The sequence below is a fragment of the Battus philenor genome, unplaced genomic scaffold, assembly GCF_028537555.1.
Source record: "Battus philenor isolate CCGP_79_NKW_IND1 unplaced genomic scaffold, ilBatPhil1.0.hap1 SCAF_19, whole genome shotgun sequence".
Taxonomy (NCBI): Eukaryota; Metazoa; Arthropoda; class Insecta; order Lepidoptera; family Papilionidae; genus Battus; species Battus philenor.
The window spans coordinates 11,916,519-11,971,289 of NW_027181681.1; the positions used below are offsets into that span (position 1 = coordinate 11,916,519).

General features: G+C 33.0%; 2 protein-coding genes across 2 annotated transcripts; one reads left to right on the plus strand and one right to left on the minus strand.

The window, feature by feature from the left end:
- Nucleotides 1-27,542: 27,542 nt before the first annotated feature.
- On the minus strand, nucleotides 27,543-28,313 carry LOC137921727 (uncharacterized). Its single transcript, XM_068764540.1, has one exon. The coding sequence runs from the start codon at nucleotides 28,311-28,313 to the stop codon at nucleotides 27,543-27,545; it is 771 nt and encodes a 256-aa protein (XP_068620641.1).
- A 2,284-nt stretch (nucleotides 28,314-30,597) lies between these two features.
- LOC137921728 (nose resistant to fluoxetine protein 6-like) lies at nucleotides 30,598-54,325 on the plus strand. The gene is made up of 12 exons (XM_068764541.1): nucleotides 30,598-30,667; nucleotides 36,711-36,850; nucleotides 40,060-40,405; nucleotides 42,002-42,110; nucleotides 44,342-44,429; nucleotides 45,843-46,009; nucleotides 46,957-47,142; nucleotides 48,585-48,764; nucleotides 49,263-49,407; nucleotides 50,512-50,698; nucleotides 52,331-52,473; nucleotides 54,153-54,325. Exons 1-12 carry the CDS (start codon nucleotides 30,598-30,600, stop codon nucleotides 54,300-54,302), a joined length of 1,911 nt encoding a protein of 636 aa, XP_068620642.1. The 3' UTR covers nucleotides 54,303-54,325.
- Nucleotides 54,326-54,771: the final 446 nt, after the last annotated feature.

The following is a 54,771-nucleotide window of genomic DNA, read 5'->3' on the forward strand; positions in this document are numbered from 1 at the left end:
GAAACTACTGATGCAATGCGATTTTTCTAACATTTTTTTAAATGCGAAAGATTTACAAATTGGTACAGGTTACATAAAACGCAAACGTTAGTACATTTAGTGTCATTGACAAACAATGGAATTTCTTCCTGCTTCTTCTCCACAATTATAACACCTTGTGAATACGTTAAAATAGATTAAACAAAGTAAATGTGTAAATATAAAAATTTGACGATCAAAAAGAGTTCTGTGAAGTTCCAATGTTGAATAAGCGTACTATATTATATCTGTAACCACGGGACGTCCACTGGTGGACATAAATGTCTCCCGTACCCGAAAGGACTAGTTGAAAGTAACCGCATTTAACATCTTTCAATGACCTCAACAAGAGTAGAAACAATAAAAGACTGAAAAATCAGTACAGATTAAAAACAACCTTGTCCCAAATCAGATAGGGTAGGAGCAGAGATCTCCAACATAAACGAGATCGTCTGTTCATCTTGAAGGTAAACGATTTTTACTACTTTACGAAGTACACACACACACACACACATACACACACACACGCGCGCGCGCACACACACATACGCACACGCGCACACACGCACACACACACACAAACGTGTATATATATATAATTGAGTATGTATATAAAAGTAAATGAATGTACACTTACCTAGCTCCATCTAGCCCTTTGAGTCGATCCACCGGCGGTTTTTCTCTATAACTCGTACTATGAAATCTTTTCCAATTTCGTTTTATTGAAAACGACATTAACACATCGTACGCTAAAAATATGATCGATATTAATGACAAAAAATAAAGTCGAACTTAAATTAAATGCAATTTTTTTTGAGACATGGGCTTTGTTTTGTTGTAATAATTTTATCATTTAATTATTTTATTTTCGCGCTATTAATCTCATGAACTTTCTTACTTTCTGCATTGCTTCTACCTTTCCGTTTCGTTAAATTTTTTCTTATGTTCGACCATTCTTTCTTCTCCTCATATCTTAATTATGACTATATTTAATTTTGTATTATTTTCAATTTAGATGTTACCTAAATGTAACATTTTTTTTAACAATTTTTGATTGACGCTATCAATTTTTACATTTTAGCTCTTATTTCTGTCGATTGCGTCTGCTGCAATTTTTTTAGGACCATGAGGAAAATTGGTCTCGTTTCACCATTCTTTATTTGCGAGGCCAAAAATTCCTCGGCAATATTTCTACCTAAACGACATTCGGAATCGACCCGGAGTCCTCCGAATGTGGGACAATGGGCTACCAATTGGATCACGGTCTGGTCCACACCCGGTTCACAGAAACACGACGGATTCTTCTTGAGTTTAAACCATTTAAACACTATTACCTAATTTAGATCTAACTACTAAAAAACTAACCATTTGCAGATTGATCGGTTATATGTGAAAAGATTTCGGTTAAATGCATAAACCGCTAACTGTTAATTCATGTTACACACTATCCGAATATCAATATTTAGATATTTCATATTAGATTCAGAGTTTATACTGCCAGAAGTGATAGGCATGTGTCATTACAATAAAATAATGATATATTGTAACATATTTCCGAAAGGTAATTTTATACAGGGTCTTTACAAAAATCGTAAATATTTTCGCTAAAAAATTTACTATCCATTTGGCTTTTACATTTGTAACCAAACATCCTGTATATATATAAGTATTTCTCGAAATATTTTATAATATTAATTTAAATGTATTATCTCATTATTCACAACAATTACAATGCTAATAGGAAATACTCAACAGAGTAATTATTGCATTTAAAAATCCCTTAAAATAAAGAGAGAAACAGAATTTTATTAACAGGTTAAAATAAATACCTTTGTTATTAAATTTCTTCATTCCGAACACATCGTACGAAGTTGCAATCACATTGACGGCTAATATCGTTGCACATGATATACCAACGAACATGTCCCATAAATCCAATTTTATTCGATCATCCTTTGAATAACACAAAGGTGTTGATATCTTGGTCTTAAGACCATAGTCTCTACTGAAAGACTCATTTAAACAAGCCTCTAGAGAATCTGATATACTTGAAGATATATTTTCTTTCTTTATCCTACATGTTCTGGTCAAGCATACCCCACGATATAAGCTACTGTGATTGTAATGTGTGAAAGTCCATTCGGAATAATTCTGTAAAAGAGAATAATTTATTGTCGATTCATTTAATATTGGTAGATAGAAACAATGATGTGATAAAAATTTTACTCTTCGATCTACTCTCTCTCTACTCTCTCGCTATGGAAAGGGCTATGCCAATATAAGGCGAATTCACGTGGCTTTGCGTGGGCCTAAATTAGATGAATCTTAACGTATTGAAGTGGACATTACTAACCTTACCTTAATTATAAGGTAGATAGTTTACTTTGTAAAAAACAAGATACATGTCAACCTACTTATCATATCTTTTAATATGATGCAAAGTGAACTTTACGAAATTTTTATCGTCAAGTAATTTTTTAGAACCAATTTAATTGCATAACTTTTGAGAAAACTTTTTTATCTTCCGCCATTACTCGTCTTCTTTTGGTAAAAAAAATTAAAACTTTTATCGTCTGAAAACAACACTATATCATGTTTATCTCTCACAAGTTATTTCAGGTCATTTAAATTTGGATAAATAATGATCTTATATAGCTTTGCAAATTAACACTGTACAATGTTACCCGAATTAAATCAAATAAATCATTCGATGTCTCCGTCACCAAATCCAATTTCGTGGAACAGTACAATGGATTATCATCGTTGAAGCAATCGTAGTAGCTATCCAAATGAACCAATGGCGGCATCCGATCATATTCACTTTCTGAAAAATAAAAATCATATTTATATCTCGTAAGACATAAGCAAATGCTACGATATAAAAAACACGTTTAAATAAAAAGAATTTACAAATTCCCGCAACATCATATAAGATATCAAGCAGTCTGGTCTTAAATATCTCATATGCGTTTTGTCAACCTCGCTTTTTATATACCTCACGCGGTCTATAACAAAGACGAACTCGTGTTAGATCAAAGCAAACTGAGATGCGCAATGTTTGAAGACAAAGATCTTTGGACAGTGTGTTACCGGTGATGACGTATGGATCCAAGACGTGATCACTTACGACAGGCTTTATAGGAAGGCTGAAGTTCACCCAGAGACCAATGAAGAGAGCTATGTGCGGAGTTTCAGTAGATTAAGTCAGAAATGAAAAGATCTGCAAAACCTGGATTATTGACAGGTCGAAGATTTGCTCGTCCACATCAACCTACGACATATTTAGGGTCACAGGAAATCGAAGGATGCAGACAGCGCAGGACTAATCCTTGTGGCGATCGTTGTGGGGCATATCCCTTACAGTGGACGTCCATCGGCTAATAAGAAGAATGTTACCATAAAGAGAATATATATTATATTTATAGTTGACGTAAGTAAGAAAAGGACCAATATTTAGCTACTTCCACATATGCAGTGGTAGTCGTGCAACAAAGCGAACCGCCCGCCAGCCCGCTGATGAATGCGTATGCGGCAAACAATGCGAATTACACCTCCGCCACTGTCAGATCACTCAACACGTGCTTCACCTCTCCACAGGGCATCTTTAGGAGTTATGTTACACCGATTAGTGCCTCCTTGTTTGGCAGCGGGCTAGCGGGCGGTGCAATTTGTTGCACGACTACCACTGCATGTGCGAAAGTGGCTAAATATTGGTCCTTTTCTTACTTTGCATTTAACCAGCCATGGTTATCAATGGGTCAGGCTTATGTCCAGCTGTGAACGTTACACCGATAAGTGCCATACACAGAGTCAAAAAAAAAATCAAAAACTCTATAGTTGACTAGTTTAAACCAAATATTCTAATATTAATAGCTCTTTGATTGTCTAAAGTCGTAAGCCAGATGTTTTACTTTACGTATTGTTTATTTTTATAACTTTTTATGTAGTTAATTTTAATCAATAAGGGGTTTATGATTTTATCATAATTTTAATCATTATAACAAACCATTATCTAAATTAGTGATTCCCAAAGTGGTCTGTATCGACCCCTTGGGGTCTATGACAACCTGCAAGGGGTCTACGTCAGCGAAAAAAAAAATTGGGGATCCATGAAATGAAAATAGGGGTCCACGATAGTGGATCTCAACACATACACTGATAGTACCTATTTACTTACATCATACTATCTTATAATATCAAAACATATACATTATTAATAAAAGTACCTATGAAGTAAAATTTTTTTAATATGTTTTTTAATTTAAATTCAATTTATAAATGTATACATTAACATTATATGTATGTATATATAAAAGTGTTTTTACTTTAAGTTTATAACACTAAACTTCACTACAGTTAGAAATTTACAGGAAATCAATATCAGGTAAGTAGGGGGTCTACCCAACACGGAAAAACATGACAAGGGGTCTACGACTTGTGACACTATTGATAACTGATCTTTGAGTTTATATGACTACACAAACCAGTGGAGATATTTTTAAATGAGCTACATATTGATATTTTTAGTTTTAATGTATTTGTAAAGTATATAAATATGAAGTTAAACAAATTGTAAAAATGATTTAAAATTAATAAGAAATTAATTGTTTATTTATATATTAAATCAAATAACACTAAATAATGTTTTATGTGTTACAAAATAAAAAGTTTTTTTTCCTCTTTTTAATATTAATGTCTTGAAAAGATAATCTTTTCTCACGAGTATATTTAATACAATACGAGTATATTATAATGGAACATGTTTTTACGTGTTCAAAACATGCAACGATGGACATGACACGTTTCCTGGAAACTTTTTGCGTTTATTTTAGTTTGTTCAAATATTCATGCTAAAAAAGACTTTTACATATCTTGAATATACTGTTACATTCCCCTTTGACTTTATGTATAACAACTAACTGTCTTTTCTCCGCTCCGAAAAGGTCACGTTGCCTTTTGTGGGTGTAAATTCAATATATCAATTAACATGCCAAAAAAAGTCCAGGCCTAGTTTTCTAGAACCTTCTAAAGGTATTGTTTGAAAATATGCATTTTTAATAAAACTCCTTTCAACCCCATTGCGGATGCAATTAAATTAAATCGCGATAGGGGTATTTCTACCAAATATCAAGTCTCTTGGTCTTATGGTTCCAGAGATATTGTGATAAGTCTGTATAATGGTGGAAATCGTATATATATATATATATATATATATATATATATATATATATTCATGAAATATACAATATATTCCAAGGATTATAACCTAACAATAAACATTACAATTAATAATAAAAAATAACTTTAATCCAATAAAAAAATCACGGGTTCTTCACCATCCTAGCTGTTTCTTCACAAAATCTAACACTAGTGTCTGAAGAGGATGTCTATTTCCTTAGAGGATTTCCTATGATTGTAATTTTAGTATATATAAATATATATTTCAACATGCAATAAATTGAAAAAGTCTATTCAACAAAAACTGCTACAAAAAACCTATCTATTGTGATTTATTTAAAATACAACTACCGATTCATTGAAATAATAAAAATCAATCATTATATACCCGCCTTATATTTATTAAATACCGAATAAAAACAATTGTTATTCTAATTGAAGTTTCTAGTGTTCGTGACAGTACACCATTATTATTAATTAAAAATACAAAAAAACATATTATAATAAATAAATATAATGTTTAATTACGTTCTAGTAAAATGATAAACATTTAAGCATGGTTTAGCTTGGTTACATAAAATAGTTTTTATTTCATATCGTAACCTATTTGTCTTTAGCACGCCAACGCTTCCTATAAAAAAATCAGTGACTTCTAGTTGGGAAATATCGCATGTTTATGTAATGTTTGATATAAATATTATTAATACATGTTTCCAAAATTTCTAATGGAAAAACAAAAAGATGCATTTTCTCTTTACCTAAAAGAAAATTGTCTTCGATATTTACGTCTTTAAATATTTAATGGAATCAGGCGTTATTTTGCAGAAGTCCATCCTAAGCAACCTGCAACCAAGTACACCGCCCGCTAGCCCGCTGATAACACAGAGTTACTCGGGTGAGTTGACTGCGAGTTTGACTCTGTGTTTGGTACTAATCGGTGTAACATAACTCCTGAAGATTCCCCGTGGGAGGGTGAAACACGTGTTGAGTGATTTGGCGGTGGCAGTTGTGTAATTCGCACGACTACCACTGCATGTGCGGAAGTGGCTAAATATTGGTCCTTTTCTTATTTACGTCCTATACACCCTTACTTATGCACACCAAACGTGCACATATAACACCATTATTAAATCTGTACTGGTATCATATCAAAAGCACAATATTTTTTTTATTTAATATCCTTAATTATACAGGCTAGGATATATTAGAATTGTTTCGTAAATAATAAATAAAAATAGAAAGCATACAAAAACATATACCATATACCAAAACATACAGACGAAAGATGGACACTGGAGACAACAATATGAAAAGAATCGAAAGGAAAAATAAAAAGAGGATTCCCGGAGGATAGTGGATAGAAGATACTTACATAAGCAATAGCAGAAAATGATAGGAGAAGGAAAGCTGTGGACGTCTGTAAAAAGTTGTAAAAAAGTTGCCTCTACCCGAGAAGGGGTTCCGATCAAAACAATTGAAAAAAATAGAGATGGCGAATAAGATAAAAATGAAAATAAATGTAATCACATGTAAACTTATATTTAACAAGTGTTACATTTATTTATACTATGACGCATGTAACAGAAATTGTGGATCGTAAATTAAAAAAAAATTATTATTTTGATTCCAACGAAATTATGTAAGAAATTCACCATGAGAGTGACTGGTCTATTACGTTATAAAGACACCAGATTTAAAGAGATAAATACATATGTATACACCCAATACAAATATATCGATAGACAAGAGATATATAGGTTATAATATTTTTTATAATTATAAAGAGCTGTATTTCACAGAAATTAGCGTCAATGCCTTTATTTTTACATTTACGTTTAATATTTCCGAAAAATTTTTTGCTCACTTCTTTCCATGTCATACCATGTCTATTAATCCAATTTAATTTTTTTTCATTTATTTAATATTCTTTATTGTACACGTTAAAATACATTCAATAAGTTTCACAATAAAATACAAAAAAGTACAATGGGCCTTATCACACAAGGCAATCTCTTACAGACAACCTTAGTATGAAAAAAGTAAAAGTACTAATAATGGGTAGTTTACGTGTACAAAAAATATATATTTACAAACAAACGAACATAAACATATATACTTGCGTATATAACATATATACGTATAATAAATAAAGTTTAATACATATTATAAATATAACACAATATAATAAATATAAACATCTAACTGACTTCGATCAGTATTGGTTCGATCGCACTTGCCTCAGAAAGAAACAGAAGAAGAAAAAGAAATGAATTAACAGATAGATAATCGTGGTCTAGTAAATGGTTCTTAACCATATTCTCGAAAATAGATAGTGAGTTAGCACGACTTATATTCAGCGATAAATCATTCCACAATCGAACGGCTATTAAATCTATTTTGTAAACTAAGTAAAAGTCAACTAATAATTATAATTACATTTTAAAAAAAATAGGTTTCTAGTTTATTTTTAACAATGCCTTAACAATGTACAGTTCAGACCACTTCCTTATCCCTACATCAAATCCTCAGGTTGTATGTACACCAGTATTGCCGTATTCATCACGTCGATGAATCTTGCGATCGCATCTTGAGTCTCGTCCGTGTATACACGCACGAGTTCATGGGATGTGATATTGCTACCACCTCATGGATACTCTTATGCAGCCCAAGCGTTTCTGTTGTTCCACAACGATGACCGCCTCACTTTTCAGCCCCTGATCCTCATTACTGGTGAGCGTCCTTGAACCTGTCTCTGAACCGCTGCCTTGGTTAATGAGAACTTGTTTATTGATTTGTGTGTTAGGTACAGGGTGTTTCTCTGTTCAGAGATATTCTTTTTGGACAAATAGGTCGTAGTACTTGTTCGTCTTATTTTTGCGGTTTTTTAAATGTTCGTTAAATAGGAATATCTTGGCTAAGCTACCGCTATATTATCAGGTATACTCTATTATCGATAACAAGTGAAATACTGAAAAATTTCCAGTCGTTTAGTTTAATTAAATATATAATTGTTCCTGTTTCTCTTTTGTTTGACTCTTCCAAAATACACGAAACAAATCTGTGAGTGTGTTTAACAAAACATCTAAGCTATTTATCAAATAAGTAATAGAATAATTAAATTTAATTAATACTGCTAGGATAGTGAATTTTAATTACTTCCACAGCATTATGTCTTAAGAACTGATGGTGTTTTACAAAAGATAGAAATCGGCTTAAAGAGGTCAATATTCTTACTGTGGTCTCACAATATATTTATGATAATATATTGCAGATTTACAACAATGATAATACATTAGAAAAAATTGGAAACGTAAATAATTACAAAGAGCCGTGGAAAACTAGCTGTAGCTATTTTTTTCATTTGTAATAAACGGAATCAGCAAAAACATTGTTAGACTACTTTTTACAAAATTCAATATACATATTAAAAATGAATTGACGGAAAAGGCTTATTATTCAATGAACGAATATTTGAATGATAAGAATCCTTGGCAGTGATGTCGTCTGATTATTTTGATTTCATTCAGGCTATATCTGATAAAGTGTATGTATGTATCTGTGGTAGATTTTATTAACGATGTTTTGTTATGGAATTTCTTCCTGCTTCTTCTTCACAACTATAACACCTTGCAATGCAGAGTCAAAAACAAAATAGATTAAAAATATAAATAGATAACTTAATGATCAATAAGAGTTCTGTTAAAAGTTCTTATGATGAATAAACTTATTTTATCTTTTGTCTTTTTTTTATAATAAATGAAACTACTTCTATACGTGGAACAAATCTTGAATGATTTAACTTGAATGATTTTAATTGAAAACACAGACTTCTCAATAATAAAACACTTTTATACAAATGTATATAATATGTTAAATAAATAAATAAATTTAAAAAAGAAATGAGAACAGTTTATTTTATCGTATTTAACTGCATGAAATATACAATTACATATAGAAGCAAGAAAACAAAAACGCATTAAATGACAAAAACATAATTGTTCAGTAGAACCAAAAAACTTTTTTACTACACCTATAGTAATATCGTAAAACGCGATGTTTATAATAAGAAACTTTTATATAAGCGATGTAATACACATGTAATAATTTTTACTTGTATAAATTTGACACGTTTCATTTTTTTTTTAGGTGCACCAGCAGTACATACAATTTTAAGTACATTAAAAGTTACCGTATTAATAATTGTTCTGTTATGTGTTCCTTTATAGGTGATACAACATTAAAAGTTTACTATAAACAACCTTGCAGAAAGATCAGAGTAGATTAAATTCAAAAAAAGATTGAAGAGAAAAGTGATTGCACATAAGAAGAAACATCTGGCTTATGACTTTAGACACCAAAACAGGTCTTAATTTGAATATAACAATCTATTATAATATTGATAGTGACTATCATCGTTTTAACTCTAGGATTTCCACTGCTTTTTTCACTATTTGAATCAGTATATAGCTTCTTCCGAGAACCTTAACAATATATTTTTCTTTATCATTTTCTCTCTGCGCTGTGTAGACAGGGACGTTATATTTCAGGTGTAAATGTTTTTCAAATTATTTTTTTTCATTCTCTCTTCTTACTTTCCACCCAAATTCTCTTTCTCATCATCATTTCTCATCAATATATACATAGACATTCAGAAGATGGACGCCCACTGCAAGGCCTCTCTAAAAGATCGCCACGATGAACAATCTTGCGCTGGTTGCTTGCTTTGCAAGATCGGTATCAAAATTACTGCTTATTTATACAGGACAGGTCCTTCTTTTTTGAAGCAAGCCTATACCTTGCAGCTTCTATGCGTTGACAACAAGGTGATGAAGACATTTACACAACATCGTCTTATGCCAACCAACCAAAAGTCGAACTAAACGGTTTGATAGCTCGGTTGAGAGTTGCCAAGATTTGGAACGAACTGCCTGGGTCTAATTTGAACTCTGCAAGGCCTCTCTAAAAGATCGCCACGATGAACAATCTTGCGCTGGTTGCTTGCTTTGCAAGATCGGTATCAAAATTACTGCTTATTTATACAGGACAGGTCCTTCTTTTTGGAAGCAAGCCTATACCTTGCAGCTTCTATGCGTTGACAACAAGGTGATGAAGACATTTACACAACATCGTCTTATGCCAACCAACCAAAAGTCGAACTAAACGGTTTGATAGCTCGGTTGAGAGTTGCCAAGATTTGGAACGAACTGCCTGGGTCTAATTTGAACTCTGGAGCCTTTAAGACTAGAGTGAACAGGTTTCTTTTGGATGGCCGTGTACCACCTTCGTTTTCATCTACACTTTTCATTAGGTGAGATGGAAGACAAATGCCTATTCCATTACAACTATATAAGAAAACCTATAATAATTATTAAATAATGTGACCAGCTAAAGGTACGAAAGCTTTACAAGGGGGAATTTATAACTCATTTTCTGTCAATGAATGTATGTCAATAGATATGTAATTTTGACAGGGTACAATACTTTTATAAATAATAAAAACGACAATGCGTAGAATGCGTTTTCAAATATAGAATAACTTTTTTTTAATTATTTAGTCACTATCTGCCCCTTTAGATTTTGTACAGCCAAAAGTTAATAGCACGTTGTATTTCTTCAGATAAAATAAATTAATAAATTAATAAAAAAAATTCTTAACATTTTTTTTTGAAATTCACTCACCGTTAAGACTGTAAATGACTCCGTAACTTAGATCCACAGATAACAAAAAAATTAAAAACCAATTACACATTTTTTTTTCAAATATTTCAATTGAATATTGTTACACTATAATGCACTGTGAATTAAAAATTACATCACCGCTTGCAGCTGTGGCAGGCTGAAACAAACTGACATAATGTGGAAGCATTCGCGTATATATCTAAGATATTAATATACTAGTTTCACTGTCGCAATCAAGCAAGCGAATGAACTAAGGAATTTAATATAAATTTATTTTATTTAAGCAATAATAATGCACTGTAATATTCTTAAATAATACAATTTATTATGCAGTGTCTAATCCGAGTATGGCTGCAAGATTAAAGGAGAGAAAGTTCAAATTATATCCGAAAAAGATCCAAGGTCCAGGATATAGCTTAAAGAATTGCTAGTATGAAGCTATATATATATAATATATATAATATAAGCTCTGTATATACTCTTATATATAAAGCGTCAAAAAATAATTTGAAGAATTGAGGATTTTGTAAAGATGGCGATGAAAAACAAGTTCGTAATACAATTGCATATTCGATTTTATAACAAGTGATACTTCTTAAGTTATGCAATACACTTTAAACAAGAATCGTTTATAGTTTAATCGTTGCATGAGCGATGTGGGGCACACGGCCACTACAAACGTGTAATTCTTCTATCTACGTTGGTTACTTGGTTCTTCTGCGTATCTTATTTCGAGTTCGACCAGGCAGTGAACATAGAATTTACTTATGTACCTACTCATCACGATATCTCTTGAAACATAAAAAATCTTAACTTAAAATTTTGTTAAAATATTCCTTTTGCTAAGTATAGTTCTGCTAAGAAATTTTATAATTACAATTTACACAACAAATTAAATATATATTTATATATAACATACATTATTTCCGAGGCGTATTTATTATGATAACAAAAAAAATATGTAAACATTTATTAATAATATGTAAAATTAAGACGCGTTTTTATATTACAATTCACAGAGTTTAATTAAAAGCGGAAAAAAATTATTAAAATTATTGATTAGATATATTAATGCATGCAAATTACGATTTATCAATAGGATGACGACATCTATTGAGATGATATTTTTTACTGTATTTTCCGGTGAGTGCATTCTCTTACATAATAGAAAATAGCATTTTCCACTTACCACCAACCATAACAGGGTCTCAAAGGCCCTACACTACGCTACCCAATCTACTCCGGAACTTAGGGTCTCATATAAAAGGCCTGTAATAATTCTTCTTCCTTCTTTTTTAGGAGATCGCTGCCCGCTACAACGCATACTCCAGCAACTCCTCGTGAACTTAGCTATATCTTCAGTCCGTCAAATGGAGGCCTATATTTCGGCCCCAATGTCCATCAGTTGCGCACTACAATGTACAAAATCATTTAATTATATTAATAATTCTTTCGAACAACAGCGCATATTCGATATAATAATATGACAGCGAGTCGAACAAGATCCCAAGACTATCATAAAAAAATAAAGATTTATTAAATAAGAAGAAATAAGAAAATAGCTATTTGTAACCAAACTAGAAATAAAAATTACAAGAAACAGTAAAACATAAATAAGATCGAAAAATTTAGTCAAAACTGAGACAATGTAGCAAACTGCGGTCTGAGAATTAAGATGAGGAAAGGAATGTGCTTTTTTGCTTTTTCTATGATGATTTTGGTGCTTTAAGGCCTAAGGCTTTTACAGCTTCGCCGGTACTGAGTTCACGGAGCGGAAGAGTCCATGAACTAGATTTAAAACTAGAAACTAAAAGCTGGTAGGGCACCTACCACTTGCATGGGAACGCTCGGACGTTGTTAAGACTCTTCGCGATAGAGCTTTGACGGGGTGTGTTGCTGGAGTGTGCTTGCGGGTTGGGTTGGCAGCGTGGACCACAGGCGAGCCGAGGAGGGATCCGGATACAATCACGGTTCGCCCACGCTGTTCGCGGTTAGGGTGCGGGCGGCCGCTCACTAAAAACTGGTGTTGTGGCGTGGTGGGTTATTTGTTTTGTTATGTATAACGCGACGACCTGTATAAAGTGTTGCAGGTGCAGTGGTTGCTGATGATGCTGAGTGGTTTGCGCTTGCAGTGTTATGGGTGTCTGCAGGGGGTGCGGTGTGGCAAGCGTTTTGTGGGAACCCTCTGATGAACGTGAGGATAACGTCTTTAGCACGTCTCTTGGTCTTTACTGAGGTGCGGGGGGAGTAGCGTGAGGCGCTAGCTAGCTAGGGGATTGGGATGTACGGAAGCCGACTCAAAGTAAGTTTTTGAGCAAGCCAGAAAGAACTCTTGGACCGAGGGGAGTTTGAGGTTGCTATGGAGGTCAAAGTTGCACTGGAACCAATCTGCCCCCGTTGCTATCCGGATGAAGCGGTTTTGGAGCGTCTGTAGAGCATTGATGTCGGTGGGTGCGGCGTGCGTGAATACAACGCTCGCGTAAGAGAAAACTGAAAGAACAAAAAAGAAGGAAAGACTGAAAAGCTTGCAACAGTGGCAGTCGTCCTGGGATAAGTCAACGAAAGGAAAATGGACGCGTAAGCTAATACGAGACCTAGAGCCGTGGGTGAACCTGAATCATGGAGAGTTGAACTACTACCTAACTTACCTCCATAGGTTGAAATACGAAGATTCCCCTGACTGTCCTAATTGTGTCGGAATGATTGAAGATGCAGAGCACGTCTTTTCCGTATGCCCCCGATTTTAACGAAGCCAGAAAGTCTTGGGAAGAAGGTGTAGGATATAAAATCTATCCTGAAACTCTGAAAGCTACAATGCTATCCTCACCTTCGGCCTGGGAACTTACGAGCGCGTACTGTACGACCGTGCTGAAGGACTTGCGAATAGTAGAGCAGGAGCGGAGGGAGCTGGCCTGAATAGCCAGTTTATCAGAGAAAGCTGCGGCGTAATCCCCCCCCGCAAAGTAATGCCTAGCGGCTATGCCAAGGATTGTTTTTAGTCGGTATTGACGCCTAGATCGAGTCCGACATACGGGGCACCACCATCAGGCCCTATGATACGTAAACGTATTTTTAAACCTCTTGGAAAAAAAACCACACACAAAGAGAGAGAGAGAGACACGCACACACACGTTTTTTTTGTTTTTTTTTTGTGTGTTTGTGTGTATGTACACAATATGTGTGCGTGTGTATATATATATACACACATACGCATTGACTTGTTTATTTAAGAAAAACGCAGTAAGTTAATTTAACAATAAACATTAGTGTTTATATACATGCGTTGAATTTTTTACAAAATAAAAATTACATATTGAAACACTAGACAGGTTTAAATCGTTCTTATTTGAACTTCTTATCTACCCTTTTTTTAAATAACCGCCTCATAATCAGACATAAATATTAAAAATCGTATAAATAAATTTAATTTAAAAAAAAAATAATAATTAGTTATTACAAAATACTGCGCCGTCGAAAGAACATTTGATTAAAACAATTTAAATGTCGTGAGAACTTATATTTCGTCTGTGCACTTCATGTCGTGTTTTTACAATAAATCTATCTTAACTATAAATATGCATATGAGATATATATCTTACAAGACATGTTAGCATTATAAATTATATCACACTGATGTTTTTAATAAAAATTACGAATGATTTGGATTTGGAAAGAATTTTATAAATATTTAAGAGATGATGACTACTTACTTCAAGCCACCCCTGTAAGCTTACTTAGTTACTTAATGAGCAATGTAAGGGGCAATTTACATATGTATGTAAGGGCAACCACGTTTCAACTCGTTAAGCCGATTCGTTATAAATAGTTGAACAATAGTGTCATCAGCAAAAGCTAATTGAAGTCTATTATAACTTTGTTGATGTCTGATAGAGATTGAAACTGCAAAGAAAATAATAAAAGACACATAAGAGACAACAAAAATTATCATTTCTCAAATGCCATAATGAGCCGTGGTAGCTCGGCGATAAACTTACGATCGTAGGTAGAAGGTTCAATTCTCGGAATACAACTTTATAAAATTTACATTCTAAACATTAATTATAAAGAATTTCTACTGCTATCAAACATCACGATCGTCAACCCGCCTATCGACGAAGATTGTATTTAATGGAATCAGGCGTTACCTTGCGGAAGTCCATCCCAAGTAAGAAAAGGACCAATACCTAGCCACTTCTGCACATGCAGTGGCCGTCGTGCAACAAAGTGCACCGCCCGCCGGCAATGCGTATGCGGCAAACAATGCGAATCACTCAACTGCCACCGCCAAATTCTGAGAAACACGCGCATACGCATTTATCAGTCCTTTTCTTGCTGACGAAGACTATGGTATATCGCCCCATGGATATCTCGGAAAAGACACCAATTTTTTTTTTAAATAAATGTAACCTAAGTTACGCCTTATTACATCAGCTACCTGCCAGTATAAATCACGTCAAAATCTGCTCCGCTATTTCAGAGGTTAGTCGGAAGAAATAGATGAAAATTTAAAAACTTGTTATTTTGGTTTATGTATTTTTTAGGGTCTGAAGGAATTACTGAGATTTTTTTATTCAAATTCTAAATCTGATTCTTAAACACGTATTTTGTATTAATTTATATGTTGCCAGTAAATATAATTTTTTATACATACGTACCTTTTCAATATGTATTTTTTATCATTTATAGGAGAAGCATTTGACATTTGTCTCGCCTGATGCTAAGCGATGACATTTTTGATGTTGGCTTGCTTAGAAGAAACCTGTTCACTCTTGTCTTGAAGACTCCTAACTTATAATTGGTTGGAAGCAATGACGCCCTCAAGTTGTTCCACTCCTTGGCTATTCGCATTATAAGAAGTATTATCAAAACAGTTTTTTTCGTAGCCTCGTTTTTGGAAGGTTCTCTCGTTTCTCTATCTTAATCTATGACAGAAACTTTGCTTACGGAATATTTTTTTAAGTAAATTGTTTTTCACTATAGTTTTTTCATCCGCCACATAACTTCACTTTCTCTCTTCTTCCTTCCTTCACAATATCTTTCACTCTATAACTTTTATCTACATTCTGTTCATACGTTTCTTTTAGCAAAACGCTTAGTGCCGATGGAAGAAAGGAGATGAGGGAATAATTTGATATAGTTCAGCTGCACACTCTCCAAAATGGAGTCTGTAGAATAATTTAATTAAAAAAATCGTGAAAAATTAATTATTTCAAATTTAGCCAGAACTATCAAAAATAATGGCCAACCGTGGTATAGTTAATTCTTACATAAGCGTTTTAGATTTTATAGATACAAAATTAAGTACTTTACAATAAAGTAACATACAAACTTTAGGCATATATGCATCCAAATATCATCATGGAATGAAAAAAAAACAAATGACGTTATTGTTGAAAACAAATAAAAAAATAAACGTTTATTTTTAAATAAAGAACTAGTTTTTGTTGATAATTATACTATAATAGTTTACATAGTTATCTGTGATTAAAAAAACTGATTGTCATTGTCAAAAGATGTTTTCTTGCGAATACATTATCTGAGTTATTCATAAATTGGTATAGCGTCGGATCAGATTCACGTTATTGTTGTGAAACAAAATGTTTGACAATTTTTATCTCTTCTTAGAGTACTTTCTTCTTACGAAGATCAGGGGTCAGGTCTCAGCGGTCAGCTATCATCTAACAGGTGCTCTTAAAGTTTTTCAACTAGGACAATCATTTTCCTCCAAAACTTGACTTTCTGTAAATTTTACCTTGTACCATAAATTGCAGCACCTTGTATTTTGACATTCTAATCATATGCTCAAAATATAGCATTCCTGTTTCTGATTTTTTCTTCATACAACTTAACACTGTTGAATTATTAACTTTATTTCTTAAGGATATCCTCAGCATTCTCCTATATACCCTTCGAAGGCTTTAACTTTCTTGTTTAAAAATTCTTTAAGAGTCCACACTTGAACGCCGTGAAGTAGAACAGAAATAAAAATCCCAGCGTTCTAGTCGAATTCATAGCTCGATATTCAACTTTTTACTGCACAGAAGTAACTTTAACCAAAAGAACGCATTCAGGGGGTGTTCTATGAGGCATCTAATTTCGATATTACGATCTTCAGTACACTCTACCTATTATTATGTATTTTAGATGTAATAAATTATTTAAAAACTCACTGAATAGCAACGTGTGTCTCACAACGTCTAATTGAACGGTGTTTACAAGGAGCAATGTTTCCGCTACATTCTTTCTCTTTTTCAGTTGATGTTCGCTCACTGCAAAGCAAAAGACTTCTTCAAAGATCGACATGATGACTAGTCTTACATTTCCCGCGTCAGGTGACTCTCCTCTAGGGTCCATCTAGGGAGGCCTATCCATGCTGCGTCTACCATGCCATAAGGTACTTGGGTGGCTACCATGCTCTTGGTAGCCACTCAAATACCTTTCAGCCCCAACTGCCATCAATTGTCTCCGCTACTACTTTCTCGAATTACCCTCCATCTCTAATCATATAATTGATTGCCATTATTAAAATAAAACGTACCTAACATAAACTGGATGTCAGGCAGAACTATCAAGAAGTAGCACTTAAACTGACGACAGTATTGTGAACTCCTCTTTTACTGTTGCACCAGCTCCGTCATCCCTTCTTCTTTTCTGCAGACAGACGCCCTTGCAAGGCATATGCCTACCTCAAATATTGTCACGATAACATTCAAATATAACATATTCTACACAGACCCGCTTAAATAACAAGGTCTGGCAAAGTGTTAAACCAAAAAAGATGTCTGATTTTGTATAGATATTTTGTTGATTCTGTGTAAATATATTATTGATTTTGTGTACATCTTATATTGATTTTGTGAAGATACAATGTTAATTTTGTATAGATATTGTTTTGATTTTGTACAGATATTTTGTTGTTTCTATGTAAATATATTGTTGATTTTGTGCACTTTTTATATTAATTTTTTGTTTTTGTGTAGATATAGTCTTGATTTTGTAAAGATATTTTGTTGTTTCTGTGTAAATATATTATTGATTTTGTGTACATTTTATATTGATTTTGTGTAGATATTACATTGGTTTTGTTTAGATATTATTTTATTTTTGTACATATTATGTCGATATTTCATTAATTATTGCATTATCTATGTAAGTTAACCCAAAATACAATCTAACATTACTTATTCTCATTGAGTCATGAAGTCATTTCTATAAACGCCTGTTTTTATTTGAACGATATTCCTTGAGCAGTATTAAAAAAGTCAATACCGGCAGGCGCTTTAATTGTATAATTATGTTTCGGATTTTAATTTTAATTTTTTAATTTATAATCTTAAGCCATTAGTTACACCATTAATAAATAGAAGAAACGACAGGAATCAATATTTAGGCATTTAGATGTTATCTAGACTTAGTGAAGTAAAACTAGTAGAATGTGTACTTTTAACAACGTATGGATTGCGATAGATGGCATTACTTACTCCATTTTATGATATATATTTTTCACTACCATTCTTACTTTTATAGCAAGCACATGCATTTAGACATAAAATTGCATCTTGTAATTAAAATTTATGATACCAGTGTGGTTCCTTTATGCAAGTAATGTAGTTCAAAAAGCTGATCCATACGGATTAGTTTTGTTCACAAAATCCATTAGTTTTTTAAGTATATTAGGTGTACAGAATTTCTATACCGTATGTGAAATAAATATACTATGTGAAGCAAATTTTATATGGAATGCTTGTATTGACAATCACATAGCTTTTATACGCATATGAGAGTAATATTATAGAAAGTTTTGACAGTTGTGTGTTGAATAAATGGCATGGCAACGTTTATCAGTTGCGGCGGTTTCATTCGAAGGCGAATCGCATGTCAAAGAAAACGTTTATTTTTTTAAAAATGTTCCAATTTTTGAGACCTCTGTTTCAACCCCTATAATGAAGGAACAGGGTCAACACAAAATGACAATTTAATTTATAACAACGACAATTTGAAAGTTGACTTGACATAAATTTAATCCTTTCGCTTCGATGTAAAAAAATATATTTGTTACATATGGGTGTGTTAGAATTTAAAAAAGGCGAAAAATTTTGAAGGAATGTCACATAAAAAGTTGAAAAATACGGCACTATAAGGTTTTATATTAAAAAGAATAATTGTTTTCCTAAGTCAACCGAGCGAAATTAGGTTCTATTAGGACTACTTTAAAATTAGGAAAAATGGAACAGTTGGCAAATCTCCAGTTAATACAGTAAACCAATGGATCTAAAATCAAATAAAAAAGAAGATCTTTGACCTACGTAACGAAATAACTAGAAATAAATTCATAGTGACTTTGTATGCGGTGGAGATTTCTTTATCATCAGCTGAAGGTTTCTGAGTCATAAATCACGAGATCCAGAAGAATCAAGATCACCAACGTTGCTTGAAGAATTGCCCGTCTGAAATGGCAGTGGGCGTGGTATAAGGCTCCTGCAACCCATGGCCGAAAGGTTCTCGAGTAGCAACCACGAGATGGAAGACATGGCATGGCTATACTCCTCATTAGGTTGACTGACGAAATAGTTAAATACGCGAGAAGCTGCAAGATACGGTCAGCGCGGGACCGGTCATCATCGCAAGCTTTGGAGAAGGTCTATACCTTGCGGTGAGGGTCCATCGGCTGAAAAGAGAGAAAATAGATGAAGGATAGTTGATTTTTTTTAATAACTAATGATCTCTGTTACATTATTGACAATTTCAACTAAACATTGTTTGTTGTTTGTTGCATGGTTGTTTACAAAGGGTATATATGCTTTTTCCATTTATTTTGATTATATATAGAGATTTAAATACTTGTAATTTTAACAGACAAAACAAAAAAAAACACTTGGCTTTATATTGAAGCCATAAATATTATCATAGCGGAAAAACTATTATAAAATGTAATATTTATACAAAACCGATTTAGACTTGACTTGTTATTACGCTTCTAACTAAAATAAATTCGAAGAAAAGACTCGATCATACCGACTTAGAAACCTTTGTGGTCAAGCACATCATCATATGATAAATTCATAGTTTACAATTGTACGAACTACATACAGACAAGTATTAATTTTAATATATATATATATATATATATATATATATATATATATGTAGACAAGTATAATGTAAGTTAAACAGTAGGAAGTGAATTCTATTTAAAGCAACGACAATACGTAAAAACACACTGTATTTGTTTGCTGATTTGTGTTGTTGTTTTTAATAAAACTATATAATTCTGAATATTTCACGGAAATGTTTTTTTTTAATTATTTATAATCGCTATACATCTCTACCCTAATACGGCAGATACATTGTACAACCTCATTTGCAGTTTTTTTTTAAATTACTATATCAAATTACTTAAAGCTCTTACTTTTAATTAATCTGAAAGCGCAGGAGAGACTTCATCAGAATCCATGTCAAGTGGGCGTGGTTCGTGGAAGTATCCTTACATATTACATATTACACTGTATAAGAACACAACACTAAGACTCTACTGTTATAAATATTGTAATCTACAATCAACTTGCTTCGCATTTCGACTTTAGGTTCATATAGAAAATCAATTTGGCGACAAAAGCACGTTGATGTATACCGACAAATCGAGACCCAACACATGTAAACATGTAACTGAACACGCACTGACTCACGAAACGTACCTGGGAGTCATCAAACGGTGCACGACCCCCACAGGACGGACACGCCCGCTGCCAACTACAGAGTAACACCGATAGCGAAACACCCAGGAGGCCCAGAAACCCGGGCACGGCTCCCGTGTTAAACATGTAGGCCCGTCATTTCTTTTGTTATTTCACTGTTTGGTTTCGCTATGTTATAAGTTTTTTGTACAATCCTTAAGCTTAATATTTTTTCTCTATGTCTAAAATAAATTTTGTATTCCTTTATTTTATTTTCTTGACTTACAAGTCTTACCTTTTTTTCTCTTTCCGAGTCTGGTTTACTTTTGTTGCAGCCTGTACCACTTTTCTACCGAATTCTAGGAATTATGGGTGCAAGGTATCGTCGCCAAGAAGTAGGCGATACTTCCTCCCTCTACCTGTTTCCCTAACCAATCCTAGAGATCAAGGCGGAGACCTCCAAATACAGGTCAGCCGGTGATAAGATGCCCCACGGTTTGGTCCACTTCCAGGTCACAGATGCACAAGGGACTCTCCTTGAGCAACTTTGCAGGTACTCAGAGAATCCTTCGTGCCACTTGGGCATCTGGACCGGACACATTTCCAGCTGAAGCTTTCGGAGTACGCGGTCGGCTGATACGGCGTCCGGAGGAATTTCCTCATTGTATTGTAAATATTTAAATTTTAACTGTACATACTTTTACCCATAAGAAGAATTGAAAAAACTTAAAGGCTGTTACATGAATCGAAGCTGGGAAAAAAAAGATCAGTATCAAATACTGACAATGCCTCTTCCAACTGCGCTCAGTGAACGGAAGATAAATTCAAAATATTATATGCAAACACCTTGACGATTCAAATTGTAATTAATAATAAAACCTTATCGCATATGACGCACTTCGAGAAATGCGGCCACAACAGGACACAGAGTTTAGTCACGTCACTATTCGCGCGCAAACATTTTCTCAAAATATTCAGTTTTTGAGTAAATTGTAAATACGTGTTATTATAACCAATAAAAATATAAAAAAAATCTTTGGAACTTAAAAGAAAACAAGGATTAATAAGAAAAATATAATAAATGCATGAACAGCATGAAATATAATAAGATAATTACAAAATATAATTAAAAAATTGTTGTGATAAGAAACGTTTCCTTTTTGGTAATTATAAAAAGTATTATTTAGTACATGTCTTCGTATTTTAATTACTGGATAATAATAATTCATTTACATATATTTACACATACTTATATGTATGCATGTATATATACACACATAAATTATACACATATATACATGGTGATATTGTCATTTAAAATGCCCAGGATTTAAGAAGGCAGGTGATTATCTTTTCCTAGGTTGATAGGACTGTCTATAACATTTGCGAAGCGTCTCTTTGTTAAAAGCCGGAAAATCTCAAGTGCTAAAATCTCACAATTTTTTGGAAAAAAACGTCAAAAACATGATTCATATCGTTCGGCTAACACCGAATTCTGTCTCCGTGCGACTCCTGTGTAAGCAAACACAAAAAGCCAATTGAGGAGATAAAAACCAAATCGGAGGTCTAGAAGAATGTGCCGAAAAGAGACTTTGGAAAGGTTTGTTTTTAAAATCAAAAAAAAAAACGTTGGCAAAAGTGGTTTTTATCAGACGAGGATTACTCTGAAGAGGATAAGATGTGATGAAGAATTAAATGAAATTGATTGAGAAGAATAGGCATAAGCAAAGAATTTACATTTTGTAAATTCATCCCACTTTTTGATCACAGTATTGTATAGTATATATATAAATGCTACTTATTTAGGTGGAAAATATAAAAAGCTATGCAAGCTAGGGATTGTTTTTTTACGTAAATATAAGAACGTAAAATTAAAAAAAAAACAAGAGGTCCTTTTCGTTTGCGTCATTCAAAAAAAATATTCCATAGAAAATAATATACAAATAACATCGGTCGAGTCAGCTAGTTTTAAAATAGTAATAATTTTAAAATTTAAATGCTAAATAAGTTCATTTCGCTATAAATTTTTTTTAACACGTTCACTGCGGCTTGAGGCCGATTCAGCCTCATGGTAGACTTTGCACTGGTGCGGCGCGTAAAACTCGTGTTTTCTCGCTAGTGCGGCGGCTGTTTACACTCAACCGTATGAGATATGACAAAGATAAATATAGCTTTCTTTATGTCTGCGAAGCATTGACTCAATATTGTAAAAAAAATGATTGAAACATGAGGCAGAAAAGGCCTCAACCACACTACTAGGAAGTTCAGCTTGAGGCTAATTCGACCTCAACCGCACCAGCTGAAAGTTCTTCAAAATTGGGCCCGCAGTGAACGTGTTAAAATAATTGTACATTAGTTATTTTTAACGAAACGCGTTAATTAATTACATTTTACTCGTTTTAAAAAGTTGTTCATAAAGAGAACACTAACATCGTTCAAGGTTTATCATTTCTTAATTGGGCTCACTTCGATGAATCGAAATTTATACGTTCTTTGGTAGAGATGTGAAGTAATCGAACAAGGAAAAAATAGTGTTTAATCTTGTAAATTCATTATGGTTCAGATAAAATAATATTGTTCTCTAAAACATGCCTCGTTATAATAGAACAATCGCATTGAAAACAGTCGAATTCATTTGGTCTTTAATATTTCCATTCTTCTTTCCAGATAGGATTAAAACTACTTATTATTTACCATTGGACGATCCAATATATATATAGTGCCGTATTTGGTAGATCCAGGGTAGATATCGGGAGAAAAATAGAAGGCGAAATTATCCCTTTCCTTTCAGGCGACGATGAGTGTCGCCCACCATTTCTAAATTAATGCAGAGCAATTGAAAAGGAGGTTATTTAAAGAAACAAATATTAGTTATAAGATGTAAAACCGAAGTAAAGTAGTGCCCATCATTCCTATTATTTGCTCGCAGTGTGGCAAGTAATGCTATTAAAATGAACAAAACCAAATAGAAAAATTGGAACCAAAAATGAAATAAATACACATGTAAACGAACTTGTCAAATGATAAAGGAATATAAGACAAATCTAGCAACGTATTAAAAAGTTCAAATCCAAACATATTTGTGATATCAAAAAATAAAGATAAAGATTGGAAAATAAAAATGTACCTAGCCAACTAAGAGTAAAAAGATGAGGAAAGGAAGGCGATGAAAGCAAGAAGGAATGAAAGAACTAAAATTGCAAGATATTGTGAAGAATAAAAGGAAAGAATAAAAGAAATTGAGACGTATGAAAGTGAGTGTCGAATAAAGATAAAACTCTGAAAAATTATTTGTAAATAAAGTCCCTGTCCCAAACTAGATAGGAGGTACGAAAGGCTCCCAATAGCGGAGGCTTTAAAAAAGTAAATTAGTAATAGAACTGAATTTAATGTACACCATAAACAAGTCAAATAACACAATAAAAATTTGTAGATTAAAACCAAAATAAAATAGATAAGGTAACAATGTAAATATGAAAGTTCATGCCTCTGAAAGAAAAGAAAAAAAAACAAAAGGTACTGTAAAGAAATAAAGAAGAAAACTGTAAATATAAATGAAAAACGTGTTATACCGGAAAATTTAAATCCTTGTCCCAACAATATGATAGGGGGAATGAAAGGCCCTCAAAAAAGGGGTCATATAAAACATAATATTTACATACACAAAGCAGTATAAGGTCTAAATAAAGTAATTGGAAGACGCTGGATTCAGGCCGATTGTCACCGGACTTTTTCGAAATCTATATCTATATATAGAGAAGGCACATGTCCAACGGTGCAACTATGCCTATAATAATGATGATGAGACTATCAGACTAGATAGATAGATATATAATAATAATAATAATAATAATAATAAAGCCCTTTATTCCGAAATTAGTATTTACAAAATAATCTATTGCTACACATTTTAAAACTAAATTTATTTTTAAAGTATGTCTCTAATTTCAGTGTGCCTGTTGGCATAGGCCTCCTCCAAAAACTTCCATTGACTTCTGTCGTTTGCAACCCTTCTCCATTTTACACCCGCAGTCAGTTTTAAATCATCTTCCCATCTTATTTTTTGTCTTCCTCGATTTCTATTTCCGTCTCTCGGGTACCATTCTGTTATGGCCTTGCTCCATTTCCCATTCTTGTCACGAATCATGTGACCGGTCCATCGCCACTTTTGCTGGTCTATTCTTTTTAATATATCCGTCAGTTTAGTTTTCGATCTTACAATGGTATTTCTGATCCGATCTTGTCTTCGTATTCCTGTCATACTTCGCTCCATTGCTCTTTGACATATGGCTAGTTTTTCCCTGAGCGATTTAGTTAGTGACCAAGTTTCGCATCCATAAGTTAGACAAGGTAGTATGCATGTGTTAAAGGTTTTTCTTTTTATTGCCATTCCAAGGTCTTTAGACTTCATTATTTCCTTTAGGGCCCAGTACTTTCTCCATCCCATAGCTATCCTCAGATTTATCTCTTTTGTATTTTGTTCCTCGGTAGAGATAACCTGCCCTAGGTATATGTATTCTTTAACATATTCGAGGTATTCATGTCCAATTTTTATGTTCCTCTGTTGATTATTAGTCATAATTTTCGTTTTTGCGGCGTTCATTTTTAATCCGACTTTCTGACTTTCCTTATTTAGACCTTGGATCATGATCTCTAAATTATCGGCTTTTTCCTCGAAGAGGACTAAGTCGTCTGCAAACCTGAGGTGGTTCAATCTTTTCCCGTTTATATTTAAACCATAATTTTCCCAGTCCAATTTCCTAAAAATATTCTCAAGAACTGCGGAGAACAGTTTGGGTGAGAGTGGGTCTCCCTGCCTAACTCCTTTCTCAATGTTAAATTCGCTGCCCAAGGACTCTAATTGGATTCTAGCTTTACTGTTGGAATAGATATTTGCTATGATATTTATATATACTGCCGGTACTCCTTGTTGTTTAAGTGCCTCCCATATGTACTCGTGTTTTATACTATCGAAGGCCTTGGCATAATCTATAAAGGCGATATATAGGGTTTTGTTGTATTCATTGTATTTTTCCAGGACCTGTTTAACTGTGTGGATGTGGTCTATCGTCGAAAACCCTTTTCTAAAGCCCGCCTGTTCGATCGGTTGCTGCTCATCTAGCATTGGGGTGATTCTATTCAGTATAAGTTTAGCAAACACCTTGTATACATTTGACATTAGGCTTATTGGCCTGTAGTTTCCAATGTCTTCTTTATCTCCCTTTTTGTACAGTAATATTATATGGGATTCTGTCCATTGTTCTGGGATACAGCCGCTTGTCAAGATCTCATAGAATATTTTGGTTAAAACTGGTGCTAGCTCTTCCATTGTTCCTTTCATTAATTCGTTTGTTATTTTATCTGGCCCTGGTGCCTTGCCCATCTTTTGGCTTGCAATAGCCTTCTCTACTTCTTTTGGAAGAATACTGGGGATGGTTTCTTCGTCGTCTGTATTACTACAGTTGCGATTTTTGGGTGTTTCTGGTCCTTGGTGTGCGTATAACTGTCGGTAGAAATCTGTGGCTATGTCTTTAATAGTTTTTCTCTTCGCGGTGGTCTTCGATCTCTTTTTCAGTTTTGGTATCCACTCTTTGCCTTTCTCTTTTAATTCATTTAATGCTTTTTTAACTCCTCCTGTTTTTGATATGTGGAATTCTAGGGTTTGTAATCTTTTTATTTTACGGTCTTTCCTAATGTTTTCTCTTATTTTCTTGCTTAATTCTGATATCAGTTTTATGTTTTCTTTCCCTATTTGGTTGAATATTAACTTCTTTCTTTCATTTATTAGTTCTAGAGTTTGGTTGCTAAGTTGATACTTGTTGTGGGTTTGGTTTTCACTAGTGGTCATATATTTATGTAGTTGTTTTCCAAGGAGACTATACTTTTCTCTCACATCAATCTTGTCGCTGTTTACTACGTTTTCCAAGTCTCCTAGATAATTTGTGTTGCAGCTGCTATAGTCTACTTTGAGCTGTTCTGTCACCAAGTTTTTAATATGCTTCCGCGAAGTTTTATTTGGGTACTTTCTGAGAGAGCTTCTTACCATACGATGATTTGTGTTGAAATTGAGGGTAGATATGACTGTGGTGTCTGTAAATGCCTTAGGGTAGCTACTTATTACAAAGTCAATCTCGTTTTTGTATGCTCCATCTGGGGAGATCCAAGTCCACTTATTCTTGTTCTTTTTCTTAAAAATTGAGTTCATCAAGGTTAAGTTATGTTCCATTAGAAAGCTGATTAACTTCTCTCCGTTTTTACTTCTTTTTCCTTGTCCATACTTTCCAAGAACATATTCTTCGTTGTTTTGCCTGCCACCCACCTGAGCGTTAAAATCTCCCATCAAGATTATGTGCTTATCTGTGTTAGTTTTCACTGTTAGTGAAACTTCCTCGTAAAACGCGTCTACTACTGATTGTTCCGCTTGTTCCGTAGGCGCATATACTTGCATTATTGCCCATTGCTTCTTGTAACCTGGGAATTTTATGATCAGTAATGCCAGCCTTTCAGAGATCCCGATCAGTTCCTGTATATATTGTTTCAGGGATTTCTTGATTATGAAGCCCACTCCTCGTTGGCCTGCCGTTTCTCCCTTTTGAAATAGAATGTAATTTTTATGCTCTTCAATTCTTTCTCCTAGCCTTCTCATTTCACTTATACCCAGTATGTCAAATCTTATCTCCTCCAGCGCTTTTTCCAATTCCATCAGGCTTTCATGTGTCCTGAGTGTTCTCACGTTTAGGGTAGCTATATTGAATATTTGACATCTTTTGATTTGGAGAATCGGGGGCTCTACATGGCCATTTTGATTTGTGTTTAGTTGCGTTTGTGTCTGTAAACTGCATGATATGTTGTCGTTGTTGTTATTTGTTTTTGGAGGGTTTCGGTCTACTTCTCCCACGGTGACCGGCCGGATTGGGATGCTGTTTTTGTTAGTTAGTTTTGACAGAGTTGTGGTTTTTCTAGTGTTTTGGTTCCAGGTGCCTATGCCCGTCGCTAGTTTTTTGTTGTTTTACCAGGTGAGGCTGATCTCCCACTGTTAACGTATTTAAGTATGCTTGGTTTCATTATTTCTTTTGTTGAGCTGCCTGCTTGTGGTAGTACAGATTCATTTTCTATGGTCGCTTTTTTTTGCGCTGGCGTGTTTGGGGAGCCCGACTCACCCCTCTTTCTTTTTTCTCTGTTTTTGTCTGTTGTTTTTCTCACTACAAGTTTATCATAGTTTATGTAAGCGATATTTCCTTTCTGTCTCTCTTCCTTAACTTGTCCCTGAAGTTGCTTCCTCGTTTCCAATACCTCTTTGGGGAAGTCCTTATTTACATATAATCCTGCTGGGAATTTCGACTTATTTTTCAATATTATGTGTTTTTTCCAAGTAGTCGTGATGGTGACAACAACCGGGCGGTTTTTGTTTTTGACCTTTTGGCCTATTCTGTATATATTGCTTATCTCTTGGCTATCCATATGTGTTCCGGTTTTTATTATGATTTCTTTAATGTAGTTTACTAACTCGTTTTCTGTTCTACCCATTTCGTCTATTCCGTAGAATACTAGATTGTTCTTCCTCTTATCTTTTTCAATCCAGTTAAGTTTTTGTTCCAAAGTTGCTACTTTAGTTTTTAGAGCTTCGTTTTCTTCTGTGAGGTTTTTTAATTTTTTATCTATACCTTCCATAACGCTTTTCGTCACTGCTGTTGTTATTTCCAGAGTTTGTTGTTTCATCTTCTCCTCCATCTTCTCTAATAATAATGCTATGTTTATATCCATATTTAGGGTAAATTCAACTTTTGCAGTGGCAACACTAGTTTTGGTAGGTTTTGAAATTTTATGCTGGCAACCCCACAAGTGACTATTTAATACGTTTGTCACTATTTAATGACAGATGATAGATGTTCTCTTGTCTATGTTGTGATCGTGATTATAACTTTTTAGGTTAGAACTTGCCGAATGGAATTCGTTTTTTTTTTTTCTTGCCGAAGCTTTTGTATTGCACTTTGTTCACTCACAGTTATTAGTTATTTGTGTTTCTGTGGTATTTTTGTGACTCGACACAATTGTTCAAGAACTATTTATCACTGGTTTAAATATTTTATTTGCGGAGCTTCGTGACGCACTTGTTTACAGTATGGACACCGGAACCGGAACCCAGATAGATATACTAGATAGTATTTCTGTAAGAATAATAAACTTTTTCTACCAATGGATAAGATTAACATGTCTACGACTGATGCAATTATAATTGAATTGAAACTATTCAGAATAGTAAACGTTAGTCACTTCGAATGAACTATGATAAGACGTTTAAATGATCGGATGTAAGAAAGAAAAGGACCAATATTTAGCCACTTCCGCACATGCAGTGGTAGTCGTGCGACAAAGTGTACCGCCCGCCAGCCCGCTGACAAATGCGCTTGCGGCAAACAATGCGAACTGTGCGGAAGTGGCTAAATATTGGTCCTTTTCTTACTTAGGATGTACTTCCGCAAGGTAACGCCTGATTCCATTCAATAGAACGGATGTAATACGCATAGCCAAGCGGATTGGAAAGTTTAAGTGGCAGGAGGCAAACCAAAGCTAGCAGAACTGATGTTCGTTGCAGCACAAGCGCAGCACAGGTAGTCTAATGAATGGACGGACAGGCGAGCTAATTAAGGTTGTCGAAAGGCAAAATTTTGCAGGAAGGTGTTACGGAATATCATACGCCCAAATAAGACTAAGGAATAAAAGAAGGGGTAGGGTAAAGACCAAACAAGAAATCTAAATAAATAAATAGGAAGTTATAAGAAAAGTGTTTACAGTTAAAGGTGCCACTGAAAAACTAAGAATGTAAATAAATCTATAACTAAGTCATACTGTGATACTGTAAAGTAATTTTTAGATTTTAAAATGAAGAAGGAAGAAAGGCGATGCATGTTAGATTGATACAACGAAATGTGGAATAAATTGTGAAGTAAATGAGTCGACCCTGGACGTTGACCTTGTCGGTTGTACGACAACAGAATAAGCCTCGTCACTTCTATATAATTCTGGCCAATTATGCGGACATTCTTTATTTGAAGTGTACTTACTCAATTAACAACTTTTCAGTTTTATTGATTACTAGCTGAACCCGCAAACGTTGTTTTGCAAAAAAAATTAAAGTTTTTAATTAACAAATGTAAGATAAGGGTTGATCGTAGAGAGGTGAAAATTTAGTTTTGTATGTATTTTTGTATGTTGTATCAAAATAAAATAAAAACCAAAAAAATTGTCTAAAAAATTAAAAATAAAATTTAGGGGTGGACCACCCTTATCACTTAGGGGTATGGAAAATAGATAGTAGCCGATTCTCAGACATATTGAATACGCATGTAAAATTTGGTAAAAATCGGTCAAGCCGTTTCGGAGGTGTTCAAGTTCGAACACCGTGACACGAGAATTTTATATATTAGATAAGCTATTGGAATAACACCCACAATTCTTTTTGGTTGTACACCATCGAGGTAGCAACTTCTTAATTGTACACAGAATTATGTGTCACTTCTTCGCAGTAGTATAAAGTTACAGTAAGATTCTGTCGCTACTTCTTAGTTATACAACACCAGGCAAACATCATGCCATTACTGCGAAGTTTTACTTCAATAGATTAATACAATGTTACTTCAACGTGATTTTAAACCAGTGGATTAATACTTTCTTGCTTCTACGCACATACACTATTATTTTAACACCTAATTCTTTCTTGGTACAAGATTATTCTATTTTACCTTAATTATACATCCTATTAAAACAATGTGACATTATTTATTCTATACTATCAAGTACTATTTCATTGTACAACACTTGTTAACATATTAAAATGTGCCGCGCATCGATGTTATTTAACTGCGAAGAAAAATTTATTTCGTATTTACGCTTAAAAGTAAATTTTAAAGGAACCGCACTTTAATTCGCGTTCAAGTTAACTTTATATTAGCAGAGTGTTTATAATCATAACACATAGAGACAGCGCAGTGTAAACTCATCTCACGTTTAAATTCTGTGAATTGTTAAAATTACTTTAAGATTTCATATGATGATTACGTTTTTAATTTTTTTATACATTGTGCGTGTATGTAGTGGTGTTATTTACGACTTAAATGGTGAGTAATTTTAAAATATTATTATTAAGCATGTTTTAAGCAGTTTCATATAACTATCATAATTTATAGATGTAAAATTTTTAATGACATTTATTCCTATAGCTCATTTACTGTGAATTTATATATGGTTCACCTTATCCAATAATGGAAGATTCCAGAAATAATAAATAATGTAAAGATGATATTATAAAGAAACCGTTTTTTTTAAATTGAAATTACTACATATAAAAATTAATTATTTTATTTATCCATTTAATATTCTTTATTGTACACGCTGGGATACTTTTAAATGATTTCAATGGGCGGTCTTATCACACGAGGCAATCTCTTCCAGACAACCACAGTGTGGAAAAAGTAGAAGTATAAATAATCGGTAAAAAAATATTCTTATAATAAATAAATTGTAATACATATTACGGTATTATCTTTATTTTTAGCCTTATATTGCTATTTTATTCAAATGTTAATTTATGCACATTTACAAAAATCAAAAATATATATATAAATATACATATGTATATATTTATATATAAAAGGAAAGTAATGTCACTTTCTTAAGTTAAATTCACACGACTACATTTTTAAATTGAAATACTGGGAAGTTATATCGACAGAAACGACATTAATTTACGATTTATATTTATTTATTAATATTGATAAACGCAGATTGCAGGGGTATTTTTTTGTGTTTGCACTTAATATATATTGTCTATGTTCATTGTTTATTTCACGGCATCACGCTAGATAAAATATGGACAGTAGAAAAAGCGAATGAAGCAGAATCAACTAATGTGTATATATATGTATATATGTGTGTGTATGTGTATATACATTTATATTTATATATAATACAATACAATAACAGATTTAAAAAAAATCAAACTGATTTGGATCGCAGTTGCCACAGAAAAAAAAAGAAACAGAGGAAGAAAATTGAAATTAATAAACAGATAAATAATCATAGGTCTAGTAAATAATTCTTAACCATTTTCTTAAAAATTTTCTTTTATCTGTCCCACCAAACTTTGTACTGCTAGAAGTAATTGGCCGGATGCATATCAAATAAAAATAAATTGATGTAACCTATTTCTATGCGAACACTTTATGCACGGTGATTGGAGATAAAATAAAAGCTTCAAAGTTTGTTTCTGACTAATGATCTAAACTCTACACATTAAAAAAAAAAACACAGAAAAAACTGGATGATGAGGCGTTTTTACCCGTCTTTTTCTTATTGTCTCATGTGAGGAGTTCAAAGAATGGAATGTGAGATAATATTGCAAAGAAACATAGACATTGACAGTATCGTGTCCCCCATGGGTGGCGGTCAACTTCGCCCAACATATTTGTAAATTTGAAGGAAGTTGTTACGAAACACCATACGCTATATATACAATTAAGGAATAAAAGAAGGGTTAGGATAAACGCCTAAGGAAAGATTTAACTAACATACAGTATATTAGCAAACAAGATATATAAATATATAAATGAGATATCATAAAAACAGTGTTCACTGTTAAAGGCGCCACTCAAAAATTAAAAATGTAATTAAAACCAAAACTAAGTACTGTGATACTGTAAAAGACAGTGATATAGAATTGACGAGGAAAGAAGGCGATGCATGGTAGAAGATATATGAGTAGGAAGTGAAGTGAAAAAAGGAAGTGTAGAAGAAATTGTGAAAGGAGTAAAGAGAATGTCAAATGAAAAAAAAATACCAATTAAAAAATCCCTGTCAAAACCACGATAGAGAGAAAGAGAAACCCTAAAAATGATATCATTTTGGAAATCTATGAGGGAGGCCTATTCCCGGCAATGAATATCTTACAGCTGATTGATGGTCGAAAGAAGAAACATAAATAAACCTAATTAGAAAAAACTTAGTGAAATCAACGTTCCTGTCCCAAAAAATGGGGGAACGGGAGGTCCCCGAAAACGGGGACCATTTTAGAATAAATTCTTCATCTAAAATAAAGGTGATGATCATGATTAGCCAATACAATGTTTTGTGTAGTCTGAGAAAGATTGTTTTTTTTTTTAAATCTTGTAAATCTCTATCAAAGTTAAACGGAATGCAATCTCATATTTTTTTAACTATTAAGAAACTGTTTTAAATGACTGTAATTAAAGTTTTGCAAACCTGATTTTTAAATGGTCAATTTGTCATTCTTTAAAATTCCACAAAGATTTGTTTCGATTATTGGTCGTTTATAGGAAATATTTCTTTTAAAATGCAAAATAACACTGTAAACATTACAATTTTAATATGAATTACTCTTAAAGAAATATATTTTAAAAACTTTATTGAATAAAATAAAATGTTTTGTTAACAATATATATCTACAAATTTATGTAAAGTATTTATAAATATGAGTAGATTTGAAAATAGGACAGTGTTTTACGTTGAAATTTACAATTATTCACATATAGAAACTCTTTGCAAAAGGAACTGGCTACATGATAATATATATTTTTTTAATTGCGCAATTGTTCCATAAGATGTTTCCTTATATACAGGTGTTCTCTTATTTCGCATTCTCTAAAATTATATATTGTCTGTCTGTTTATATTAGCTATGTAATTTTGACACATAGTTGATATGTTTTTTGTTCTGTTTGTATAAAAACATACATTTTTCAAAACAAGTTTTTATTACAGCAATATTGTACAACTTGAAAAGTTTCTTTACTTATTTAAATAACAGGATAATTATAATAAAAAATATGTAAAAAACATCCTAAAAGCTGGCTTAACAACACGTAAATATAAAAGAAAATTTTCATTGCATATATATAAATATATGTTGTCTTTTAATATTTGTTATTGTACACGAAGAAAATTTACATGTTAGTAAAGAAAAAAATACAATAGTACCATCACACGGGGCATTTCCTCCACAACAACATTATAAAAATAAATAACTTAAAATAATATAATATAAATGAAGTTAAAATAAGTGACAACATCTTTGTACCTACGAAGTTATTATTAAATCATCATTATTTGGTCAGCCGATAGCTTCAAGGCATAAACCACCTATAAATATTACCACCTCGACGGTTTTACCCGCTTGCATCTAGCATCGATGATCAAACAAGTTGAAGGCCTATCCTCGTCGCATCCTCCAACTCTTGATCGCCACTGGAGAAGCTTCTTCCTACGAACTACGTCGTTGCCCTTGTTTCTTCGGTGACCGGACATCATGTTGATCTTTAATGGGTTCCCATACCTTGTAGTGGACGTCTAACTATAAAATAAATACATTTACAAAACTTTTAAGTTAAACGGTTTTTTGATACCCATATTGTGGTGGTTGTGGAAAAATATGTTCCTAGTCCGCCATATTGGAACGGCGTCCATTTTGAATTTTAAATTTTGACATAATCATCATGTTTTACTAGTGTAGCCATTTCATTTGATACCCATATTGAAGGGGTTAAGGAAAAATATGTAATCCGCCATTTTGTATCGCCGGCCATCTTAGATTTATAATGTTATTGATTTTATTATGTTGTATTGTCATCTAAATTAAATGTGTGTACCAAATTTCAGATCAATCTGACAACGGGAAGGTGCTTAAATTTCAATTTCTAATTTTGACCCAAATAAACAAATTCCGTACGGGTCGAACTAAATAAAACCGTGTAAAAATAAAGAGAGCATAACATTTCTTATACATAATAATTGAATTTCATCTTATCTATCTAATATAATTTCCAAGTATTTTCTTCATATTTTTTTTTTCATTTGAAAAATAAACTTCTCGTTAATAATTATGCAATAATTATTTTCTTATAATTCTTAATCATATTATATTATTTTATACTATATTATATAAGTTTACTTGTGTTAATACATTTGATTGATAACTATCTATTGTTTTTTTTTAAATACCTTGACAAAAACCGGTTAGAAATACATTTAAAGCAGCTTGAATAATAATATTAGACATTGATATTTGACCTTTGACAATACACATAAAAACAACCTTATTTTGTTTATTATCAATACATAGACACACGAAGCGCTGAAAACAAGAATTGTTAATGAGGAGTTACAAGTAGCAGAGTATAAATATAAATATATATATTAACTGACAAATCGCGCGACCGAATCTTTTTTTTTTAAATCGAAAAAAAATATTTTTAAATATTTGACTATATATACAATTTGTTTGTTTTAGTACCTACATTAACCTTCTTACATCTTCATTTACATTGTAAATTAAATAATTAAATGAACGATATATTTTTTTATATTATTTTTTTAAGTAAAAAATGTTTTTAAATATTGGACCATATAAACCAATCCTTTGTTTTAGTGCACAGATTGACCTTCTTACATCTTCATTTACATTGTAAATTAAATAATTAAATGAACGAATTTTTTTTTGTGAATCGAAAAAAAATACTGCACTTAGCAAGCTTTTTCTTTAATATGGTGCTCAGATTCACTTATTTAGATCTTCATTTAAATTTTGAATTAAACCAATTAGGTATACTTTATTGATATTTCATAGTAAACTAAATTACATAACCATCTATTTCTACCTCCCAAAGTTGGGGCAGAGGGCGTCCACAGTACGTCGCCATCCCGAGCGGTCTTGAGCCTCGCGCTTGACTTCTCTCCGCGTTATTCCAACTGCCTTCACTTCTGCAGAAAGCGAAGACGTGGATCAGCCTTCGCTTTCTTTGAGGATTCCATTCTAGGGCTTGCGGTATGTGATCAGGGTTCCTTCGGGGCGTGTGGCCTATCCAGTTCCACTTGCGGCGTTTGATCTGCTGGTCGATCAGCATCTCACCGTAGCGTTTCCAGAGATCTTCTTTGGAGAATTTCTCAGGACAGTATCTGTGCTCGATGGCTACAAAAACTAATTCAATCTCAATTCTTCAATCAAAATTAAACAAATTCAATCGCTGTGAAAATTGATTAATTATTATGTATATCCCCAGGAAGTCATTTAAAAATTGATTATTTTTTATTATTATATTTTTGATACCGCTTTTTGTTCAGATTTTTAATTAACATAACATAGCAACGCATAAACGAATATATTTAGTTATTAATATTAGCAATAGATCTTGAAAATAGGCATAAGAAGACGTCACTATATTCTCAGAAATCTACGAGGTCTTGATTTTGATTGGTCGGAGGAATAAAATCTTTTAACCTTTAAACCAGAGTTCCCCAAACTTTTTTGTGTCGTAGACCCCTTGCCATGTTTTTCCGTGTTGGGTAGACACCCTACCTACCTGATATTGATTTCCTGCAAATTTCTTACTGTAGTGAAGTTAAGTGTTAAAAACTTAAAGTAAAAACACATGTTAATTTATACATTTATTAATTGAATTTAAATTAAAACAACTCAAAGTAAAATTTTGTATTTGTTATGTAAAATATACGTAACAAATAAACATAAAATAAACTATAAATAAAATAACATAAGCAATAAGTCAATATTTTTAGTGAGAAGGATGAACCTGATGCTTTAATAATAAATTATCAACATTTGGCGTCAATTTTGTAAGGGTTATAATAAATCTCCTCGCCTAATGATGTCTAGTCTGTGGACCCCCATTTTCATTTCATGGACCCCCAATTTTTTTTTCGCCGACGTAGACCCCTTGCCTGTTGCCATAGACCCCTAGGGGTCGGTATAGACCACTTTGGGAATCACTGCTTTAAACGTTTGTAAGCTTTTATACCAACATACAATCATCCTGTGTAAAGTGGTCATTTTAAAATTGTTACAGTACATAGTTTCTTAGAATGCGTTTTGTCAAAAACTTCTGGCAGTACAGCTGGCGGGACAGATAATAATCAATAAATAATACGCGGTATTTTTTACGTTCGAAATTTGAATTTTTTTCTTGTTGTTTGACCATTACGTTATTTATAATGTTAGAAACTATTTATTTCTAAAAAAAGGATTTACTATACAATAATTGACAGCAAAACTATACATTTATCCCTTTAAATATTTTACATCTATAACCATTATATAATTCCTTATAAAATCTTATTACGTTTATTATTGTTACAGAAACGGAATATGAACGTATGCCGCCGTTATTTCACTTGGATAACTATGAGTCATGTCTAAGAAAAGGCATGGAACCTTATTGTTTGGCTCGCTTCGACTTATTTTCTGACTCGCCGAACGATCTTTTGAATCTTATCAAGGTAAATAAATTCAATTTTTAACTTGCGAAACCATGAACCGTATGGAATACGTACGAAGTTAAGTTTTTTAACCAGAGAATATTAATTATATATTATAGCCCATATTGCAAAAACTGCCATGTATAATTTTTCTACATTATCTTTTAATTTAAATTATTTTTCTTTTAAAAAAATTAGTAAAAAATTTCTATTATAGTTTTAAGTAGATTTAAGTAGGTTAAGAGTTGTAAAGTAGAGACCTCAACGAACAAGCACAGCCTGCGTTGTCCGCCCATGAGATGGACTCCCTCACGGCATTAAACGAAAGACGCAATCGGTTCCATTAAAAATATGTGGGGTAGTTCAATGTCTAATAGTGGACATCCTATAGCTGAAACAATGATCATTATTAATTCTGCGCAAGCATTACGTACAAATGATTATTTCTTGGTGTTAGAGCTAGCGCCATCTATAGAGGCAGCCAAGTGCAAGCTGGCTGTGAGTGAAGATAGCTGCGAGTCGACTGCTACACGATCCGCGATTAACTTCACTTCTTTCACTTTTTCTATGTACTCTCATTCTTTCTAGTTTCGTGAAGAGCGCAATCCGCTCTGAACACAACCGCATTTGGCAGGCTAGATACGAGAGCTCGGCTCAAGGTCGACATACCATAGGACTCCTTTCGAAACTCACCGGCATAAACAAACTGCGAAAGCTCATCAAGACATCTTTCCATCTCACACAACTACTAAGCGGGCACGGGTACTGCAAGCAGTACCTGCACCGTTTTAAAATAATCGATAATGACACTTGCCCATATGACGACTCCACAGTACAGACTTTTCATCACTTACTCAGACACTGCTCCCGATTCGAATCCAAAAGACGTAACCACGTTACCTTATGTAAAAACCTTAATATACCTCCGTCCAACTTACCAGACCTTCTCAAGAAAAAATGTACCGCAGAATCTTTTGATGAATTGGCCCGGCACATTGTCCTAAATCTCAAGGCATTTAACGGTCTGTAGCGCTTGAGCAGCGACTTGAAATAAAATAATGTACCAACTAATATAAAATTGAGTGAAACTTACAAATTTATTGTTAATATGTATACATTTTAGCTGTATATACCCATAAGAGAAAATTGTGTAAGAAAAATTGTAAAAATTATAAAACGCTGTCGTGTCTCGCAGCTGGGAGAAGAAAGATCCATATTAAATAGCGGCAACCCTCTCCCAACTGTCTGCGTTTAGCAAAAGCGAAATAAAAATTGTAAAAAAACGCTAGCGGTACAAATTAGAATTAATAAAAAAAACTTCCATTGTTTCGAATGTCACATTGGACCTGTTTACTTAAGAAGTGCAATACCTGTCCACATAATATTTTTAATTTTCTTTTTAATTAACGTCATTGTCTAAGTTTAAATAACACCATTCAATGAAGACGATCCCTGGCTGTTCTACTACCTACACGATAAATATCCCAGAGCTAAACACTTGGATAAACCAGAAGATAAAACTCAACGCCTGCTTACTTAGCGATTTAGAGATGTTCTAAACATCACATTTATGTTAATTTTGACTTACACGTGCTACTCAGTTCAAATTGGACTTTTTAGGACTTATTTTGTCCTTCGCAAAAATTATCAACCATTTAAATACAGTTTTCATGACTAGAATATAACTGTCTGGATTTGAGAAGACCAGAAAAGTTGAGGAATTACCAATGTCAGAAATTTGAAAATCGATTTAAATGAAGCCTTGTTTATAAACTAGTTTTGAGTTCTACGAAGTGATTTTATAAAAACACGTGAATAGACGAATTCAATTACGAGAAGCTTCATAAAAAGGCTCAAGGTCACCTAGAGAGCAATGTTGGGGGCTATGCTCTAAGTTTCGCTGCGAGGTCGATTCAGAAATGAGGTGTTCTGCAAAAGAACCAAGGTCATTGACGTAGCTTGAAGATTTGCTTGTCTGTGATAGTGGTGGGCGGGGCATATTGCTCTTGCAATCGATGCTCGTAAGGTTCTCGAGTGGCGACCACGAGTCAGTAGATGCGGCGAGCATAGCCTCCCCCTCCCCCTCTCCCCACTAGTAGCTTGTTTACTCATCTGTGGTAGTAGTGGGTGGGGCATATTGCTCTTGCTATCGATGCCCGAAAGGTTCTCAGGTGGCGACCACGAGTCTGTAGATGCGGCGAGCATAGCCTCCCCCTCCCTCTCCCCCACTTGGTAGACCGTCGACATAGCTCAGGTAACAGGAAGTCTGAATGAAGGCAGCGCAGGGCCGGTCAGTGTTTTTTGGGGTCGTCTATAACTTTCGGTGGGCGTCCATCTGAAAATAAAAAGAATAAAAACATTCAGATTAAAGGACTTTCCTATGTCAAATATACTATATAATTTGCATGTTAATATGAGTACATACTCCCCCTTTCCTTTCCTAAGTAAACAACTTTAAAAATCGTTTTAAGATTTTTGTTTTCATTTCGCTATTGATGAATTCGTAAGAAGTTTTAAGGAATTGATTTATATTTATTATGACATATTTAATATTATTATATATATTATTTAATATGCAAATGTTTTTTCTGGTATATTATACGTATATACATGGGTCTGAGTGTACGCATATGATAGGTGGTGCAATAGTGTCATAATGTGAACACACCTTAATTTTTACAAAGCTATATATATATGTGTATATATATATATATATATATATATATATATATATATATATACTCTATTGCTTACCAGTAACAAATTCTCAATATATCTACATCATAAATATTAAAGCACAGTGGAATTTAATGCCATTAGTAAAAATTATGTCACGTTCACATTAAAACATTACTTTTGCGTCACCATGCATAATAAGTTCCACGAGATATCTTGGACCTTCATTTTCTTAGCTTTTAATCTCATATTAAAAGCATATTATTAAATAAATCTTATTACAGATATCAACAGTTTTTAATTTATCGAAACGTGAACTTGATTTATTAATTCATTTACACGATTCATATTGTAATTTAGATAAAAATTGATCAATTATGTTTCAAATAGCATATTTTGATCCGGGTTTGTGGTAAGCTTACTGCTTATTATGTTGATATAATCGACGATTTCAAAGCCAACTCGACTAGAGATTATATAAATTTACATTTAAATTATAATAATCCCATCTATCTTATAAACTGTATAAATTTATTTTATCTGTTTAATTGTAGGAATATTCCGAATTCGAAGTAAAGCATTATAATCACACTTATATAGAAAGAGGCGTGTGTATTGGTAAATGTAAACGATATATGAAAAGTTCAGATACGAATAAAGACCAGGACCTGAAGTCGGTCTTGGAAGCATGCATCAACGAAACAATCTGGAAAGACTTCGGTCTTCAAGCGAAACTTTCACATATATATTACTGTGACGGTCAAATTAAAGAAACGGTGTTAGACAGCGGCGACTGGTTATTCGGAACGACGTTATTAGTTTTGATATTGGTTAATATAGTCGCAAGTGTTTATGCGATAAGGTACAAAAATAAACAAACTGATGACAATCATAATTGCGGTAAGTTGTTTTTAAAAATTATTTATTTAACTGTATGTAAGGCATGAACTTTAAGATAGTTAAAAATTTTATATATATATATATATATATATATATATATATATATATATACTACACAATACTGTGATCAAAAAGTGGGATGAATTTTCAAAATATAAATTCTTTGCTTATTCCTGTTCTTCCAAATCAAGTTCATTTAATTCTTTATCTCATCATTTACTGTTCAGAGTAATCCCCGTGTGATAAAAAGCACTTTTGCCGACGCTTTTTTTAATTCTTAATACGAACTCAATAGTCTTTTTCCGGCACCGCCTTCTAGACCTCCGATTTGGCTTTTATCTCCTCAATAGTGTCAAAACGGCGTCTCAACATACATACACTATATATATATATATATATATATATATATATATATATATATATATATTGTTTGAATAAAATGGTAAATATGCAAAGGTCGTGGGCTCAATCCCGGAAATAATAATTTTTATTTCAAAATTTCGGCATTTATTATATTGAACTTGCAGAGGATAGATAGCAGCGTCCTCGGCATACCAAAATACTGCACTGCTATCTCCAACCCGCCTGCCAAGCGTGTCGATTATGGTGTATCTCCACATAGATATCTTTGGAATCTTATATTTTGCAGTGGGGTCATTCAATCTGACACGGCGACCACGAAATTAGGGACTTATGTAAAAGTTAAATTTGTTTTTCTATTTTGATTAATTATATTTATATCCTGTTGTTTTTTTTTTCTTTTTTTATAAATAAATCCACAAATGACCTACTTGCACAGTTTATTAAACTTTTGTTGTTTTGTATTATAATTAATAATGAATGTAAAACTATGTATACACATATGAAGTAAGCCTTATATATATAAAAAGTTACATTTAAAAATAATGTTAATAAATCTATATATGTGAAAATAAATGTCTGTCTGTATGTCCTTTATGGAATCATAAGCTATGATCATGAGCTGATGATCTTTAGCAAAGTAGTTGTGCAACCACGATAGTGTCAAAGTTGGTTTGAAAAATTTTCGACAGATGGCATTTGGCATGGAATTACATGTATTGCCGTGACAGTTCATGCTGATTTGAATTGATAATGAAAACAGATAACGAACGATGACGTTTCCATTTGTGAGTGACGTAAAAATTTATGTTGATCGTGAAATTTACGTTTCGGTCACGTATTTAAAACGAATTATTTTTTTTTAAATACACACAGGCAAAGGCACAGATAGTGTTTAATATTTTTATACAATTTCATGTTTGATATCCATAAGTCATACTCCGTTGAATATTCATATTCTTTTCTTTTCTCTTTAGGGCCTAATATCTCATTCATTCTATGTTTTTTTTTGCTTTGCTTTACATTTTATTAGCTGCCAGTTCTGCGAGACATTCCACACTAGAATTAGTTATATTCTAGTTCGATGGTAGTTTGACATTATCCCCTTCCATGTATAAGTTGTTTGAACATGTCCTGTAAGATCCTTGGATCCTTACACATTATCATCAGCGAATCTAGTGTATTAAAATGTAAGTATCATTATATTAACTAGTAAATATACTTTTTGTATTACAGGTAATCAGTACTTACTATGTTTTTCATTATTATCGAATTGGAATGACTTGCTTTCCACAGAAATTAAAGATGAACGCAACAATAATCTTAGAGGATTAAATGGATTAAGGTAACTATTTTAAATACAATATAATAATTCTAGAAAATAATAATAGATAATAATTCCATCCCACAAAGTGGATCCACAGTGGTCAGACGACCAAGTTAAGATCGACGGAAGAAGATGGTTGCAGACGTATTAAAAATTTCCGAGCAATGATAGCTTAGCAGTAGAGGACTGAGACTTGCGATCCTAAGTCGCAGGTTCGATTACGAGATACAATCTCATATAAGTTTTAATGGAATCAGGCGTTACCTTGCGGAAGTCCATCCTAAGTAAGAAATGGACTAATATTTAGCCACTTCCGCACATGCAGTGGTAGTCGTGCAACAAAGTGCACCGCCCGCCAGCCCGCTGGTAAATGTATATGCGGCAAACAATGCGCATCACACAACCGCCAAATTACTCAACACGTGTTTCATCCCTCTACGGCGCATCTTCAAGAGTTATGTTACACCGATTAGTGCCAAACACAGAGGCACACAGACTGTAGCGGCGGTACACTTTTTTGCACGACTACCACTGCATGTGCGAAAGTGGCTAAATATTGGTCCTTTTCTTACAATCTCATATAAGTCACGCTAGTACATTATTTATATACGATATAGCTGTGGTCGCGACATCATTTGTGTGAAATTTAACATGAAAAATATTTAGTTTTTTTTTACACATTAAATAAGCTACCTGTCAGTATAAGACCCGTCAAAATCAGTCCAGCCATTTCAGAGATAGGCCGGAAATTAAAAAATTAAAAAAGAACATAATTTTCTGAAAAAAAAATAATTATATAGAACTAGCTGTGCTGGCCACTTTGCCGAGAGGAAGTGGAAGTGGTTTTTCTTAAATAAAAGTAGCCTAAGTTACACCTCAGTACATAAGATACCTGACAGTATAGATCCCGTCAAAATCAGATAAGCCAGAACACAGACAAAAATATAAAAAAACGTAATCTTGTGGAGAAATGTAATTGTGCATTAAATATATAGGATTGTCACTGCTGACAGAGTTTCCAGAGCAACATCCCCTGCGTACCATAATAAAACACTTCGATCGCCAACCCGCCTGCCAAGCGTGGCGACTATGGTATATATCCCCATAGGTATCTTAGAGAGAGATAGATAGAGAAAGATAGCGGAGATCTAATGGCCGTCTATGGGTTGAAACGACGACGGCTGCTTCATTTATATGTACATATACACACTACTAACTTTCCCCCACCCGTGGTGCCCGCACTGCCTTTTAGGAGTTTAAATAAATAAAATTCAACTTTTTTATTTTTCGTAATTTCAAATAAATATTTTGGCCGTGATATATAAGAGCTGTTTTTTTAAATTTAAAAATATGCTTCACTACGGCCATTCCCATTCCCATTTTTTTTGAATCCTTCTGACTGAAAGTTATCTTATTTATACATTTATTTATTTACACTTCATTGTTCACCAAAAGTCTACAAATGAAAATCAGAAAATAAATGTTAAAAAATGACATAAATGATTATTAAAAAGTTAAAATAGTTTATGTACTAAATGATAGGCGGTGTTAAAGCACGAAGCGATCTCTACCAGACAACCTTTGGATGGAGATGTGAGATGAGAGTGCAATTTAGGGTGTACATAGTAACAAAAATACAATACATATACATCTTACATTTGACAAAAGGAATATTCCAGCAAATTTTCAAGTCTCTGAACTTTATGTTATAAGAGGTATCTAGATATTGTTGGATATAGGAAAACGCTTAGTTTGTGCACCTGTTTAATTTCTTATATTAATCTTATTATTAACAGCATCGATGAATACATTTAAAAAACTTTTAAGTTAAACGGTTTTTTGATACCCATATTGTGGTGGTTGTGGAAAAATATGTACCTAGTCCGCCATATTGAAACGGCGTCCATCTTGAATTTTAAATTTTGACATAATCATCGTGTTTTACTAGTGTAGCCCTTTCATTTGATACCCATATTGAGGGGGATTGAGGGAGAAGGAAAAATATGTAATCCGCCATTTTGTATCGGCGGCCATCTTAGATTTATAATATTTTCGATTTTATTATATTATATTATCATCTAAATTAAATGTGTGTACCAAATTTCAGATCAATCTGACAACGGGAAGGTGCTTAAATTTTCAATTTATAATTTTGACCCAAATAAACAAATTCCGTACGGGTCGAACTAAATAAAACCGTTTAATAAAAATAAAAGATATGAATAATCGTAACTTTTTCTAACTTTCAGATTTTTTATAAACTTTTTAATACCAATTGTACACGTTATGTGGCTCGTCGGCAACGGTTTCACGGATAATCCAAGAGAATTAGAAAAGGTAATATAAACCATTTTTCTTAAATAATAAGACGCGATAGATTATAAGAAGGTAATAATATAGTAAACGGTAAAAGGTTCGTTTTATTTGGCACATCAAAATTAGAGAATATTCTTTATTTTTTATTCTCTACATGTGTTTATACAAAAGTGATCACAAAATGAGATTGATGATGTTAAGCTGCTCCTTTAATATCTAGAAAGACAAAAACACAACTTTTGTGGTATGTAATTATAGATTATTTAGAACACGTTACAAGCATACAGAGTGATTAGAGAGAACAAAACGTCGGTAAATCAGTACTACGTCTTAGGGTTACTCGCTAGCGCCATCTAGTAGACTTTTTGAGGAAATATGATAAAACAGTTCTATGTATTAAGCATACGAGTAGGGTTAAATATGATAGAAACTAGAATAAAATTGACCTCTCCTGTCAATATTTCAACTTAAAGTTATTAAAGTCACGAGTATTCCTGACGCCTCCAAATCTGAGAAGAACCTATAATATACTCAGACGGAGTTTTTTTTCCTTAATGCTGCAGCGACTTTATTACCACTTTAAAATCATTTACGGTAAATAAATGTTTTACATGTTCAACATTACGCGGGAGCGTGGTGTAAAACAGCATACAGTTGCCTACAAAAGAAGTTACTATTTATTTTAACCTAAAAACATTGAACAGTGGTAACCTAGCGATGGTAAACTCAGGTTTGCGATCATAGATACGGGGTTCGATTCCTGGCATACAATCTTATATAATTAACACTTGCATTAATTATATAGGGTTGTCACTACTCACAAATTTCTAGAGGATGACAGCATGGCTCTCCCATAATACTTCATTGCGATCACCAACCCGCCTACCAAGCGTGGGAATTTTATTATATCCCACCATAGATATTTTTAGGGAAAGCCTATACTTTGCAGTGGCATCTATGAGTTTAAATAACCAAAGAATTCAAGCCTAATATCTACAGTACTAGAATTATGTACATCACAATATATTTATATCACTGTCATCAAAATGTAAAGTGATAAATAATTCGACTTATATCGTTTCACAACCAACGTATTCAGCTAATTTGGCTCCAAGCGACTTCTGTCTATTCAGCAAACTCAAAAGGCGAATGCAGGGACGCCATTTTGATACGATTGATAAAAACCGAAAGAACTTAAAGGCAGGAGAAAGACTATTTTATTTCGATGACTGAAAAATCATTTGCAAAAGTGAATTTTATCGTACGTGGATTACTTAGAAGGGTATGAAATTGATATGGAAGAATAAATAAAGAATTTACATTTTATTTTAATAAAATCACTTTAGTTTTTCATCAAAGTATTATATCGTCAGTGTATCATGTCTTAACAAAACTTCTTTCTAGGAGAGTCTTTAATTCGATATATTTCTCCAGAGCTCTGAAAAAGTTCATTATCAACTGATATTTAGCGGAATGGGAGTTGTGCAGGCTTACTTTGTGATGTCCAGTTTTCTCATGGTCTACAAATTGCAAATACTATCTGAAACAACACAAATAACCTGGTCATCTTTTTACAAAATCCTCATCTTTAGATGGTTAAGGTGGGTCATCTATTTCTTTGGCATTATCTAACGCAGTGATTCCCAAAGTGGTCTATGTCGACCCCTAGGGGTCTATGATAACCTGCAAGGGGTCTACGTCAGCGAAAAAAAATTTGGGGGTCCATGAAATGAAAATGGGGGTTCAAGATAGTGGATCTCAACACATTCACTGATAGTACCTATTTACTTACATCATACTATCTTATATTATCAAAACATTTACATTATTTATAAAAGTACCTATGAAGAAATAAAGAAACAGACTGGACATCATTAGCCGAGGAGATTTCAGATTAACCCTTACAAAATTGACGCCAAATGTTGATGATTTATTAATAAAGCATCAGGTTCATCCTTCTCACTAAAAATATTAACTTATTGCTTATGTTATTTTATTTATAGTTTATTTAATGTTTATTTAATGCTACGTATACTTTACATAACAAATCCAAAATCTTATTTTGAGTAGTTTTAATTTAAATTCAATTAATAAATGTATAAATTAACATGTGTTTTTACTTTAAGTTTTTAACACTAAACTTCACTACCCAACACAAAAAAACATGGCAAGGGGTCTACGACACAAAAAAGTTTGGGGAACTCTGTTCTAACGCATTCGATTTAATTGTATCATTTCTTAATCATAATTGTCAGTTTTCATTCAATTAATGTGAACGAGTATTACTTTTAATATGTAGATATATAAAGAATTAGTTATGTAGACGTATATATATATATATAGAGAGAGAGAGAGAGAGAAAGAGTATAGTTGAAATTATATTTACAATTATATTTACGATTACATTTACAAAATATTCACAACAAGATATATTTAAGACATTCCAAATCAAGTACCGACTACTATACCACGTATATGCATATGTATGTACTACTAAGTAGGATTAAAAAAGTTTGACAACCACTGGTATTAATGTAATAAATTTCAGATTGACACCGATGTATGCTTTAATGATTGCATTCACCATGACTTGGATGCGGCACTTTGGCTCCGGACCGCTCTGGAACCTTTACGTTACAGGCGTGATCACGGATTGTAGAAATTACTGGTGGGCCCATCTCCTCTACATCAACAACTACATACATGATGATAAGGCATGTGCTGTTCAATCGTGGTACGTATTTTTTAGCGTTTTCAACAATAGGTTATTAACCTTACAATGAAGACGTGGTTATCTCTCAAGGAACCGATCGCTCTTGAGGCTGAAAGGTTCTCATGTAGCGACCACGTGCCAGTAGACGCGATGTGGGTGATGGCCCCACTAGGCAGACCGGCAACATAGTTAAACTGGCAGGAAGTCGGTGAATATGGGAAACGTTAGATCAGTCAATAGTAAGATCTCTGGGAGAGATCTATATCGTCCTTGTTTTAGCCTATAGATACCCACTGCAAGGTATAAGTCTCCCCCAAATATATCTATATAGGGATATAGATTGGCGATCGTAGTGTAGTGTGCACGCAGAAGATGCTGCCGATCCTTTGGAAACTTGTCTGTGAGTAGTGGAAATTCTATATGTAAGAAAAAGACTAATATATAGCTACTTACACTATGTAGTAGTCGTGCAATAAAGTTCACTTTATTGCACGACTGCTACATAGCGAAAGTAACTATATATTAGTATTTTTCTTACTTAGTATGGACTTCCGCAAAGTAACGCCTGAATCTATTAAAAATCCTATATAATTAATGCACGTAGTGTGAATTGTATAAGATTGTATTCTGGTAATGGAGTTCGCGACCTACGTCCAGAAGTTTCAGTGCTTGGACTACCTTTCCTCACTTAAGTGTGTACGGTGTTCATCCAATCTACTAGTGATGACTTAAATATGGTTATTTCTTAAAACCTAGTGCTTATTGCAAAGCCTTTCGATACAATATATTATTAATTCTAATAGCTTAGCTAGCTGGCGCCTAAATATTATTATATAAATAAAAATATTTTATATAGAGACCATGTGAAAAACTTTGGTTTTCGAGATAGATAGGAGAAAAGCGAAACACTCAACGACTACCCTTGCTATGTATTTACCGAATAATTTAGATTTTTTATGAGAACCTTTCGATAGTTCAATATTCGGTACATTAGAGACTTAAAAATAAACAAAATCAGAAAAAAAAATCAGAAAGTAAAATAAATGTGTAAACAAAGATAAATTAAATGTAAGATAAAATTTAAGAATAAAAATAAATAAAATGTACCTAGCCACCTTAGAGTAAGGAGATGGTGGAAGAAAGGCGAGGAAAGAAAGAAGGTATAAAGAGCAAAACGAAAGATATTGTGAAGGACAAAAGTAAAGAATGAAAGATATTGTGACGCGTGAAAGAGAGTGATAAATAAAGAAAAGACTGAAAAAAAATTATTGAACAAAGTATAATAAAGTTCCTAATCCCAAAAAGTTAGGGGTACGAGAGGCCCCCAATAGCGGGGGCCATAAAAAAAAATAAAATCAGGGGCTGCACAAGTAAAAACATCACATAATTCGAACAAGCGACACATTAACGTAACAGCTATGTTATAAAGTCCAATTTTTATCATTTTTAAATATTCATTCCAGGCACATCGCTTCTGATATGCAAGTTTTCTGTCTAGGTTTACTTGTGTATCTAGCAATTTCATCTTCTAGCAGAAAAGTGAAGACAATTGTTCTGCTTCTCCTTCTCTTTTTAAGCACGATACCTCCGGCGGCTCACGTTTGGTTTCAAGATCTGGACGCCATCCTACTTTTAAAACCTGAGTATGTGGTCCTTAGCATAAAAGAAAGTAATGCATGAGATATTATCTCGAGGGACTTAGACTTACCCGATTATTATTATAATATTATTATATATATTTATATCCACAAATGTATTCATGTATCTCTCTTTCTCTCTCTCTCCTTGACATTTATAATTCCCATCTGGAGGTAGGGTCTGCTTTCTTGGTTTTTCGTTTCCACTTCGCTCTATCCGACGTTTAATGTATATATGTATATATACATATGTATCTGTATATATATATATATGTATATATGTAAAAATTAAATATGATACTTTTGGTTACCTTTTAAATCATAGTTTAAGATAAACTTTATATGTGGTTTAACATCTTTAGATTTGTCTGCTAACTTTCAAATTTAATCTAGTACAACTAGAGAGATAAAATTAACAATTTTTTTTCTCCACTTGGACTAGATTTAATTTTACTTCATTTGTTACCGATCTCAATGATAAGATTTTTAATGTTTCATTTTCAGATTTTATCGAACATTCACCGGTGACACTTTCCGATATCTTTACGTTTTAGGACATAACAACATCACATGTTTTATTATCGGAATGATGGCTGGCTACTTCGCTTATAGCTGCCAGAAAGTACAGTTCAATCCGTTGAAATCAAAGGTAAAATTTGATTTATGTGATCGAAATTTTACTACTACCTTAAAAAGCCGTTTACCCTTCCATTCATACCAGAATATAGATGGCCATATACGCACAGGCCTCCCTCAAAGATTATCACAAAGACCGGTATTTTGCCTGCATACAGTGACATACTTACCGTGACTTTAGTTGTCTGCACAAAGCATATTTTGACGATCTTAACAACATGGATGGATCGACGAAGTAAGCTTCGATTGTATGTCTGAGGTGTCTAGTAAAGAACTTTAATTTTAATTACTTTACTCACAGTTTACAAAAATGATTTTACTCTATATATAAATATCTTTAATTGACTTGATCATATAACTGATCGTAGGAGGTAAAAACCGGACATATTATTCTTTGTGAGGTCTATGCCATGCTGGGGGCGTCCATCGACTATAAAAAAAGACAACTTCCAACTGGTTTACTACTTTGGAAAAAGAGATGCGTATATATAATACAATACAGGATTAAACGTCCTTCGGCTGAAATTATGATGATATATTTTTATCCTTCATAGGCGAAGCATTTAACCTTTGTCTCGTCTGATATCAAGCGATCACGAGGTATATGATGGTACATGCTTGCCCAGAATAAACCTATTCATTATAATCTTGAAGACTCCATAGTTGTATTTATCTAGAAACATTGACGTCGGTAGCTTGTTCCGCTCCTTGTCTGAATAGAATCATTGATAGAAAATATAGTTTTTGGATCTCTAACAAGGAACGGCAGCCAGCTGTAACAAGTGTCAAGTAATTTAAAAATAAAACAAATAAATAAAATAGTAAAATAAAAGGGAACACAGAAATAATAAGAAAATTGTCATACCATAAAAAATAGACAAAAAGAGGGGATATGTAAGAATTGTAATAAATAGGCATGTAATATAAATGGAATAATTGTTATAATAATTAATTATTATATTAATAAGCAGAGAGAAAATTAAAAAAAAAAACTTCTTGACTGTTCGCACTATAAAAGTATTAGCAAAACTAAGTAATGGTGGAAGGAATTTCAACCGTGTACAGATGTCGTGAATCCGTGGTCGAAGTCGTGGTGTAATTGATTTTGTGATTTCAGATCTGGAAGTATTTAACCTGGTGCATTATTCCAGCAGTTTTGTTCATAATACTATCTGGACAAACATTCTATGCAGATGCAGAACGACGATCTCTTGTCTTCCGGGTGCTATATGCAGCTGTACATAGAGGAACATTCGGAATACTTACTGCATTTTTAATACTAGGATTCGTGTTTCAAGTTGAAAGTAAGATTCTATTTGATTATAATTATTGTAATGTTTATTTTATAAATATTCTAATGATAACACACCAATACCTCGCTTTGCGTCGTTTCATTTTGCATTTTTTCAAAGTTGCGTCGCTGCTTAATTAGTACTTATTTTCACTGTGCGTCATCAGATTTTTGCATTGTCTTAGATTCGAATCTTAAACTTTTTTTCGAAATTTCCTTTTTTAATGTATGGAGATTAAAAAAAAACGATCCTGGCTGCAAAAGGTTTTAAACCGTCCCAAGCGGTAGCTATTAATATAAATTGCTACAAGGAAATTTATTTTACTTGAAAAAAAAAGCTGTTCAACAAACATTGGATCAATTTTTTGTGAATGAAAACCGACATGCGACGACTGCCACTATTGACTCATAAGACAGAGTTTCAATTTAATACATTTTTTTATTTATTTTTAATGTAAAAATTTCTGTATTGTATTTGTTTTTTACATGTTTACTTTGTTCAATTTTCTCTTTAAAAAAGTAGTATTTTCGTAACCTTGGAACTTATCTTCGATCTTTCGCTTCGTTTCAATTTGCGTCGTCTTTTTTTGTAACGTAACCTCGACGTAAAGTGACGTATTGGTGTACATGAATTCGCTAGCTTTAAGTTTATGTGTATACTTTTCTGAATGTGTATATTAGTGTATACTTGCAGGTGTTTGTACACGAGTATGTGTACTTACGATACCTATTTTAACTATTTTATAATGATTTGTCGAATCGATCTCATGCTGTTTCGCCGTAGTCATTTAAAAATTTACTTTGTGACGGTAGAGCGTTGAAGACGCTTTTTAACACACTATCATTGCAAGTTGAATTCACACGACAACATTTTTAACAAGTTTTTATTTCTCATCAACAGTATATTCACCTTCGTTGTCAACAACCTTTTGCCATCTTATATACAAATTTTCAATGCGTGTTTCTACAAAACATGTCGACAGAATTAATTTTACTTTCCGATCCTTTTAATATTTAACTACTTAGCTTGATTATACATTAACTAAACAATATTAGATTGTCCAGTTATTGTTACTAGTAATCTATTTAGTTAAACTTTGCTAGGCCGATTATCCACGAGACACTGGAAGCATATTACAGTAACAACAAGACGTTGTTATGCAGTCATATAGGGTGATTAAATGTAAAAGCCTTAAAGATGTATAACACATTTGTCAGCAAAATCCTTTAAATATCACACCTATTTGCAATTACTCTATATATAGTATCATTCTATATTTTTTTAAATCGAATTCATAACATCAATGGCTTATGACAGTACAAAATTTGAAATGACAGATAACAATTGGTTTAGAGATGGATTTAAAATAGCTATACATTCATCCCTTCAAATCTTTTGTACCTATAATTAATCAACCTGTATACGAAAGGAACATGTAATTTTTTTTTTAATACGAAATGATTTACCTTAGTTGTATTTAGACATAAACTCCTAGAAACTTTGAATATATCATCTCATATATATATAAATCTTTATAGATAACTGTGACATGAAGTCTTGCTGATTGTAAATAGAAATGACGAAAAAATAAAAAATAATAGTTGTTTTAATGTATATAAAATTATATTCTTTTTGAACCGTCAGATATACAGCGTCCCATATTCGAGTGGAATGGTTGGACGATGTTGAGCAAGCTGACATATTGTTCGTACCTCTTGCATTTGAACATTATTCACATAATGATGGGAGTGAGAACACAATTGACCCATGTCTCGTTCTTCTACGTGGTGAGATACTATCAATATCATAATTTCGTTATCATTATCGTCTACATCATCATAATCATCATCATCATTGTATATACTATAGTTACAAGACTTTTCGCCTCGAGCAGTCGCCAGGCTTAGACGGCAATTTATCTGGCACTAATCATGACGTGATTCTTTTAGATTTTTATCTTGTGTTGTTTCATTTATGTTATTTAACTATGAACCATCATCATCATCATAATCATAATCATCATATTCTTCTTCTTCTTCGTCATTATAATTATTATTAGAGTTATTAGAATTTTCACCCTGAGCAGTCACCAAGCTTAGCCGAAAATTTATCTGGCACTAGTCATAACATGATTCCTTTAGATTGTTATCTTGCGTTGTTTCGTTTGTGTTATTTAACGATGAACCATCATCATCATCATAATCATAATCATCATATTCTTCTCCTTCTTCTTCTTCGTCATTTTAATTATTATTAGAGTTATTAGAATTTTCACCCCGAGCAGTCACCAAGCTTGGCCGGAAATTTATCTGGCATTGGTCATAACATGATTCCTTTAGATTGTTATCTTGTATTGTTTGATTTGTGTTATTTAACTATGAACCATCATCATCATCATAATCATAATCATCATATTCTTCTTCTTCGTCATTATAATTATTATTAGAGTTATTAGAATTTTCGCCCCGAGCAGTCACCAAGCTTGGCCGGAAATTTATCTGGCACTGGTCATAACATGATTCCTTTACATTATTATCTTGTGTTGTTTCATTTGTGTTATTTAACGATGAACCATCATCATTATAATCATCATCATCTTATTATTATTATTATTCGTCATCATTATAATTATTATTAGAGTTTTTAGAATTTTCGCCCCGAGCAGTCATCCGTCTTACCCGGCAAATTATCCGGCTCTGGTCACATCATGATTTTTCTAGATTATTTTTTTGTATAATTTCATTTATATTATTTAAATGAATTGACTAAATATCGTCACTATCATCACCGTCGTCATTATGATCATAATCATCATCGTTATAATTATGATATAAGAGTTACAATGCTTTTCACCCCGTACAGACGCCTGGCAATTTATTTGGCACTGATCACAGCCTTTAGATTTTTATCCTGTGTTGTTTCATTTACGTTATTTAACTATGAATCATCATCATTTTCATCATCAAGACATCCACTACTGGACATAGACGTAGCACATAAATTATAAATAGTACATATTGTAAGCGGCCTATATCGAGCTTCTTCAGAGAACCGTCACCTTATGAATGGTCGTCTTACACTGCGCCAGTTAATCCTTGGTCTCCACCCCAGATCCTCAAAGACCCAGTGGTCATCTATTCTACCCAGAATATGATCTGATCACTGCTACTTCAACTTGCCAATCCATTGGACCATACCCGTTACTTTTGTTCGTCTATGGAACATTAGTGTTATAAAAAGGACATAAATAAAGAATCTTCTAGAAGTAAATATGTTCTCTTTCACTTATTCTCATTGTACCGGCAATTTTACTAACTAGGAATTAAGCGCATTTTAAATTATTTTAATCTAAGTTTTTTTTTTCTACTGCCACTTTAACCAGCTATTTCGCTCACCTATATATCAGTTTCATTTGTTCATAATAATAATAATAATAATAATTTCTATATTCATATTTGTCATACAGGTAATGTCTCACCTAGGTGTGGTCACATTATCGTATTTGATTTCAATACCATTTTATGTAATGGTGGAAAAGCCGTTTGCGAAACTAGCAAAGATTTTATATGAAAGAAGAATCGAATCCATAAACGATAACAAGGAGAAGAAACTATAAACTTCGCATTGTTTAAAATTAAACAAAACCAAGAATTTTTAGTATTAAAAAGTATACATTTACATTTTAAATTTATAGCATTGTAATTAATCTAGCTGACCAAATGCAATCGATTATCGTTCCGAATCCATTAGTATTCGATTCGGATCTTAATAATTAAAACAAATTTCATAAAGTGTTTATTATAATGTTTTTTTTGTTACGAAACATTTTTCATATATATATATATATATAGTGTTAACATTTTTTTGGAAAGCATAAGGTAATATCGGTTTGGAATGTATTAAAAAAGGTTGTAATCATTAAAAGTAAAACGATTTTTACGTCCAATATTTATTTAATGTAACCCTGTTCCAAAACAATAATATATCTACATAAATGATATTTCCAACTATACGCTGACTCATCGCGATATCTCTGAAACTGTAAGGCTTAGATACATGAAATTCAGTAGAAATATTACTTATAC

What these genes read in the sequence shown, in the direction of transcription:
- LOC137921727 (XM_068764540.1), bottom strand. Translation starts at nt 28,313, where the DNA reads ATGGATATAAACATAGCATTATTATTAGAGAAGATGGAGGAGAAGATG.
- LOC137921728 (XM_068764541.1), top strand. Translation starts at nt 30,598, where the DNA reads ATGATGATTACGTTTTTAATTTTTTTATACATTGTGCGTGTATGTAGT. An exon ending in ATCCAAGAGAATTAGAAAAG is followed by an intron (nt 44,430 to 45,842) that starts GTAATATAAACC and finishes ATATTTCTCCAG; the next exon opens with AGCTCTGAAAAAGTTCATTA. An exon ending in CTCATCTTTAGATGGTTAAG is followed by an intron (nt 46,010 to 46,956) that starts GTGGGTCATCTA and finishes AATAAATTTCAG; the next exon opens with ATTGACACCGATGTATGCTT.